The sequence below is a fragment of the Oncorhynchus mykiss genome, unplaced genomic scaffold, assembly GCF_013265735.2.
Source record: "Oncorhynchus mykiss isolate Arlee unplaced genomic scaffold, USDA_OmykA_1.1 un_scaffold_173, whole genome shotgun sequence".
In the NCBI taxonomy this organism is placed as follows: domain Eukaryota; kingdom Metazoa; phylum Chordata; class Actinopteri; order Salmoniformes; family Salmonidae; genus Oncorhynchus; species Oncorhynchus mykiss.
This window is the reverse complement of record NW_023493670.1, coordinates 64,595-125,542: the sequence shown is the minus strand read 5'-3', so window position 1 is coordinate 125,542 and position 60,948 is coordinate 64,595. Positions and strand designations below refer to the sequence as shown.

The window sequence follows — 60,948 nt, the reverse complement described above, 5'->3', positions numbered from 1 at the left end:
TGTCAACAGAATCGGCGGAATGAATACACCCCTGATCATGCATAAACACAGTTCACTTTCATTACAGACACGTTGTATTCCTTCTTGCATCTATGTGCTCTCCTCTTATCACCTTCTCCCTTCGTTTCTGTACTTCAATGCACAACACATCAGCTGTATGTCACCAGGAGAAAAAACCTTTCCAAGCCAAACCATTTCATAACTGCTACACACAGCTTACATTGTTGTCAACATATTAGCTAAAATAACATCATAGTCAACAGAGCTAATAGAACTAACTCGTGAGTAAACCTGCTACAATCATGCAGTAACGTTACAGTGTACAGTCAGTAAGCAGTTTAGCACTTACCTTGGCGGGTCCCAGTGGCAATAAATTAGTAAAACCAAAAGCTTGCCTTGACTTGGAAGAGTTCCAGTGTTGTGTTGGATAGTCATAGCCAGCTAGCTAACATAGCATCCCTCTGTTTGAGCCAAGTGTTTGAGTAGACTAAACTAGATAGCTGCATTTGCTAGCTAAGTAAGTGAAACTGAAAGTGGAAAATAAATGACGAAATATCTCTCTCTCGCTTCTCCTTCATTTTGGAATAAAATAATTTGTTCAAAACTGTTCAACTATTGTATTTTTCTCTCTTTTAGTCAACTACTCACCACATGTTATGCACTGCAGTGCTAGCTAGCTGTAGCTTATGCTTTCAGTACTAGATACATTCTCTGATCCTTTCATTGGTTGGACATCATGTCAGTTCATGCTGCAAGAGCTCTGATGTGTTGGAGGACGTCCTCCGGAAGTTGTCATAATAACAGTGTAAGTCTATGGAAGCCTTGACAACCATAATCCTCCAAGGTTTTGTATTGAAGTCAATGTACCTAGAGGAGGATGCAAAATAGTATGTTTTAATAAATTATTTGGTGACGTGATTATATTTAGTATAGTTTTATCTAAAAAGGACCACTTTTAAATATTTTAATATATGGTCCTCCCCTTCCTCCTCTGAGGAGACCCCACTGCACCCAAAGGACACCCAGCCAACTTGACACAATTGTGGGAAGCATTGGAGTCAACATGGGCCAGCATCCCTGTGGAATGCTTTCGACACTTTGTAGAGTCCATGCCCCGACGAATTGAGGCTGTTCTGAGGGGAAAAGGGGAGGGTCCAACTCCATATTAGGAAGGTGTTCCAGATGTTTGGTAGAATCAGTGGATACATCTGTCATTTAGCAGACACTTTTATCTAAAGGGATTTGCAGTCATGTGTGCAAACACTTTACATATGGGTGGTCCCAGGAATCAAACCCACTACCCTGGTTTAACAAGCACTATACTCCACCAACTGAGCTACAGGACCACAAGGAATGATCAAGGAATGACGCAGATAAACACACACAGCCTGAGTTTCAAAAATATAATTTAATCAAAGACCGTAACATTGAAACTGCATATTTAGAATACAACAGGTGTAGATCTTAACGTGAAATGCTTACTGACAAGCCCTTAACCAACAACGTAGATAAGAAAAATAAGTGTTAAGAAAATATGTGGAGGCTGTATACAGGGGGTACCAGTACAGAGTCAATGTGGAGGCTATATACAGGGGGTACCAGTACAGAGTCAATGTGGAGGCTATATACAGGAGGTACCAGTACAGAGTCAATGTGGAGACTATATACAGGGGGTACCAGTACAGAGTCAATGTGGAGGCTATATACAGGAGGTACCAGTACAGAGTCAATGTGGAGGCTATATACAGGGGGTACCAGTACAGAGTCAATGTGGAGGCTATATACAGGAGGTACCAGTACAGAGTCAATGTGGAGGCTATATACAGGAGGTACCAGTACAGAGTCAATGTGGAGGCTATATACAGGAGGTACCAGTACAGAGTCAATGTGGAGGCTATGTACAGGGGGTACCAGTACAGAGTCAATGTGGAGGCTATATACAGGGGGTACCAGTACAGAGTCAATGTGGAGGCTATATACAGGGGGTACCAGTACAGAGTCAATGTGGAGGCTATGTACAGGGGGTACCAGTACAGAGACAATGTGGAGGCTGTATACAGGAGGTACCAGTACAAAGTCAATGTGGAGGCTATATACAGGAGGTACCAGTACAGAGGTACATATCAGGAGCAGGTGTTGAAATAAAATACATACAGCTTCATACAGTTTGATTTAATGAGGCTTAATGACCAAAAGCACAATTCTATTTTGTAAACATGAGACAATTCTACGAGGAGATGCGTGTCTCATGAACTTTAAGTAGCCTTTATTTGTTGTGATATAATCCTTCTGAGACAGGATTGTGTCACGGATCTGGGGAAGTGGACCAACGCATTTCTGCAGCATTGAAGGTCCTAAAGAACACAGTGGCCGCCATCATTCTTAAATGGAAAGTTTGGAAGTTTGGAACCACCAAGACTTCCTAGTGCTGGCCGCCCAGCCAAACTGAACAATTAGGGGAGAAGGGCCTTGGTCAGGGACGTTACTGAGAACCCGATGGTCACTCTGACAGAGCTCAAGAGTTCCTCTGTGGAGATGGGAGAACCTTCCAGAAGGACAACCATCTCTGCAGCACTCCACCAATTTGGCCTTTTTGGTAGAGTGGCCAGACAGAAAGTCTGTTTGGAGTTTGCCAAAAGGCACCTAAAGGACTCTCAGACCATGAGAAACAAGATTCTCTGATCTGATGAAACCAAGATTGAACTCTTTGGCCTGAATGCCAAGCGTCAGGTCTGGAGGAAACCTGGCACCATCCCTACGGTGAATCGTGGTGGTGGCAATATCATGGTGTTATTGGGGATATTTTTCAGTGGCAGGGACTGGGAGACTAGTCAGGATCGAGGGAAAGATGTACGGAGCAAAGTACAGAGAGATAATTGATGAAAACCTGCTCAAGAGCACTCAGGACCTCAGACTGGGGCAAAGGTTCACCTTTCCACAGGACAACGACCCTGAGCACACAGCAAAGACAACATAGAAGTGGCTTTGGGACAAGTCTCTGAATGTCCTTGAGTGGCCCAGCCAGAGCCCGGATTTGAATCTGATCAAACAACTCTGAAGAAATCCTGAAAATAGCTGCGCATTGACGCTCTCCATCCAACCTGACAGATCTTGAGAGGATCTGCAGAGAAGAATGGGAGAAAACACCACAAATACAGGGGTGCCAAGATTGTAGTGTTATACCCAAGGCGGCTTGAGGCTATAATCACTGCCAATAGTGCTTCAACAAAGCACTCTCTGCTCAACAACACTGACTGTGAATCAATCTGGTTGATTCTCTGGTTGATTCTCTGCTCAACAACACTGACTGTGAATCAATCTGGTTGATTCTCTGGTTGATTCTCTGCTCAACAACACTGATGGCGTCAAACTTTGCTGTGTGTCCAGGCTGTCACTTCTGTCATCAGCTACTAACACCAGTGCTGCACCTTTGTCCTTGTCCCTGGATGACGGCTTCCTGCTCCCTCTTCCATAGTGAGAACACTGATGGCTCAACATGGTTTTCTGAGAGACTGGATGACGGCTGCCTGCTCCCTCTTCCATAGTGAGAACACTGATGGCTCAACATGGTTTTCTGAGAGACTGGATGACGGCTTCCTGCTCCCTCTTCCATAGTGACAACACTGATGGCTCAACATGGTTTTCTGAGAGACTGGATGACGGCTGCCTGCTCCCTCTTCCATAGTGGTAACACTGCTGGCTCAACATGGGCTTCCTGGTTATGAAAGAAAGTGTGATGGTCAATGGTAGCCTCTCCCATTGTTTGAAGCAGTTGTAGTCTTTGTTGGCATGTATCCAGACCCCAGAATGGTAGTAGAAAGGAGCCTGTTCCCCGCATGCTTCCTCACAATCATTGTCTGGATCGACCACTCCCCCACCTGACCACAGGACCAGTATTGCTGACTGATCTTCATTCCTACAGCCTTCATCACCGCCCCTGGAGTCTCTTCACTGTCTGATCTTCATTCCTACAGCCTTCATCACCATCCCTGGAGTCTCTTCACTGTCTGATCTTCATTCCTACAGCCTTCATCACCATCCCTGGAGTCTCTTCACTGTCTGATCTTCATTCCTACAGCCTTCATCACCATCCCTGGAGTCCCTTCACTGTCTGATCTTCATTCCTACAGCCTTCATCACCGCCCCTGGAGTCTCTTCACTGTCTGATCTTCATTCCTACAGCCTTCATCACCATCCCTGGAGTCTCTTCACTGAGTAAGTAAAGATAGTATAAGAAACCTCTCCCATTCTACTTGTCTATTATCTTTGTTTAGAAATAGTCATTTGTGTGACCTACTGATTTTCCCTACAATTCATTTTAAGGATTTAGAAATATAGAAATGGTAGAACGAGGAATGTCAGAGTCTGGAATATAAATATATACAATTTGTTTAAAATGTATATGATGGTGTGTCTAGACATTATGGACCGTATATGAATATAAAAGGTGTGTACAGCAGTAGTTATATAGGATGAGCCTTGACTAGAATACAGGGTGGAGTACTGGGTGGTAGACGGCTAGTAACAGTGACTAAGTTCAGGACAGGATACTGGGCGGAGGCCGGCTAGAAGTGACTATTTGAACATTCATATTGAACAGCCTTACCTATAGAGTAGCACCACCACCCATCAGACCATTCTCTTCTTGATGTCAAAGCTGCAGTGTATTGTTGCTATAGGAGTTTATGATTAATAATCCTATTTACTTCAAGACACACTAAGATGTCACCATACTATTCATTTAAAGCCCCTCTGTCAGATATAAACCATCAGAGTGGGAAACCAACTGACATGGAAACAATGGAGCAAATGTATCACTATCAGGGTGTATTATGACATCATATAGAACTACTCAGACATTCCAAATATCACTTGATTATCAGAGGGGTGAATTATGACATCATATAGAACTACTCAGACATTCCAAATCAGGCTTCATCCATATCATGAAGGTGGATATTGATCCAACCATTTCCAAAGTAATGACCGGGCTGATGGAAACAGGATATGCCTGTACACTTTTATAAATGCTGACAGACGATTTGTTACTTCGTTTGACAATTTTTCAACATTTTGATTATCGCTGATGTCATATTTTGGGTAAAGTAAAAAATAAGGTGAAATATTTGGGTAAATGTTCCTAAAACTGATAGTAACTACAATAAACAAAAAATATAAACGCAACATGTAAAGTGTTGGATGTTTCATGAGCTGAAAAAAAAGATTGCAGAATTTTTTACATCCCTGTTAGTCAACATTTATTCTTTGCCAATCCATCCACCTGACAGGTGTGGCATATCAAGAAGCTGATGGAATAGCTTGATTATTACACAGGTCCACCTTGTGCTGGGGATAATAAAAGGCTACTCGAAAATGTGCAGTTTGGTCACACAACAATGCCACAGATCTCTGAGGGAGCGGGCAATTGGCATGCTGACTGCAGGAATGTCCACTGGAGCTGTTGTCAGGGAATTTAATGTACAGTACCAGTCAAAAGTTTGGACTCACCTACTCATTCAAGGGTTTTTCTTTATTTTGACTATTTTCTACATAGTAGAATAATAGAGAAGACATCAAAGTTATTAAAAACACATGGAATCATGTAGTAACCACAAGTGTTGAATCAAAATATATATTTTATTATTCAAAAGTTGCCACCCTTGCTTTCTCTCAACCAGCTTCACCTGGAATCCTTTTCCAACAGTCTTGTAGGAGTTCCCACATATGCTGAGAACTTGTAGGCTGCTTTTCCTTTACTCTGCGATCCAACTCATCCCAAACTATCTCGATTTGGTTGAGGTCATGGGATTGTGTAGGCCAGGTCATCTGATGCAGCACTCCATCACTCTCCTTCTTGGTCAAATAGCTCTTATACGGCCTGGAAGTGTGTTGGGTCATTGTCCTGTTGAAAAACAAATGACAGTGGGACTAAGCCCAAACCAGATGGGATGGCATATAGCTGCAGAATGCTGTGGTAGTCATGCTGGTTAAGTGTGACTTGAATAAATAAATCAGTGACATTGTCAATAGCAAAGCACCCGCACACCATCACCCAAGGACAGATATCCACCGGTCTAATGTCCATTGCTCATGTTTCTTGGCCCAAGCAAGTCTCTTCTTCTTATTGGTGTCCTTTAGTAGTGGTTTCCTTGCAGAAATTCGACCATGAAGGCCTGATTCACGCAGTCTCCTCTGAACCGATGATGTTGAGATGTGTCTCTTGCTTGAACTTTGTGAAGCATTTATTTAGGCTGCAATTTCTAAGTCTGGTAACTCTAATGAACTTATGCATCAGAAGTAACTCTGGGTCTTCCATTCTTGTGGTGGTCCTTAAAGTAATGATGGTCTGTTGCTTCTCTTTGCTTATTTGAGCTGTTCTTGACATAATATGGACTTCACCTTTTACCCAATAGGGCTATCTTCTGTATACCCCCATACCTTGTCACAACACAAGTGATTGGCTCAAACACATTAAAACCTGTTATGGCACATTAACTCTTGAAACTAGGGGGCACTATTTTAATTTATGGAAAAATAACGTTCCCAAAGTAAACAGGCTATTTCTCAGGACCAGGTGCTAGAATATGCATATAATTGACAGCTTAGGATAGAAAACACTCAATATTGTCTGTGAATATAACAGAACTGATATTGCAGGCGAAAGCCTGAGAAAAATCCAATCAGGAAGTGACTCTTATTTTGAAACCTTTGCGTTCCTATGCATCCCTATTTACCATTGAGAGGGATATCAACCAGATTCCTTTTTCTTTGGCTTCCCTAATGTGTCTACAGTCACTAGACATAGTTTCAGGCTTTTATTTAGAAAAATTACCTTGAACGACAACATTGCGTCAGTGGTCAGGTGGTGGCTCTCAGAGTGATTTGTCCGTAATAGACAAAGGCGGCCATTGTGCCTCTCGCTCCTAGTGAAAAGCCAATTGTCCCGATTGATATATTATCGAATAGATATTTGAAAAACACCTCGAGGATTGATTATAAGAAAGGTTTGCCATGTTTCTGTCGATATTATGGATCAAATTTTGAGTTTTTTTCGGCGTTGTCGTGACCGCAACTTCCGGTGGATTTCTCAACAAAACGGAGGTATTTTGGCTATAAAAAATCATCTTTATGGAACAAAATTAACATTCGCTGTCTAACTGGGAGTCTCGTGGGTCAAAACATCCGAAGCTCATCAAAGGTAAACGATTTAATTTGATTGCTTTTCTGATTTTCGTGACCAAGCTCCCTGCTGCTAGCTGGACATAATGCTATGCTAGGCTATCGATAAACTTACACAAATGCTTGTCTTGCTTTGGCTGTAAAGCATAATTTCAAAATCTGAGATGACAGGGTGATTAACAAAAGACTAAGCTGTGTTTCACTATATTTCACTTGTGATTTCATGAATATGAATATTTTATATTAAGATTTTTTGTCCGTTGACACCTGTTATGGCTAGGGATTCCGCTAGCGGAACGTTGACAACATCCGGTGAAATTGCCGAGTGCAAAGTATTTTTTTATTTATTAGAAATATTTAACTTTCATACATTCACAAGTGCAAAGCTTAACTTCTTGTTAATCTAGCCACCGTGTCAGATTTCAAAAAGGCTTTACGGCAAAAGCGAACCATGCGATTATCTGAGGACAGCACCCCATCAAACAAACACACGACAATCATATTTCAACCCACGACAATCATATTTCAACCCGCCAGGCGCGACACAAACCTCAGAAATAATGATATAATTCGTGCCTTACCTTTGAAGAGCTTCTTCTGTTGGCACTCCAATATGTCCCATAAACATCACAAATGGTCCTTTTGTTCGATTAATTCCGTCATTATATCTCCAAAATGTCCATTTATTTGGCGCGTTTGATTTAAAAAAAAACACTGGTTCCAACTCGCCCAGCATGACTACAAAACATCTAATACGATACCTGAAAATGCTGTCCAAACATTTGAAACAACTTTCCTAATCCAACTTTAGGTATTTTAAAACGTAAATAATAGAGAAAATTTAAGATGGGATAAACTGTGTTCAATACCGGATAAAAACAACATGAAGCGCGTGACCTGGAGCGCGCATCAAAACATTAGAGAGCACTAGGCTGGACCCTCGTTCTGAATAATCGAACTTCTTAATTTCTCTAACGAAAAACATCAACCAATTTCTAAAGACTGTTGACATCTAGTGGAAGCAATAGGAACTGCAACCAAGTGCCACAGAAAACCATTTGAAAACAGAGTCACCTCAACAACAACAAATTCCTCCTGGATGGTTTGTCCTCTGGGTTTCACCTGCCAAATAAGTTATGTTATACGCACAGACATTATTTGAACAGTTTTAGAAACTTTAGAGTGTTTTCTATCCAAACCTACCAATTCTATGCATATCCTAGCTTCTGGGCAGGTAGCTGGTAGTTTACTTTGGGAACGCTTTTCATCCGGACGTGAAAATACTGCCCCCTATCCCAAACAGGTTATAAGGAATGAAATTCCACAACTTAACTTCTAAAAAGGCACACATGTTAACCTCTTGGATCTCTAGGGGCGCTATTTCATTTTTGGATAAAAAACGTTCCCGTTTTAAGCGCGATATTTTGTCACGAAAAGATGCTCGACTATGCATATTCTTGACAGTTTTGGAAAGAAAACACTCTGAAGTTTCAGAATCTGCAAAGATATTGTCTGTAAGTGCCCCAGAACTCATTCTACAGGCGAAACCAAGATGATGCGTCAACCAGGAAATTAGCAGAATTTCTGAAGCTCTGTTTTCCATTGTCTCCTTATATGGCTGTGATTGCGCAAGGAATGAGCCTACACTTTCTGTCGTTCCCCCAAGATCTTAGCAGCATTGTGACGTATTTGTAGGCATATCATTGGAAGATTGACCATAAGAGACTACATTTTCCAAGTGTCCGCCTGGTGTCCTGCGTGGAATTCGGTGCGCAATTGCCAGCTGCTTGTACTTTTCCATTTGATTCAGGGGAGAAACCATGCGTCCAAGAACGATATATCAATGAAGAGATATGTGAAAAACACCTTGAGGATTGATTCTAAACAACGTTTGCCATGTTTTCAGTCGATATTATGGAGTTAATTTAGAAAAAAGTTCGCGTTTTGAGGACTGAATTTTCGTTTTTTTTTGGTAGCCAAATGTGATGTATAAAACGGAGCTATTTCTAATACACAAAGAATCTTTTTGGAAAAACTGAGCATCTGCTATCTAACTGAGAGTATCCTCATTGAAAACATCAGAAGTTCTTCAAAGGTAAATGATTTTATTTGAAGGCTTTTATGTTTTTGTTGAAATGTTGCGTGCTGGATTTAGCTAACGCTAAATGCTACGCTAGCTAGCTACTTTTACACAAATGATTGTTTTCCTATGGTTGAGAAGCATATTTTGAAAATCTGAGATTACAGTGTTGTTTACAAAAGGCTAAGCTTGAGAGCTAGCATATTTATTTCATTTCATTTGCGATTTTCATGAATAGTTAACGTTGCGTTATGGTAATGAGCTTGAGTCTGTATTCACGATCCCGGATCCGGGATGGGGAGATCAGAAAGGTTAAAGTAATGATGGACAGTTGCTTCTCTTTGCATATTTGAGCTGTTCTTGACATAATATGGACTTCGTCTTTAACCCAATAGGGCTATCTTCTGTATACCCCCCTACCTTGTCACAACACAACTGATTGGCTCAAACACATTAAAACCGGTTATGGCACATTAACTCTTGAAACTAGGGGGCACCTTTAAGACTCCATAATGTTTCATCATTAGATGCTACAGTCCTCCTTTAAGACCCCATAATGTTTCATCATTAGATGCTACAGTCCTCCTTTAAGACCCCATAATGTTTCATCATTAGATGCTACAGTCCTCCTTTAAGACTCCATAATGTTTCATCATTAGATGCTACAGTCCTCCTTTAAGACTCTATAATGTTTCATCATTAGATGCTACAGTCCTCCTTTAAGACTCCATAATGTTTCATCATTAGATGCTACAGTCCTCCTTTAAGACTCCATAATGTTTCATCATTAGATGCTACAGTCCTCCTTTAAGACTCCATAATGTTTCATCATTAGATGCTACAGTCCTCCTTTAAGACTCCATAATGTTTCATCATTAGCTGTTACAGTCCTCCTTTACGTCTCCATCATGTTTAGAATGTGTCTGGAAGCGCTACTCTATCTATTCTACTCTCATCCTTTCAATTAAGACTCCATAATGTTTCATCATTAGATGCTACAGTCCTCCTTTAAGACTCCATAATGTTTCATCATTAGCTGTTACAGTCCTCCTTTACGTCTCCATCATGTTTAGAATGTGTCTGGAAGCGCTACTCTATCTATTCTACTCTCATCCTTTCAGTTTTAATAATATTTAATAATAATAATAATAATAATGTTATAATAGGTAATAACTAACTTTAATAACTAGGGTTAATACCTGCCTGGCGCCCCAACAAAATCTTCATATTTACCCCCCTCTAACAATACCGCTACAGAATTAGCGTAGTAGGCCATGTAACTTAAGGTAATCAGAAATATGTATTCCTTGCCACCCATTCTGAAACTAACTGCAGCTCTATGTTAAGTGTTGCAGTCATTTCAGTCGCTGTAGTAGCTGACGTGTATAGTGTTGAGTCATCCGCATACATAGACACACGGGCTTTACTCAAATGTCACTGGCATGTTGTTGGTAAAGATTGAAAAAAGTGAGTGCCAAACAGCTGCCCTGGGGAATTCCTGATTCTACCTTGATTTTGTTGTACAGGCTTCCATTAAAGAACACTCTTTGTGTTCCGTTAGACAGGTAGCTCTGGGGCGGCAGGTAGCCTAGTGGTTAGAGCGGTAGGCCAGTAACCGAAAGATTGCTGGATCGAATCCCCAAGGTAAAACTCTGTCGTTCTGCCCCTGAACAAGGCAGTCCTAGGCCATCATTGAAAAAAATAATTTGTTCTTAACTGACTTGCCTAGTTAAATAAAGGTTACATTTTCAAAGAAAAACTCTTTATCCACAATATAGCAGGGGGTGTAAAGCCATTTTTATCATCAATTTCGCTCAGCCAAACAGTCATTTGTAAGTGCTGTGCTTGTTGAATGAACTTCCCTATAAGCTAAAAGTCTATATTTGTTTAATGTAAAATAGCATTGTATCTGGTCAAACACCATTTTTTAGGGTTGGTAACAGGCTGATTGGTCGGCTATTTACGCCAGTAAAGGGAGCTTTACTATTCTTGGGTAGTGGAATGACTTTAGCTTCCCTCCAGGCCTGAGGGTACACACTTTCTAGTAGACTTAAATTAAAGACAAGGCAAATAGGAATGGCAATATCGGCCGCTATTATCCTCAATTTTCCATCCACATTGTCAGACACCAGTGACTTGTCATTGTTGATTTTATTTGCGCAAAATTTCATTGAAGATGCTCCAAAGATTTTTACTATCATTCTTCATGTATTTTATCTTTGTTTCATTGTGTACTTTCTTCTTTTTATTCAGTTTAGTCAAATGATGTCTCAATTTGCAATAGGTTTGCCAATCAGTTATTCAGCCAGACCTATATGCCATCTCTTTTGCCTCCCTCTTCATCATACCATTTTTTAAATTCCTCATCAATTCATGTGGATTCAACCGTTTTTACAGTCATTTTCTTAATGGGTGCATGCTTATTAGTAACTGGGATAAGCAGTTTCAAACGTGTCAAGGGCAGTGTCTGGTTGCTCATCATTACACACCACGGACCAACAAATATTATTTACATCAACAACATAGCAAAAATGTATGACCTCTTATACACAATATTAGTCCCAGCCTTTGGAACGGTGGTTTTCCTAGACATGGCTCCTATATTGTGATCACTACATCTGATGGATCTGGACACTGCGGATTTCATTCCTCTACTGTTTGTCACTACCCTGGTAGGTTGATTGATAACCTGAACAAGGTTGCCGGCACTGGTTACAGTTTGAAGCTTTCGTTTGAGTGGGCAGCCTGATCACAGCTTTTCTTCAGTACTAGTTAATTAATGACCAAAGTCTTGAGTTTAGTTTGCCTGTTCTACAGTCTTGTAAAGATAGCCGCGTTGACTGGGACAGGCAATGTAACATCCATAATGTTTTAAGGAAAAGTTTTTGTAAAACAAGCACCTTACATTGGATCATCTTGAAACGTTCTCTCTAAAGCTAACTTTCATCAATATGGTCTATTGGTTCCTCTCTAAAGCTAACTTTCATCAAGGTTTTATATGGTCAATTGGTTTCTCTCTTTTCATTGGCAGAATCCTTTTTCAGTGTTATGATATTCATTACATCCATATCCACCAGTCTATCTTCCTGTCAACTAACAGAACTCTGCTGGTTGTCCTGGTAACAGATACCAGTGGACAGATCTATTTATTTGTTCAAACTGAACTACAGCACTTACTTTGAGTCAAATCTGATCCGTTCCTCTCTTCTCCTCCTCCCACAGTTCCACTCAGCCCTGTTGTTTTCCTGCAGTCCACCAGCAGCACAGACAACCTCTTCATACCCAGCAGTAAGATGCTACCGGGAGAGGCACGATACAGGGACTCCGGGAGGGAGGAAGGGCAAGTGTTGTCCTGCTAACCATAAAGAGGGGACACAGACGCACATCATTATGGATGCTGATGTCACTGTTGTCATAAAGTGCTTTACAGAAACCCAGCCCACAAGCGAGAGAAAGCTGTTTGCTCATCCAGACCAAGCTGTACCATCTGGTGTTCTGATCTGGAGCGACTCTTCTCTGCCTCATCAGCATCAGGATGTTGTTGAGGCTCCCCAGAGGATCCACCATAGTCATGTCTCTCTCCTGTGTTAATGAGAACATCAAACAGATAGTGAACTTATAACCGTCTAATAAAATCATAGGGTCTTACAAGAGGCATGAATATGTCCCTTTGATATTTTAAGTAGAGATTATGCTTCAATGTTGAATTTTAAAAGCCTGTTATGCTAGACGAGGTGCACTTTAATACAGACCACATGGAGAATTCAATACATCTAATTGAAAAGTCCCTAAAATATATGAACCAATGGCAGATTGACCCTTTAACAATTCCTACAGCACTGAACAACATATTCAAGTGTAGAACTTCAGTAGAATGCCACTTTAAAACCACACATTAGTTCAACAACGGCATAGTTTGTGTCCCTGTTGAAGACAGTACTCACTGGTGTTAATCTGATATTCTGTCTCTTCCTCTTTCACTCCAAAAACGTCTTCCTCCTTCACCTTTATTGAGACAGCATCCTGTTCCTCTCTAAACGGTTCTTTCTCTTCTATCACTATAACAGCCTCCTCTTCCTCCTTTTTCATTCTGAAATGTTCTTTCACTATAACAGCATCTTCTTCCTTCACTATAACAGTCTCCTCTTCCTCCTTTTTCATTCTGAAATGTTCTTTCACTATAACAGCATCTTCTTCCTTCACTATAACAGTCTCCTCTTCCTCCTTTTTCATTCTGAAATGTTCTTCCACTATAACAGCCTCATCTTCCTCCTTTTTCATTCTAAAAGCTTCTTTCTCTTCTTTCACTGTAACCTCATCCTCTTCTTCAATGTTCAGCGCCAGAACTTCTTTCTCCAAACAGCAGACCTCCTCTTCTTTAGCAGGGGATGAGTACTTTAATGAGCTCATGGTCAGGGATGTTAGCTAGCTAGTTAGCATTAGCGACTAGCCTAGTGCTAGGCTCAGCATCAATCTTTAACAAGTTTGCAAATTAGGTTACAGTTAACCAGTTAATACGTCAACAGAACTGTGTTTAAAACACTGAGATTAGATAATGTACATTAACATGGTCTAAAGCGTCAATCTTTCACTTTTATGTTGGCTAGCAAGCTACCGACGTGGTTGGAAGAGTTGGCGCCTTGTTGTTCCTGAAGAAGGGTCCCGGCCAGTCAATTATACGTCACGGAAGAATCATCACCTGAAAGACGCTCATCGCCATCTGCTGACTGGAGTGGGTAACGCAGTTTGGAAACAATAGTTACAACACTTTTTGTATTGGAAAGAACGTCATAATTATTTAACAATAAGCTGATACATTTTCTCTTCCAAATAATACGTTCCTGTACACTGACGTAGAAGCTCAATATTAATATGTAGATGATGAATAAATACTTCTATGAATAGGTAGTGTGTTGATATACATTTTCTCTGTTCATTTTTCACATTCTTTTTTATCTACATGTGACCATAGTATTCCCTTAAAGCCACGCTCTATAAGATACAAATCATCCTGTAAACAACAGAACAAATGCATCACATGCAAATAGCACTTGATTATCTGTAGTGCTATACACTGGGTAGACAAAACATTAAGAACAGCTGCTCCTTCCATGACTTAGAAAGACTAGGTGAATCCAGGCTAAAGCTATGATCCCTTACTGATGTCACTAGTTAAATCCACTTCAATCCGTGTAGATGAAGGGGGGAGACAGGTTAACAGACAGTGACACATTCAATACTGCCTTGCACACTCTCGCCTGCATCTAGCTGAAATAGAGATATCACTGGACAAATTCAGGTATGTTTATTCAGGTATGTTTATCCCCGTTTTGTTCCATTTAAACGTTTGTCAACAGAATCGGCGGAATGAATACACCCCTGATCATGCAAAAACACAGTTCACTTTCATTACAGACACGTTGTATTCCTTCTTGCATCTATGTGCTCTCCTCTTATCACCTTCTCCCTTTGTTTCTGTACTTCAATGCACAACACATCAGCTGTATGTGACCAGGCAAAAAAACCTTTCCAAGCCAAACCATTTCATAACTGAAACACACAGCTTACATTGTTGTCACCATATTAGCTAAAGTAACATCATAGTCAACAGAGCTAATAGAACTAACTCGTTAGTAAACCTGCTACAATCATGCAGTAACATTACAGTGTACAGTCAGTAAGCAGTTTAGCACTTACCTTGGCGGGTCCCAGTGGCAATAAATTAGTAAAACCAAAAGCTTGCCTTGACTTGGAAAAGTTCCAGTGTTGTGTTGGATAGTCATAGCCAGCTAGCTAACATAGCATCGCTCTGTTTGAGCCAAGTGTTTGAGTAGACTAAACTAGATAGCTGCATTTGCTAAGTAAGTGAAACTGAAAGTGGAAAATAAATGACAAAATATCTCTCTCTCGCTTCTCCTTCATTTTGGAATAAAATAATTTGTTCAAAACTGTTCAACTATTGTATTTTTCTCTCTTTTAGTCAACTACTCACCACATGTTATGCACTGCAGTGCTAGCTAGCTGTAGCTTATGCTTTCAGTACTAGATACATTCTTTGATCCTTTCATTGGTTGGACATCATGTCAGTTCATGCTGCAAGAGCTCTGATAGGTTGGAGGACGTCCTCCGGAAGTTGTCATAATTACTGTGTAAGTCTATGGAAGGGCTTGAGAACCATGAGCCTCCTAGGTTTTGTATTGAAGTCAATGTACCCAGAGGAGGATGCAAAACAGTATGTTTTAATAAATTATTTGGTGACGTGATTATATTTAGTATAGTTTTATCTAAAAAGGACCACTTTTAAATATTTTACCATTTGAATTTTTCTGAAAATAACTGAGGACGATGGTTCTCCCCTTCCTCCTCTGAGGAGACCCCACTGCACCCAAAGGACACCCAGCCAACTTGACACAATTGTGGGAAGCATTGGAGTCAACATGGGCCAGCATCCCTGTGGAATGCTTTCGACACCTTGTAGAGTCCATGCCCCGACGAATTGAGGCGGTTTAGAGGGGAAAAGGGGAGGGTCCAACTCCATATTAGGAAGGTGTTCCAGATGTTTGGTATAATCAGTGGATACATCTGCAATGTAGCAGACACTTTTATCTAAAGGGATTTGCAGTCATGTGTGCAAACACTTTACATATGGGTGGTCCCAGGAATCAAATCCACTACCCTGGTTTGAATAGCACTATACTCCACCAACTGAGCTACAGGACCACAAGGAATGATCAAGGAATGACGCAGATAAACACACACAGCCTGAGTTTCAAAAATATAATTGTATCAAAGACCGTAACATTGAAACTGCATATTTAGTTACAATCAAATATTATTTGTCACATGCGCTGAATACAACAGGTGTAGATCGTAACGTGAAATGCTTACTGACAAGCCCTTAACCAACAACGTAGATAAGAAAAATAAGGGTTGAGAAAATATTCCCCAAATAAAAAGTTTTAAAAAGTAGCTCAGTACCGAGGGGTAGCTCAGGCCTGAGGTGTAGACATTACCTGAGCTACCCCTCGGTCCTGAGCTTCCTCAGTAATGAGGCAGCCCTCAGTCCAGGTGGGCCCTTTGTTAGGGTTACTAGGCCAAGGTCGGCGGCGAGGGTCGCCACTCAAATGACGCTAGGAAAGCGGACTAAGACTATGGCAGAGTGGCGTCCACGTCCCGCCACAGTGGACAGACGCCCACCCAGACCCTCTCCTATGGGTTTAGGTGTGCAGCCGGGAGTCCGCACCTTTGGGGGGGGGGGGGGGGTACTGTCACGCCCTGGCCTTAGTTATCTTTGTTTTCTTTATTATTTTGGTTAGGCCAGGGTGTGACATGGGTGATTTATGTGTTTCGTCTTGTTTAGGGGTTTATTAGATTTATGGGGTTGTGTTCATGTTAGGTGTCTAGGTAAGTCTATGGTTGCCTAGATTGGTTCTCAATCAGAGGATATATATAGAGGAGGTACCAGTACAGTGTCAATGTGGAGGCTATATACAGGAGGTACCAGTACAGAGTCAATATACAGGGGGTACCAGTACAGAGTCAATGTGGAGACTAGTACAGGGGGTACCAGTACCGAGTCAATGTGGAGACTATATACAGGGGGTACCAGTACAGAGTCAATGTGGCGGCTATATACAGGAGGTACCAGTACCGAGTCAATGTGGAGACTATATACAGGGGGTACCACTACAGAGTCAATGTGGAGGCTATATACAGGAGGTACCAGTACCGAGTCAATGTGGAGACTATATACAGGGGGTACCAGTACAGAGTCAATGTGGAGACTATATACAGGGGGTACCAGTACAGAGTCAATGTGGAGGCTATATACAGGAGGTACCAGTACCGGATGTTTACATACGCTTAGGTTGGAGTCATTAAAACTCGGTTTTAAACCACTCCACAAACGTCTTGTTGACAAACTATAGTATATGCAAGTATAAACACCATGGGACCACACAGCCGTCATACCGCTCAGGAAGGAGACTTGTTCTGTCTCCTAGAGATCAACATACGTTGGTGCGAAAAGTGCAAACCAGTCCCAGAACAACAGCAAAAGACCTTGTGAAGATGCTGGAGGAAACAGGTACAAAAATATCTATATCCATAGTAAAATGAGTCCTATATCAACATAACCTGAAAGGCCGCTCAGCAAGGAAGAAGCCACTGAAGAAGGGCCTTGGCTAGGGGTGTATCCTTGTTTTGAATCCCAGCCACCGTAGGAGGCCTTTTGCCTTTTGGTAGGCCGCCGTTGTAAATAAGAATTTGTTCTTAACTGACTTGCCAAGTTAAATAAAGGTTCAATAATAAATAAATTAAATAAAAATAAAGTACAGAGAGATAATTGATGAAAACCTGCTCCAGAGCACTCAGGACCTCAGACTGGGGCAAAGGTTCACCTTCCAACAGGACAACAACCCTAAGAACACAGACAAAGGACAACGCAGAAGTGGCTTCGGGACAAGTCTCTGAATGTCCTTGTGTGGCCCAGCCAGAGCCTGGACTTGAACCCGATCAAACATCTCTGGAGAGACCTGAAAATAGCTGTGCAGCGACGCTCCCCATCCAACCTGACAGAGGTTGAGAGGATCTGCAGAGAAGAATGGGAGAAAAAATACAGGTGTGCCAAAGCTTGTTCCTGTTAAGACACCTGGCCAGCTGAGTGCAGGTGGGCTCTCCTGTCAACATGAGGCTCCTGTTGCAGCCCTCAAGGGCACATTGACAGATTTTCCACCTAGTCCTCTCTGGGATTCAAACAAGGGATCTATCAGTTACTGGCCCAACACTGTTAACCGCTAGGCTACCTGCAGCAGGAGCCCCATGTTGACAGGAGAGCCCACCTGCATTCAGCTGGTCAGGGGCAGTGGTGCCCTGTAAGTAACAAATGTATCACTATCAGAGGGGTGTATTATGACATCAGATAGAACTACTCAGACATTCCAAATGTCACTTGATTATCAGAGCGGTGAATTATGACATCATATAGAACTACTCAGACGTTCCAAATATCACTTGATTATCAGAGGGGTGTATTATGACATCATATAGAACTACTCCGACATTCCAAATCAGGCTTCATCCACATCATGAAGGTGGATATTGATCCAACCATTTCAAAAGTAATGACTGGGCTGATGGAAACAGGTTATGCCTGAATAGTTTTATAAATGGTGACAGACGATATGTTAGTTCGTTTGACATGGTGGGTTGTGTCAGTAAAAACGTTTTAGTGAGAAATGGAGGTGGAAACTCCTTTATGTACAAATATTTATATAATAACCATCATGTCTTAGTTAACTTGGAGTCACGTGATGATATGTTGTGTGGTCCTCCCTCTAAAACTTGGAAAACCATGTAGTTTATTAGGCTACAGATGAAATAAGTTATGAACTTCACAGGGTAGTGAAAATACATGTGATGAGCTTGATGCTAAATTCCAATACATTTTGAGGGTCTTAATCTGGTGACATGATGACCGATGCTTGGTTGCAATTTGACAATTCAAATAATTGCTCTCACCCATAATAATCTCATCATTCAGGTAACAACGTTTATTGAACCAGTGGGAGGTTTGTAAATGCCCCAAGGAAAGTCGAAAGAGGAACTCTTCATTGAGACAATGATAAACAGCAATCTGTGGGAGAGTTGTGGTGGATATTATAAAATAAGGATCTGCTGGAGTCCAAGTCAAACCAAGATTCTTTATTTCTGAGCTCAGAGAGAATAACAGAGTTACACAGCGCAGTGTAGACAGTCTGAATTCCTGAAGCATTGGGTGATGAGCACATATCTTTATAGTTTCCTGTTCCTGGGAGGGACTTTATTCATACAAGGACACAGGTGCAGCTGGTTTGCAACACAGAATGATCCTCCCAAGAACAGGAGATTATAATTGGACAGTTTCACAAGGTTAGTCACATACTCAGTTATGTGGACACACAAACAATTAACATTTTCCATTACAGAGTCTGAACATTTTCATTTCATTAAATCATCAGTGGGCTACAATGCAAATGTCAACAATGGAACAAATGCATCACATCCAAATATCACTTGATTATCTGTAGTGCTGGAGGAATGACACACCCAGATAAACACACAGTCAGAGTTTAAAAAAGGACCTTTTAAACACATGGAATCTGATCTACTCTATATTCAAATATTTATATATATTGTTATATATAAATATTGTCATGACGTGGCCCTTTGTAGGTACAGGTTCTGTTATCTCAGGTCGTGAATACCTAAACATATTGTCATGATGTGGCCTTTTCTGGGTATAGATTGTGGCCCAGGTTCTGTTATCTCAGGTCGTAAATTCCTGGCAGAGACTCTATCCCCCTTTTCATACAGAGAGAGACCACAGAGTGAACAAAGGAATTCACATGGCCGCACTCCTAAATCCCCAAAATGGCCAAATTAAACTATATGTCCACCTTTGAGAGTGTGGGAAGGGTCTGTGGACACTTAAGGGACAGTTATGTTGAGTGTGTTTCATTTGGTGACCTCAGAGAGGACAGGAAACACACATAACTATGTCTCTGAATGTGTACATTTCTCAATTATGGGGTTTGCATCTAATTATTGTATGAAATGAATGAGTAAAGATGCAACTATATATGAAATGTGATGTTAAACCTTTAATGTGAGAGATTTGTATTCCTTTAAAAGTTTAACTAAGTCATTGGTCCGTCCCCGAGGGCACAGACATGATCTGGTGTCATGGAACCGCCTATCCTATTGTTACGAATAAAAGCCCCTCCTAAAAAAAATCCTCTTCAGACTGAGCAAACCAATCACAGCGTGAGCTGTGATTGCGAATGGTTTAGACAACGCATACCTTGGTGTAAGCTGAGGTGGCACATTTGAGTTCCAAGACTAGAAAACCATCCCACGTGGAGCATTGGCTACACGGCTGGAAATGGTTCAACTCTGAGACTATCAATTCCAACAGAGTAAGAGCATTGGTAGGTCTGTGGGGGCAGCTAGAAATGATGTAAACCTGGGATGCGAATGACGACAACCGCCGAAACATCTATTCTATGAGAACATTTCTGAATGGTAATCTGAGGTATCCATTCTAACCAAGAAAGACTTTGAACTTCAGGGAAACAGAAGGAGAGAGACTCAGATGAACTCTCCAGCAGACGGACTGGATTCCAACAGATCACAACGGCGTAAATATATATTGACTGCAATTATTCCTGAATGAGTGAGCATTCGTGTGCAAAGGATTAGCATTTAAAATAACATACAGTTGAAGTTGGAAGTTTACATACACTTAGTGGGGCAAAAAAAGTATTTAGTCAGCCACCAATTGTGCAAATTCACTTAAAAAGATGAGAGAGGCCTGTAATTTTCATCATAGGTACACTACAACTATGACAGACAAAATGAGAAGTCAAAAATCCAGAAATATTTATATATAAACAAGTAAACATTCTCTCCTGTGTGGATTCTCACATTTTTTTTACGCTACTGATGAGTAAAATGCCTTCCCCCCAGTCTGAACATTTGTAAGGCTTCTCCCCCATGTGCGGTCTCATGTCTTCTTTCAGGTGTCCTAATTGGGTAAAAACGCATTGCACGCTGGGATCAGTGGTAAGATTTCTTCCCTGTGTGAATTCGCTCATGCACTTTCAGGTTTCCTGACTGGCTAAAACTCTTTCCACACTGAGCGCAAAGGAAAGGCTTCTCCCCTGTGTGTATTCGCAAATGATCTTTGAGGATACCAAACCGCATAAAACTCTTTCCACACTGGGAGCAATGGTGAGGCTTCACTCCTGTGTGTATCCTCTCATGTCTTTTCATGTTAAGTAAATGGTTAAAACTCTTTCCACAATGGGAGCAGTAGTAAGGCTTCTCCCCTGTGTGTATTCGCAAATGATCTTTGAGGATACCTAACTGCGTAAAACTCTTTCCACACTGGGAGCAATGGTGAGGCTTCACTCCTGTGTGTATCCTCTCATGTCTTTTCATGTTAAGTAAATGGTTAAAACTCTTTCCGCAATGGGAGCAGTGGTATGGCTTCTCCCCTGTGTGTATCCTCCCATGTCTTTTCATGTTTCCTAACTGGCTAAAACTATTTCCACACTGGCCACAATGGTATAGCTTCTCTCCTGAGTGTATTCGCTCATGAGCTTTCAGGCTTCCTAACAGGCTAAAACTCTTTCCACACTGGCCGCAATGGTATGGCTTCTCTCCTGTGTGTGTCCTCTCAGGTCTTTTCAGGCTTCCTAACTTGATCTGGGAGCAGAGGTGTTGTCTTGATGTTGTGGAGGTCTTTGGTTCCTCCAAGTTTGGTTTTCCTCCTGCCAAAGACAGTGTTTATATAAAAAGAGACCAGAATGAAACCTCCACTCTCCAATTTTGTGTAAATTTGTTTACATTGCTTTGCCAAGACAATCCATCCACGTGACAGGTGTAGCATATCAAAAAGCTGATTAAACAGCATTACACAGGTGTACCTTGTACTGGGCACAATAAAAAGCCACTCTAAAATGTACAGTTGTCACACAACACAATGCCACAGATGTCTCAAGTTTTGAGGGAGTGTGCAAATGGATTGGGGACTGCAGGAATATCCAGTGGAGCTGCTACCAGAGAATTTAATGTTGCATTCTCTACCATCAGCCGCCTCCAATGTCTTTTTAGAGAATTTGGAAGTCCGTCCAACAGGCCACACAACCGCAGATCAAGGCCCTCCACATTGTCTGAGATCAGCCACCCGGACAACTGATGAAACGGAGGAGTGTTTATCTCTGTAACAAAGCCCTTTTGTGGAGAAAACTAATTCTGATTCGCTGGGCATGGCTCCCAAGTGGGTGGGCTTACGCCCCAACAGACCCACCAATGGCTGCGCCCCTGCCCAGTCATGTGAAGTCCATAGATTAGGACCTAATAAATGTATTTACGTTGACTACTTTCCTAATTTGAACTGTAAATCATTGAAATTGTTGTTTTCATATCTGTTCAGTATATACATACAGTGGGGAGAACAAGTATTTGATACACTGCCGATTTTGCAGGTTTTCCTACTTACAAAGCACGTAGAGGTCAGTCATTTTTATCATAGGTACACTTCAACTGTGAGAGACGGAATCTAAAAATAAAAAAAATCCAGAAAATCACATTGTATGATTTTTAAGTAATTAATTTGCATTTTATTGCATGACATAAGTACTTGATCACCTACCAACCAGTAAGAATTCCAGCTCTCACAGACCTGTTAGTTTTTCTTTAAGAATCCCTCCTGTTCTCCACTCATTACCTGTATTAACTGCAGCTGTTTGAACTCGTTACCTGTATAAAAGACACCTGTCCACACACTCAATCACACAGACTCCAACCTCTCCACAATGGCCAAGACCAGAGAGGGTGTAAGGACATCATGGATAAAATTGTAGACCTGCAAAAGGCTGGGATGGGCTACAGGACAATAGGCAAGCAGCTTGGTGAGAAGGCAACAACTGTTGGAGCAATTATTAGAAAATAATTAGTAACACACTATGCCGTCATGGATTAAAATCCTGCAGCGCACGCAAGGTACTCCCTGCTCAAGCCAGCGCATGTCCAGGCCCGTCTCAAGTTTGCCAATGACCATCTGGATGATCCAGAGGAGGAATGGGAGAAGGTCCTGTGGTATGATGAGACAAAAATAGAGCTTTTTGGTCTAAACTCCACTCGCCGTGTTTGGAGGAAAAGAAGGATGAGTACAACCCCAAGAACACCATCACAACTGTGAAGCATGGAGGTGGAAACATCATTCTTTGGGGATGGATGGATGGGGCCATGTATCGCGAGATCTTGGCCAACAACCTCCTTCCCTCAGTAAGAGTATTGAAGATGGGTCGTGGCTGGGTCTTCCAGCATTACAACGACCCGAAACACACAGCCAGGGCAACTAAGGAGTGGCTCCGTAAGAAGCAACTCAAGGTCCAGGAGTGGCCTAGCCAGTCTCCAGACCTGAACCCAATAGAAAATCGTTGGAGCGAGCTGAAAGTCTGTATTGCCCAGCGAGAGCCCCGAAACCTGAAGGATCTGGAGAAGGTCTGTATGGAGTGGGCCAAAATCCCTGCTGCAGTGTGTGCAAACCTGGTCAAGAACTACAGGAAACATATGATCTCTGTAATTGCAAACAAAGGTTTCTGTACCAAATATTAAATTCTGCTTTTCTGATGTATCAAATACTTATGCCATGCAATAAAATGCAAATTAATTACTTACAAATAATCCAATGTGATTTCCTTGATTTTTGTTTTAGATTCCGTCTCTCACAGTTGAAGTGTACCTATGATAAAAAATTACAGACCTCTACATGCTTTGTAAGTAGGAAAACCTGCAAAATCGGCAGTGTGTCAAATACTTGTTCTCCCCACTGTATATAGAGAACCAGTCAAAGGTGGACACACCTACTCATTCAAGGGGTTTTCTTTATTTTTCAAAACTATTTTCTACATTATAGAATAATAGTGAAGACATCACAACTATGAAATAACACATATGGAATCATGTGTTAAACAAATCAAAATAAATTTTATATTTGAGATTCTTCAAAGTAGCCACCCTTTGTCTTGATGACAGCTTTGCACACTCTTGGCATTCTCTCAACCAGCTTCATGAGGTAGTCATCTGGAAAGCATTTCAATTAACAGGTGTGCCTTGTTTAAATATTCATTTGTGTTTTTCCTTCTTAGTGAGTTTGAGCCAATCAGTTGTCTTGTGACAAGTTAAAGGGGTATACAGAAGACAGCCCTATTTGGTAAAAGACCAAGTCCAAATGGCTCAAATAAGCAAAGAGAAACAACAGCCCATCATTACTTGAAGACATGGTCAGTCAATACCAAATATTTCAAGAACATTGAAAGTTTCTTTAAGCACAGTCGCAAAAAACATCAAAAGCTACGATGAAACTGGCTCTCATGAGGACCTCCACAGGAAAGGAAGACCCAGAGTTACCTCTGCTATGATGAAACTGGCTCTCATGAGGACCTCCACAGGAAAGGAAGACCCAGAGTTACCTCTGCTATGATGGAACTGGCTCTCATGAGGACCTCCACAGGAAAGGAAGACCCAGAGTTACCTCTGCTATGATGAAACTGGCTCTCATGAGGACCTCCACAGGAAAGGAAGACCCAGAGTTACCTCTGCTATGATGAAACTGGCTCTCATGAGGACCTCCACAGGAAAGGAAGACCCAGAGTTACCTCTGCTACGATGAAACTGGCTCTCATGAGGACCTCCACAGGAAAGGAAGACCCAGAGTTACCTCTGCTATGATGAAACTGGCTCTCATGAGGACCTTCACAGGAAAGGAAGACCCAGAGTTACCTCTGCTATGATGAAACTGGCTCTCATGAGGACCTCCACAGGAAAGGAAGACCCAGAGTTACCTCTGCTACGATGAAACTGGCTCTCATGAGGACCTCCACAGGAAAGGAAGACCCAGAGTTACCTCTGCTATGATGAAACTGGCTCTCATGAGGACCTCCACAGGAAAGGAAGACCCAGAGTTACCTCTGCTATGATGGAACTGGCTCTCATGAGGACCTCCACAGGAAAGGAAGACCCAGAGTTACCTCTGCTATGATGAAACTGGCTCTCATGAGGACCTCCACAGGAAAGGAAGACCCAGAGTTACCTCTGCTATGATGAAACTGGCTCTCATGAGGACCTCCACAGGAAAGGAAGACCCAGAGTTACCTCTGCTATGAGGAAACTGGCTCTCATGAGGACCTCCACAGGAAAGGAAGACCCAGAGTTACCTCTGCTATGATGAAACTGGCTCTCATGAGGACCTCCACAGGAAAGGAAGACCCAGAGTTACCTCTGCTATGATGAAACTGGCTCTCATGAGGACCTCCACAGGAAAGGAAGACCCAGAGTTACCTCTGCTATGATGAAACTGGCTCTCATGAGGACCTCCACAGGAAAGGAAGACCCAGAGTTACCTCTGCTATGATGAAACTGGCTCTCATGAGGACCTCCACAGGAAAGGAAGACCCAGAGTTACCTCTGCTATGATGGAACTGGCTCTCATGAGGGCCTCCACAGGAAAGGAAGACCCAGAGTTACCTCTGCTATGATGAAACTGGCTCTCATGAGGACCTCCACAGGGAAGGAAGACCCAGAGTTACCTCTGCTATGATGAAACTGGCTCTCATGAGGACCTTCACAGGAAAGGAAGACCCAGAGTTACCTCTGCTATGATGAAACTGGCCCTCATGAGGACCTCCACAGGAAAGGAAGACCCAGAGTTACCTCTGCTATGATGAAACTGGCTCTCATGAGGACCTCCACAGGAAAGGAAGACCCAGAGTTACCTCTGCTACGATGAAACTGATTTACAGAGTTCAATTAAGAGACACAACTCAACATCAACTGTTCAGAGGAGACTGTGTGAATCAAGAAGCATGAGCAATGGACCGGTGGAAATCTGTCCTTTGGTCTGATGAGTCCAAATTTGAGATTTCCGGTTCCAACCGACATGTCTGTGAGACGCAGAGTAGGTGAACGGATGATCTCCACATGTGTGTTTCCCACCGTGAAGCATTGATGAGCATTCATGAGTGATGGTGCTTTGCTGGTGACACTGTTTGTGATTTATTTAGAATTCAAGTCACACTTAACCAGCATCGCTACCACAGCATTCTGCAGCGATACACAATCCCATCTGGTTTGTGCTTAGTGGGACTATCATTTGTTTTTCAACAGGACAATGACCCAACCACAACCAGGCTGTGTAAGTGCTATTTGACCAAGAAGGAGAGTGATGGAGTGCTGCATCAGATGACCTGGCCTCCACAATCACCCGACCTCAACTCAAATTGAGATGGTTTGGGATGAGTTGGACCGCAGAGTGACGGAAAAGTAGCCAACACGTGCCCAGCATGTGGGAACTCCTTCATAACATCCATATACACCAGTCTATCTTCCTGTCAACTAACACAACTCTGCTGGTTGTCCTGGTAACAGATACCAGTGGACAGATCTATTTATTTGTTCAAACTGAACTACAGCACTTACTTTGATGAGTCAAATCTGATCCTTTCTTCTCTTCTCCTCCTCTCACAGTTCCACTCAGCCCTGTTGTTTTCCTGCAGTCCACCAGCAGCACAGACAACCTCTTCATACCCAGTAGTAAGGTGCTACCGGGAGAGGCACGATAGAGGGACTCCGGGAGGGCGGAAGGGCTAGCATTGTCCTGGGTAACCATAAAGAGGGGACACAGACACATATCATTATGGATGCTGATGTCACTGTTGTCATAAAGTGCCTTACAGAAACCCAGACCCAGATAGAGCAAGCTGTATGCTAGACCAGACCAAGCTGTACCATCTGGTGTTCTGATCTGGAGAGACTCTTCTCTGTCTCGTCAGCATCAGGATGTTGTTGAGGCTCCCCAGAGGATCCACGATAGTCATGTCTCTCCTCCTGTTTGAACGAGAACATCAAACAGATGGTGAACTTATTACCATCATCAATTATTACTGTCTATTACAGTCATAGGGTCTTATCAGAGGCATTAATATCTCTAAATTAATTGGGTGCCTTTTGTGTCCCTTTGATATTTTAAGTATACATTATGCTCCATTATTACATTTAAAAGCCTGTTATATATAATTAAATCTCATTTAAAAGTCCCAAAAATATCTGTAGCAATGGCAGATTGACCCTTTAACAATTTATATAGTACTGAACATCACATTGAAGTGAAGAACTTAAGTAGAATGCCCCTTAAAACCACACATTAGTTCAACAACTGCATAGTTTGTGCCCCTGTTTTTAAGACAATACTCACTGGTGTTAATGAGATATTCTGTCTCCTCCTCTTTCACTCCCAAAACGTCTTCCTCCTTCACCTTTACTGAGATAGAACCTTTTAGAGAGGAAGAGGATGCTTTCTCTTCTTTCCCTATAACAGCCTCCTCTTCCTCCTTTTTCATTCTGAAGGTTCTTTCTCTCCTTTCACTGTAATATCCTCCTCTTCGTCTTTCACGACAATGTTCAGCGGCAGAGCATCTTTCTCTCCTTTCACTGTACTATCCTCCTCTTCGTCTTTCGCGACAATGTTCAGCGCCAGAGCTTCTTTCTCCGGACAGCAGACATCCTCTTCTTCAGCAGGGGATGAGTAGTTAAATGAGCTCATGGTCAGGGATGTTAGCTAGCTAGTTAGCATTAGCGAATAGCCTAGTGCTAGGCTCAGTATCAATCTTTAACAAATTTGCAAATTGAACAAACACATTAGGTTCAAGTTAACGTCAACTGAAATGTGTTTTAAACACTGCGATTAGCTAATGCACATTAACATGGCCTAAAACGTCAATCTTTCAGTTTTATGTTGTCTAGCAAGCTATCGAGGTGGTTGAAAGAGTCCATTATACGTCACGCAAGAAGCATCACCTGAAGACGCTCATCGCCATCTGCTGGCTGAGTGGGTAACGCAGTTTGGAAACAATAGTTACTACACTTTTGTATTGGAAAGAGCTACAACAGGTGTAGTAGACATTACCGTGAATTCTTACTGACAAGCCCTTAACCAACAATGTAGTTAAAAAAATTAGAGGTAAGAAAATAAGTTACACAATAAAAAAATATACCGTGGCTACAGAGTCAATGAGGAGGCAATATACAGGGGGTACCAGCACAGAGTCAATGTGGAGACTATATACAGGGGGTACCGGTACAGAGTCAATGTGGAGGCTATATACAGGGGGTACCAGTACAGAGTCAATGTGGAGACTATATACAGGGGGTACCGGTACAGAGTCAATGTGGAGGCTATATACAGGGGGTACCAGTACAGAGTCAATGTGGAGGTTGTATACAGGGGGTACCAGTACAGAGACAATGTGGAGGGTTGTATACAGGGGGTACCAGTAAAGAGTCAATGTGGAGGTTGTATACAGGGGGTACCAGTACAGAGACAATGTGGAGGCTGTATACAGGGGGGTACCGGTACAGTGTCAATGTGGAGGCTATATACAGGGGTACCGGTACAGAGTCAATGTGGAGGCTATATACAGGAGGTACCAGTACAGAGTCAATGTGGAGGCCACATACAGAAGGTACCAGTACAGAGTCAATGTGGAGGCTATATGCAGGGGGTACCAGTACAGAGTCAATGTGGAGGCTATATACAGGGGGTACCAGTACAGAGTCAATGTGGAGGCCACATACAGGAGGTACCAGTACAGAGTCAATGTGGAGGCTATATACAGGGGGTACCAGTACAGAGTCAATGTGGAGGCTATATACAGGGGGTACCAGTACAGAGTCAATGTGGAGGCTATATACAGGGGGTACCAGTACAGAGTCAATGTGGAGGCTATATACAGGGGGTACCGGTACAGAGTCAATGTGGAGGCTATATACAGGGGTACCAGTACAGAGTCAATGTGGAGGCTATATACAGGGGGTACCAGTACAGAGTCAATGTGGAGGCTATATACAGGGGGGTACCGGTACAGAGTCAATGTGGAGGCTATGTACAGGGGGGTACCAGTATAGAGTCAATGTGGAGGCCACATACAGGAGGTACCAGTACAGAGTCAATGTGGAGGCCACATACAGGATGGTACCAGTACAGAAGTCAATGTGGAGGCTATATACAGGGGGTACCGGTACAGATTCATGTGGAGGCTATATACAGGAGGTACCAGTACAGAGTCAATGTGGAGGCTATATACAGGGGTACCGGTACGAGGTCAATGTGGAGGCTATATACAGGGGGTACCAGTACAGAGTCATGTGGAGGCTATATACAGGAGGTACCAGTACAGAGATAATGTGAAGGCTATATACAGGGGGTACGGTACAGAGTCAATGTGGAGGCTATATTCAGGGAGGTACCAGTACAGAGTCAATGTGGAGGCCACATACAGGACAGGTACCAGTACAGAGTCAATGTGGAGGCTATATACAGGGGGTACCAGTACAGAGTCAATGTGGAGGCTATATACAGGGTGTACCAGTACAGAGTCAATGTGGAGGCTGTATACAGGGGGTACCGGTCAGAGTCAATGTGGAGGTTATATACAAGGGGGTACAGTACAGATGTCAATGTGGAGGCTATATACAGGGGGTACCAGTACAGAGTCAATGTGGAGGGCTATACCACAGAGGGGTACTAGTACAGAGTCAATGTGGGGGCTATATACAGGATGTACCAGTACAGAGTTAATGTGAAGGCTATATACAGGGGGTACCAGTACAGAGTCAATGTGGAGGCTATATACAGGAGGTACCAGTACAGGGTCAATGTGAAGGCTATATACAGGAGGTACCAGTACAGAGTCAATGTGGAGGCTATATATAGGAGGTACCAGTACAGGGTCAATGTGAAGGCTATATACAGGAGGTACCAGTACAGAGTCAATGTGGAGGCTATATATAGGAGGTACCAGTACAGGGTCAATGTGAAGGCTATATATAGGGGGTACCAGTACAGGGTCAATGTGAAGGTTTGCTCGTGTTTCTTGGCCCAAGCTAGTCTCTTCTTCTTTTTGCTGTCCTTGAGTAGTGGTTTCTTTGCAGCAATTCGACCATGAAGGCCTGATTCACACAGTCTCCTCTGAACAGTTGATATTGAGATGTGTCTGTTCATTCAACTCTGTGAAGCATTTATTTGGGCAGCAATTTCTGAGGCTGGTAACTCTAATGAACTTATCCTCTGCAGCAGAAGTAACTCTGGGTCTCAATAAAATGCTAATTAATTACTTAAAAATCATTCAATGTGATTTTCTGGATTTTTGTTTTAGATTCCGTCTCTCATGGTTGAAGCCTGCTATAGACCACCCTCTGCCCCCAGCTGTGCTCTGGACACCATATGTGAACTGATTGCCCCCCATCTATCTTCAGAGCTCGTGCTGCTAGGCGACCTAAACTGGAACATGCTTAACACCCCAGCCACCCTACAATCGAAACTTGATGCCCTCAATCTCACACAAATTATCAATGAACCTACCAGGTACCTCCCCAAAGCCGGAAACACGGGCACCCTCATAGATATCATCCTAACCAACTTGCCCTCTAAATACACCTCTGCTGTTATCAACCAAGATCTCAGCGATCACTGCCTCATTGCCTGCATCCGTAATGGGTCAGCGGTCAAACGACCTCCACTCATCACTGTCCAACGCTCCCTGAAACACTTCAGCGAGCAGGCCTTTCTAATCGACCTGGCCGGGGTATCCTGGAAGGATATTGATCTCATCCCGTCAGTAGAGGATGCCTGGGTATTTTTTTTAAATGCCTTCCTAACCATCTTAAATAAGCATGCCCCATTCAAGAAATTTAGAACCAGGAACAGATATAGCCCTTGGTTCTCCCCAGACCTGACTGCCCTTAACCAACACAAAAACATCCTATGGCGTTCTGCATTAGCATCGAACAGCCCCCGTGATATGCAGCTGTTCAGGGAAGCTAGAAACCATTATACACAGGCAGTTAGAAAAGCCAAGGTTAGCTTTTTCAAGCAGAAATTTGCTTCCTGCAACACTAACTCAAAAAAGTTCTGGAACACTGTAAAGTCCATGGAGAATAAGAACACCTCCTCCCTGCTGCCCACTGCACTGAAGATAGGAAACACTGTCACCACTGATAAATCCACCATAATTGAGAATTTCAATAAGCATTTTTCTATGGCTGGCCATGCTTTCCACCTGGCTACTCCTACCCCGGTCAACAGCACTGCACCCCCCACAGCAACTCGCCCAAGCCTTCCCCATTTCTCTTTCTCCCAAATCCAGTCAGCTGATGTTCTGACAGAGCGGCAAAATCTGGACCCCTACAAATCAACCCGGGCTAGACAATCTGGACCCTTTCTTTCTAAAATTATCTGCCGAAATTGTTGCCACCCCTATTACTAGCCTGTTCAACCTCTCTTTCGTGTCGTCTGACATTCCCAAAGATTGGAAAGTAGCTGCGGTCATCCCCCTCTTCAAAGGGGGGGACACTCTTGACCCAAACTGCTACAGACCTATATCTATCCTACCTTGCCTTTCTAAGGTCTTTGAAAGCAAAGTCAACCAACAGATTACCGACCATTTCGAATCTCACCATACCTTCTCTGCTATGCAATCTGGTTTCAGAGCTGGTCATGGGTGCACCTCAGCCACGCTCAAGATCCTAAACGATATCTTAACCGCCATCGATAAGAAACATTACTGTGCAGCCGTATTCATTGATCTGGCCAAGGCTTTCAACTCTGTCAATCACCACATCCTCATCGGCAGACTCAACAGCCTTGGTTTCTCAAATGATTGCCTCGCCTGGTTCACCAACTAATTCTCTGATAGAGTTCAATGTGTAAAATCTGAGGGTCTGCTGTCCGGACCTCTGGCAGTCTCTATGGGGGTGCCACAGGGTTCAATTGTTGGACCGACTCTCTTCTCTGTATACATCAATGATGTCGCTCTTGCTGCTGGTGAGTCTCTGATCCACCTCTACGCAGACAACATCATTCTGTATACTTCTGGCCCTTCTTAGGACACTGTGTTAACAACCCTCCAGGCAAGCTTCAATGCCATACAACTCTCCTTCCGTGGCCTCCAATTGCTCTTAAATACAAGTAAAACTAAATGCATGCTCTTCAACCGATCGCTGCCTGCACCTGCCCGCCTGTCCAACATCACTACTCTGGACGGCTCTGACTTAGAATACGTGGACAATTACAAATACCTAGGTGTCTGGTTAGACTGTAAACTCTCCTTCCAGACCCACATCAAACATCTCCAATCCAGAGTTAAATCTAGAATTGGCTTCCTATTTCGCAACAAAGCATCCTTCACTCATGCTGCCAAACATACCCTTGTAAAACTGACCATCCTACCAATCCTCGACTTCGGTGATGTCATTTACAAAATAGCCTCCAATACCCTACTCAACTAATTGGATGCAGTCTATCACAGTGCAATCCGTTTTGTCACCAAAGCCCCATATACTACCCACCATTGCGACCTGTACGCTCTCGTTGGCTGGCCCTCGCTTCATACTCGTCGCCAAACCCACTGGCTCCATGTCATCTACAAGACCCTGCTAGGTAAAGTCCCCCCTTATCTCAGCTCGCTGGTCACCATAGCATCACCCAACTGTAGCATGCCCTCCAGCAGGTATATCTCTCTGGTCACCCCCAAAACCAATTCTTTCTTTGGCTGCCTCTCCTTCCAGTTCTCTGCTACCAATGACTGGAACGAACTACAAAAATCTCTGAAACTGGAAACACTTATCTCCCTCACTAGCTTTAAGCACCAACTGTCAGAGCAGCTCACAGATTACTGCACCTGTACATAGCCCACCTATAATTTAAGCCCAAACAACAACCTCTTTCCCTACTGTATTTATTTTATTTATTTTGCTCCTTTGCACCCCATTATTTTTATTTCTACTTTGCACATTCTTCCACTGCAAATCTACCATTCCAGTGTTTTACTTGCTATATTGTATTTACTTCGCCACCATGGCCTTTTTTTTGCCTTCACCTCCCTTATCTCACCTCATTTGCTCACATCGTATATAGACTTGTTTATACTGTATTATTGACTGTATGTTTGTTTTACTCCATGTGTAACTCTGTGTCGTTGTATGTGTCGAACTGCTTTGCTTTATCTTGGCCAGGTCACAATTGTAAATGAGAACTTGTTCTCAACTTACCTACCTGGTTAAATAAAGGTGTTCTCAACTTGCCTACCTGGTTAAATAAAGGTGAAATAAATAAATTTAAAAAAAGTGTATCTATGATAAAAAATGACAGATTTCTACATGCTTTGTAAGTAGGAAACACTGGCGATTTGGCAGGCTATCAAATACTTGTTCTCCCCACTGTATAGCCATATTATAAAGTATGAAAAGGCTTGTTCGTTCACATGTCATGAATTCACTATGACATGATATTTGTATACGTTTTTTTTAAAACTTTTATTATGTAATAGATCATATGGGTTGAAAAGTGTTTTATTAGAAAAGTATGAAAATCAAATTAAATATTATTATTCATGTGCCGAATACAACCGGTGTAGACCTTGGTGAAATGCTTACTTACAAGCCCTTCACCAACAATGCAGTTAAGAAAAATACTTGTAAAGTACAAAAAAAGTCCCTCTGACACCGCCTGGTATAGAAGTCCTGAGTGGCAGGAAGCTTGGCCCTAGTGATGTACTGGGCCGTACGCACTGCCCTCTGTAGTGCCTTGCGGTCAGAGGCCGAGCAGTTGCCAAACCAGGCAGTGATGCAATCAGTCAGGATGCTCTCGATGGTGCAGCTGTAGAACGTTTTGAGGATCTGAGGACCCATGACAAATCTTTTCAGTATCCTGAGGGGGAATAGGTTTTGTCATGCCCTCTTCACGACTGTCTTGGTGTGCTTGGACCATGATAGTTTGTTGGTGATGCGGACACCAAGGAACTTGAAACTCTCAACCTGCTCCACTACAGCTCTGTCAATGAGAATGGGGCGTGCTTGGTCCTCCTTTTCCTGTAGTCCACAATCATCTCCTTTATCTTGATCACATTGAGGGAATGGTTGCTGTCCTGGCACCACACGACCAGGTCTCTGACCTCCTCCCTGTAGGCTTTGTTGTTGTTGTCAGTGATCAGGCCTGATGACACTGTTCAATGATGGCGTTGGAGTCGTGTCTGGCCATGCAGTCATGAGTGAACAGGGAGTACAGGAAGGGGCTGAGCATGCACCCCTGAGGGGCTCCCCGTGATGAGGATCAGCGTGGCAGATGTGTTGTTACTTACTCTTACCACCTGGGGATCAAGAAGTCCAGGATCCAGTTGCAGAGGGAGATGTTTAGTCCCAGGTTCCTAAGCTTAAAGATGAGCTTTGAAGGCACTATGGTGTTGAAAGCGGAGCTGTAGTCAATGAATAGCATTCTCACTTTTTTTCATCTAGGCAAGTCAGTTAAAGAACAAATTCTTATTTACAATGACAGCCTATGAAAGTTTTTCAGATCTTACAGTTGTCTGCGCCAGACCCTAGCGTGAGAGAAAAGAGCGCTTCCCCTTAGTTAAATGGGGGCTATACATTTTCAAAATTAACACCTACATTTTAACACACGTTATAATTCAACATTTTTTTTACTATTTCTTCCAGATATAGGTGTCCTGTTAGCCCTGAACATTATCCGTTTCCAATTCCCCATCGCAAAGTCTTTTCCGCGCTCCGTCAAAGCTCTGTCCACTTTCCATCCAGGGAAAGATCCGCCTTCGACTTTGTTGTTCCTGGGTATGTCTCAACGATAACCGCGGCCATCGCCGTAATTGTTCCCGATTTTCGAAAAGACTGTCCAGCTTATTCATCAGTGTTCTGAAAATATGGTAATCGCGCCATTTAAAACTGAACATTATTTGAAAAAAATGTACATCCTTGCATGCTTTGGAAGATACATATGAACTGACCGTTTTCGAAGCATTTGCACTATCAAATTGTTCACATGCTAAAATCGTCACTCTGGAGTCCGGGGTATACGCCATTGAAGGGCCATTAGATCACTTCGGCCACAGACCTGTTCTTCCAACGCATATCCGGGCAACCTTGAAGCACTCAGGGAGCGTTCCATTTGACACAGCGCTAGTCTTATTTTAAGCCATTCTCTCATCCTTAGCGCTGGAGAAAAACTCTCGGGTTCTGCCCGATAAAAGGGTTGGGACACGCTGTCTGTGAATATCTTAACCGTAGATTCCTCCGGGCTGAATATGTAAGACATATGACCCTCGCTTGTACACAAAAATCCTTTAAAACATTCGGGAGCCTCACGCAAAACATCATCCAGGCTTTTGTCGTTGGATTCATGACATGAGCTGCAAAGCACTCCGATAATTGCCCTTGTAGACATATTTTAGATGTTTAATATTCAGGTCTTTATTTTAAAAAATGCTTGTTCTGGACATTTATAAGGCATATGCCACAGCCCAGGACATTCCTGCTTCATCAGATAACAAACATAAGGGCGATAAAACTGGGGGGTGGGGGGGTCATACCCTGTCCACAACTTCAAACACAACCCCCCCAGTTCAACCAGGCCCCTAGACATCAATCACCAGGACTACTTCAAAGGATGACATATAGCTATGAAATAACACACACCCCCTAACACGTGACCACTGGAACAGGGGGGACGGGGCGGGGGCACATATTCGGACATGCACAGGTCATCAATCAATCACTTTGCCGCGTGCCTCTACTTTAATCTCTCTCTCTGCTCAACAACACTGACTGTGAATCAATCTGGTTGATTCTTTGCTCAACAACACTGACTGTGAATCAATCTGGTTGATTCTCTGGTTGATTCTCTGCTCAACAACATGGACTGTGAATCAATCTGGTTGATTCTCTGCTCAACAACACTGACTGTGAATCAATCTGGTTGATTCTCTGGTTGATTCTCTGCTCAACAACACTGACTGTGAATCAATCTGGTTGATTCTCTGCTCAACAACACTGATCGCGTCAAACTTTGCTGTGTGTCCAGGCTGTCACTTCTGTCATCAGCTACTAACACCAGTGCTGCACCTTTGTCCTTGTCCCTGGATGACGTCTTCCTGCTCCCTCTTCCATAGTGAGAACACTGATGGCTCAACATGGTTTTCTGAGAGACTGGATGAAGGCATCCTGCTCCCTCTTCCATAGTGGGAACACTGCTGGCTCAACATGGGCTTCCTGGTTATGAAAGAAAGTGTGATGGTCAATGGTAGCCACTCTCATTGTTTGAAGCAGTTGCAGTCTTTGTTGGCATGTATCCAGACCCCAGAATGGTAGTAGAAAGGAGCCTGTTCCCCACATTGCTTCCTCACAATCATTGGCTGCCTCGACCACTCCCCCACCTGACCACAGGACCAGTATTGCTGACTGATCTTCATTCCTACCGCCCTCATCACCACCCCTGAAGTCTCTTCACTGTCTGATCTTCATTCCCACAGCCTTCATCACCACCCCTGGAGTCTCTGCACAGAGTAAGTGAAGATAGTATAAGAAACCTCTCCCATTCTACTTGTCTATTATCTTTGTTTAGAAATAGTCATTTGTGTGACCTACTGATTTTCCCTACAATTTATTTTAAGGATTTAGAAATATAGAAATGGTAGAACCGGAAACTAATATAAAAGGTGTGTACAGCAGTAGTTATATAGGATGATACTGGGCGGAGGCCGGCTAGAGGTGACTATTTAACAGTCTGATGACCTGGAGATAGACCACACATTAAGTATTGTGGTGGCAGCATCATGTTATGGGTATGCTTGTCACTGGCAGGGACTGGAGAGTTTATCAGGATCAAAATAAATATGAAAGGAGCAAAGTGTAGACTTTGTATAGGCACTGTACAGCCTTAACTGTGGAGTGACCCCATAAAATGGGATATCAGCCAACTCAGTGACAACCACAGAACACAACTATGTATAGTTTACACAAATATGAGTCTCTTAGCTCTTTTTGCAGGACTTTGACTGTGATACATCACCCTCCATAACCAACCTATTGTGTGTATTGAACATTCATATTGAACAGCCTTACCTATAGAGTAGCACCACCACCCATCAGCCCATTCTCTTCTTGATGTCAAAGCTGCATTGTATTGCTGCTATAGGAGTTTATGATTAATAATCCTATTTACTTCAAGCCCCACTAAGATGTCACCATACTATTCATTTAAAGCCCCTCTGTCAGATATACATCATCAGAGTGGGAAACCAACTGACATGGAAACAATGGAGCAAATGTATCACTATCAGAGGGGTGAATTATGACATCAGATAGAACTACTCAGACATTCCAAATATCACTTGATTATCGAGGGGTGAATTATGACATCAGATAGAACTACTCAGACATTCCAAATATCACTTGATTATCGAGGGGTGTATTATGACATCATATAGAACTACTCAGACATTCCAAATCAGGCTTCATCCACATCATGAAGGTGGATATTGATCCAACCATTTCAAAAGTAATGACCGGGCTGACGAAAACAGGATATGCCTGAATATTTTTATAAATGCTGACAGACGATATGTTAGTTTGTCTGACATGGTTGGGTCTTTTTGTGCCAGTATAAACGTTTTAGTGAGAAATGGCGATGGAAACTCCTTTATGTACAAATATTTATATATCAATGATGACTAATTATGTATACATTTCAATCAGGACTGACTAATCAGAATACTAGCGTGTTACTGTATATGTACTAACCCGAATACTATTATGTTACTGTATATGTACTAATCAGAATACTATTCTGTATATGTATGAGTTTTCTTTCTTGATCCCAGTACTGAAAATAATGTGTGTGTGAATGTGGTCAAGAGTTTAGAACAATGACGGTCTGTTCCTTGGTACAAATGAATGAACTATATCTCCAAACTGACTAGAATGCTTATCTACACTAGCTGACCTTGGCTCAAGGCCTTGGCTCAAGGCGAGGAGGGAAAGCTTGAGAACTATAGAGCCTTTCTACCAGTGTCAAGAAGAGACGGAACATTTAGAAAACGCTGACGTCATTTTCCGTTTATAACCTGTGGTAAAATGTGTACTCAGTACTCTCTTGAATAAACTCTGCTGTCTGATTTTAAGACTGGGCTCTGTCTATCATTATAGAATAAGGGAATTACAATTCCTTATGAATTGACAGAGTGTTTAATTTTAATTGGGTATTAAAACAGAGAGCAATTTAATTCCTTCAACAAATAACCCTCATATCTGAGTTAACTTGGAGTCACGTGATGATATGTTGTGTGGTCCTCCCTCTATGACTTGGAAAACCATGTCGTTTATTAGGCTACAGATGAAATAAGTTATGAACTTCACAGGGTGGTGAAACTACATGTGATGAGCTTGATGCTCCTTTCCAATACATTTTGAGGGTCTTAATCTGGTGACATGATGACCGATGCTTGGTTGCCATTTGACAAATAAAATAATTGCTCTCACCCATGATAATCTCATCAATCGGGTAACAACGTTTATTCAACCAGTGGGAGCGTTGTAAATGCCCCCAGGAAAGTCGAAAGAGGAACTCTTCATTGAGACAATGATAAACAGCAATCTGTGGGAGAGTTGTGGTGGATATTATAAAATAAGGATGTGCTGGAGTCCAAGTCAAACCAAGATTCTTTATTTCTGAGGTCAAATCAAATGACATTTTATTTGTCACATACACATGGTTAGCAGATGTTAGTGCGAGTGTAGCGAAATGCTTGTGCTTCTAGTTCCGACAATGCAGTAATAACCAACAAGTAATCTAGCTAACAATTCCAAAACTACTACCTTATAGACACAAGTGTAAGGGGATATGTACATAAAGATATATGAATGAGTGATGGTACAGAGCGGCATAGGCAAGATACAGTAGATGGTATTGAGTGCAGTATATACATATGAGATGAGTATGTAAACAAAGTGGCATAGTTAGTGGCTAGTGATACATGTATTACATAAAGATGCAGTAGATGATATAGAGTACAGTATATACGTATATATATGAGATGAATAATGTAGGGTATGTAAACCTTATATTAGGATAGCCTTGTTTAAAGTGGCTAGTGATATATTTTACATAATTTCCCATCAATTCCCATTATTAAAGTGGCTGGAGTTGAGTCAGTGTGTTGGCAGCAGCCACTCAATGTTAGTGGTGGCTGTTTAACAGTCTGATGGCCTTGAGATAGAAGCTGTTTTTCAGTCTCTCGGTCCCAGCTTTGATGCACCTGTACTGACCTCGCCTTCTGGATGATAGCGGGGTGAACAGGCAGTGGCTCGGGTGGTTGTTGTCCTTGATGATCTTTATGGCCTTCCTGTGACATCGGGTGGTGTAGGTGTCTTGGAGGGCAGGTAGTTTGCCCCCGGTGATGCGTTGTGCAGACCTCACTACCCTCTGGAGAGCCTTACGGTTGTGGGCGGAGCAGTTGCCGTACCAGGCGGTGATACAGCCCAACAGGATGCTCTCGATTGTGCATCTGTAGAAGTTTGTGAGTGCTTTTGGTGACAGGCCGAATTTCTTCAGCCTCCTGAGGTTGAAGAGGCGCTGTTGCGCCTTCTTCATGATGCTGTCTGTGTGGGTGGACCAATTCAGTTTGTCTGTGATGTGTATGCCGAGGAACATAAAACTTACTACCCTCTCCACTACTGTTCCATCGATGTGGATAGGGGGGTGTTCCCCCTGCTGTTTCCTGAAGTCCACAATCATCTCCTTAGTTTTGTAGGTCAAATATATGTTTGAGTATACCCTGTACCATTTAATTTCATATGGTAAAGACAGGTAAACACATTGTCGGTCAACAATATAAGACAATGGGAGCACTGTGTATGTTCTCTGATGAATTTTAAGCCAATGTGATGTGAAATATCAATATACACGCTAAGAGAAGTAATTTCTCTCTCCGGTGTGGATTCTCTAATGACGTTTAAATGACTGTTATGAGTACTATGTTTTCCCACAGTCTGAGCTTTTCTAAGCCTTCTCCTCTGTGTGCAGTCTAATGTGTTCTTTCAGGCTTCCTAAATGGGCAAAAGCTTTGCACCCTGGGAGGAGTGGTAAGGCTTCTGCCCTGTGTGTATTCTCTCATGTCGTTTCAGCGTCCCTGAATTGTTGAAACACTTTCCACACTGGGAGCAGTGGTAAGGCTTCTCTCCTGTGTGTATTCTCTCATGCCGTTTCAGCTTTCCTGAATGGTTGAAACGCTTTCCACACTGGGAGCAGTGGTAAGGCTTCTCCCCTGTGTGTATTCTCTCGTGTTGGTTCAGGAATGCTTTCCGGCTGAAACTCTTTCCACACTGGGAGCAGTGGTAAGGCTTCTCTCCTGTGTGTATTCTCTCGTGTTGTTTCAGCTCCACCGAACGGACGAAACGCTTTACACATTGGGAGCAGTGGTAAGGCTTCTCTCCTGTGTGTATTCTCTCATGCAGTTTCAGGTTTCCTCTCTGGTTGAAACCCTTTCCACACTGGTAGCAGTGGTAAGGCTTCTCCCCTGTGTGTATTCTCTCATGCTGTTTCAGCACCTCCAAATGGACGAAACACTTTCCACAATGGGAGCAGTGGTAAGGCTTCTCTCCTGTGTGTATTCTCTCATGTAGTTTCAGCTCCCCCGACTGGTTGAAACACTTTCCACATTGGGAGCAGTGGTAAGGCTTCTCTCCTGTGTGTATTCTCTCATGAGCTTTCAGGTTTGCTTTCCGATTGAAACTCTTTCCACACTGGGAGCAGTGGTAAGGCTTCTCTCCTGTGTGTATTCTCTCATGTTGTTTCAGGTTTACTCTCTGGTTGAAACACTTTCCACATTGGGAGCAGTGGTAAGGCTTCTCTCCTGTGTGTATTCTCTCATGTTGTTTCAGCTCCCCCGACTGGTTGAAACACTTTCCACATTGGGAGCAGTGGTAAGGCTTCTCTCCTGTGTGTATTCTCTCATGGGCTTTCAGGTGTGCTTTCTGGTGAAAACTCTTTCCACACTGGGAGCAGTGGTAAGGCTTCTCCCCTGTGTGCATTTTCTCATGTTGTTTCAGGTCCCATAACCGGTTACAACTCTTTCCACAGTGGGAGCAGTGGTGTCGTCTTGCTAGTTTGGACGTCCCTGGCTCTGGTTCCTCCGAGTCTGGCCTTTCTCCTGCCAAAGACAGTGTTATTTTTAAATAGAGACCCGAATGAAACCACATGATAAAACAACCTTGCTACGAGGGTAAATCCTAAATCAGATCTCTCAATAACCCGAGGCCAGTTTTAAAAAATCTTAGTGTGATTTTAAAACAAATGTAGAGCTTCCTGGTAATTACTGATATGTTTAAATTACTTATTTTATTCATCCTGTTTTAAAAGTCAGAACACAAAAACCTGGACAGTTCTAGGACACCGAAGACACAGACGTCACTGGATTCCAATTGAACAGGTGGTTCTAAATATATAACATTCATAGCTGTATGATACAGAATGTGACCTACACACTTCCTTAAACATAAAATAACTAAAGAAGTAATTTTGTGTGGAGGTCCAAAACTTGTTTTTACGTCGAAGATACAAAGCACATCAGTAACATCTCCCCGTTGTTGAAAGGGTTCGACACATGCTGTTTAAATGGACCAATTTCTTAGTTAGACATTCACAGATTTTCAACATTTTGATTATCGCTGATGTCATATTTTGGGTAAAGTAAAAAATAAGGTGAAGTATTTGGGTAAATGTTCCTAAAACTGATAGTAACTACAATAAACAAAAATATAAACGCAACATGTAAAGTGTTGGATGTTTCATGAGCATCACTGTTAGTCAACATTTATTCTTTGCCAAGATAATCCATCCACCTGACAGGTGTGGCATATCAAGAAGCTGATTGAACAGCTTGCTTATTACACAGGTGCACCTTGTGCTGGGGATAATAAAAGGCTACTCGAAAATGTGCAGTTTGTTCACACAACAATGCCACAGGTCTCTGAGGGAGCGGGCAATTGGCATGCTGATTGCAGGAATGTCCACTGGAGCTGTTAGGAAATGTAATGTACAGTACCAGTCGAAGGTTGGACTTACCTACTCATTCAAGGGTTTTTCTTTATTTTTACTATTTTCTACATTGTAGAATAATAAAGACATCAAAATGATTCAAAAACACATGGAATCATGTAGTAACCACAAGTGTTAAATCAAAATATATATTTTATTCTTCAAAAGTTGCCACCCTTGCTTTCTCTCAACCAGCTTCACCTGGAATCCTTTTCCAACAGTCTTGTAGGCATTCCCACATATGTTGAGAACTTGTAGGCCGCTTTCCCTTCACCTCTGCGATCCAACTCATCCCAAACCATCTTGATTTGGTTGAGGTCGGGGGATTGTGTAGGCCAGGTCATCTGATGCAGCACTCCATCACTCTCCTACTTAATCAAATAGCTCTTACACAACCTGGAGGTGTGTTGGGTCATTGTCCTGTTGAAAAACAAATGACAGTGGGACTAATCCCAAACCAGATGGGATGGCATATCGCTGCAGAATGCTGTGGTAGTCATGCTGGTTAAGTGTGACTTGAATAAATAAATCACTGACATTGTCAATAGCAAAGCACCCGCACACCATCACATCTCCTCCTCCATGCTTCACGGTGGGAACCACACATGCGGAGATAATCTGTTCATCTACACCTCGTCTCACAAAGACATGACGCTCGGAACCAAATACTCAAATTAAGACTCATCAGACCCAAGGACAGATATCCACCGGTCTAATGTCCATTGCTCATGTTTCTTGGCCCAAGCAAGTCTCTTCTTCTTATTGGTGTCCTTTAGTAGTGGTTTCCTTGCAGAAATTCGACCATGAAGGCCTGATTCACGCAGTCTCCTCTGAACCGATGATGTTGAGATGCGTCTGTTACTTGAACTTTGTGAAGCATTTATTTGGGCTGCAATTTCTACGGCTGGTAACTCTAATGAACTTATGCATCAGAAGTAACTCTGGGTCTTCCATTCGTGTGGTGGTCCTTAAAGTAATGATGGACTGTTGCTTCTCTTTGCTTATTTGAGCTGTTCTTGACATAATATGGACTTCACCTTTTACCCAATAGGGCTATCTTCTGTATACCCCCATACCTTGTCACAACTGATTGGCTCAAACACATTAAAACCTGTTATGGCACATTAACTCTTGAAACTAGGGGGCACTATTTTAATTTATGGAAAAATAACGTTCCCAAAGTAAACAGGCTATTTCTCAGGACCAGGTACAAGAATATGCATATAATTGACAGCTTAGGATAGAAAACACTCAATATTGTCTGTGAATATAACAGAACTGATATTGCAGGCGAAAGCCTGAGAAAAATCCAATCAGGAAGTGACTCTTATTTTGAAGCCTCTGCATTCCTATGCATCCCTATTTACCATTGAAAGGGATATCAACCAGATTCCTTTTTATATGGCTTCCCTAATGTGTCTTCAGTCACTAGACATAGTTTCAGGCTTTTATTTTGAAAAATGAGCGTGAACGACAACATTGCGTCAGTGGTCAGGTGGTGGCTCTCAGAGTGATTTGTGCGTAATAGACAAAGGCGGCCATTGATATATTATCGAATAGATATTTGAAAAACACCTTGAGGATTGATTATAAAAAACATTTGCCATGTTTCTGTCGATATTATGGATCTAATTTGGAGTTTTTTTTCGGCGTTGTCGTGATCACAACTTCCGGTGGATTTCTCAACAAAACGTGAAGAATAAACAGAGGTATTTTGGCTATAAAAAATAATCTTTATGGAACAAAATTAACATTTGCTGTCTAACTGGGAGTCTCGCGAGTGAAAACATCCGAAGCTCAAAGGTAAACGATTTAATTGGATTGCTTTTCTGATTTTCGTGACCAAGCTCCCTGCTGCTAGCTGGACATAATGCTATGCTAGGCTATCGATAAACTTACACAAATGCTTGTCTTGCTTTGGCTGTAAAGCATAATTTCAAAATCTGAGATGACAGGGTGATTAACAAAAGGCTAAGCTGTGTTTCACTATATTTCACTTGTGATTTCATGAATATGAATATTTTCTAGTAAGAATGTTTGTCTGTTGCGTTATGCTAATTAGTGTAGTTGATGACAATTCTCCCGGAAACGGGAGGACTAGTTAGAGCGGTAGGCCAGTAACCGAGAGATTGCTGGATTGAATCCCCGAGTTGACAAGGTAAAACTCTGTCGTTCTGCCCCTGAACAAGGCAGTCCTAGGCCGTCATTGAAAAAAATTAATTTGTTCTTAACTGACTTGTCTAGTTAAATAAAGGTTACATTTTAAAAGAAAAACTCTTTATCCAAAATATAGCAGGGGTTGTAAAGCCATTTTTATCATCAATTTCGCTCAGCCAATCAGTCATTTGCAAGTGCTGTGCTTGTTGAATGAACTTCCCTATAAGCTAAAAGTCTATATTTGTTTACTGTAAAATAGCAGTGTATCTGGTCAAATATTTTTTTCCCCAAAATTGTAAGGGTTGGTAACAGTCTGATTGGTCAGCTATTTAAGCCAGTAAAGGCAGCTTTACTATTCTTGGGTAGTGGAATGACTTTAGCTTCCCTCCAAGCCTGAGGGCACACACTTTCTAGTAGGCTTAAATTAAAGACAAGGCAAATAAGAATGGCAATATCGGCCGCTATTATCCTCAATTTTCCATCCACGTTGTCAGACACCAGTGACTTGTCATTGTTGATTTTATTTGCACAAAATTTCATTGAAGATTCTCCAAAGATTTTTTACAATCATTCTTCATGTATTTTATCTTTGTTTCATTGTGTACTATCTTCTTTTTACTCAGTTTAGTCAAATGATGTCTCAATTTGCAATAGGTTTGCCAATCAGTTATTCAGCCAGACCTATATGCCATCTCTTTTGCCTCCCTCTTCATCATACCATTTTTTAAATTCCTCATCAATTCACGTGGATTTAACAGTTTTTACAGTCATTTTCTTAATGGGTGCATGCTTATTAGTAACTGGGATAAGCAGTTTCAAATGTGTCAAGGGCAGTGTCTGGTTGCTCATCATTACACACCACGGACCAACAAATATTATTTACATCAACAACATAGGAATCACTACAAAAAAATGTATGACCTCTTATACACAATATTAGTCCCAGCCTTTGGAACGGTGGTTTTCCTAGACATGGCTCCTATATTGTGATCACTACATCTGGTGGATCTGGATACTGCTTTAAAACCCATTTCTGCAGCATTGGTAAAGATATGATCAAAACATGTTGATGATTTCATTCCTCTACTGTTTGTAACTACCCTGGTAGGTTGATTGATAACCTGAACCAGGTTGCCGGCACTGGTTACAGTTTGAAGCTTTTGCTTGAGTAGGCAGCCTGATCACAGTTTTTCTTCAGTACTAGTTAATTAATGACCAAAGTCTTGAGTTTAGTTTGCCTTTTCAACAGTCTAGTAAAGATAGGGGCGTTGACTGGGACAGGCAATGTAACATCCATAATGTTTTAAGGAAAAGCTTTTGTAAAACAAGCACCTTACATTGGATCATCTTGAAACTTTCTCTCTAAAGCTGACTTTAATCAAGGTTTTATATGGTCTATTGGTTTCTCTCTTTTCATTGGCAGAATCCTTTTTCAGTGTTATGATATTCATAACATCCATATACACCAGTCTATCTTCCTGTCAACTAACAGAACTCTGCTGGTTGTCCTGGTAACAGATACCAGTGGGCAGATCGATTGTATTTGTTCAAACTAAACTACTTACTTTGATGTGTCAAATCTGATCCTTTCATCTCTTCTCCTCCTCTCACAGTTCCACTCAGCCCTGTTGTTTTCCTGCAGTCCACCAGCAGCACAGACAACCTCTTCATACCCAGCAGTAAGGTGCTACCGGGAGAGGCACGATACAGGGACTCCGGGAGGGAGGAAGGGCAAGTGTTGTCCTGCTAACCATAAAGAGGGGACACAGACGCACATCATTATGGATGCTGATGTCACTGTTGTCATAAAGTGCTTTACAGAAACCCAGCCCACAAGCGAGAGAAAGCTGTTTGCTCGTCCAGACCAAGCTGTACCATCTGGTGTTCTGATCTGGAGAGACTCTTCTCTGCCTCGTCAGCATCAGGATGTTGTTGAGGCTCCCCAGAGGATCCACCATAGTCATGTCTCTCTCCTGTGTGAACAAGAACATCAAAATGAGTAGTAAACTCCCTTTGATATTTTAAGTAGAACATATGCTTCAATATTGAATTTTAAAAGCCTGTTATACTAGATGAGGGGAACTTTAATATAGACAACATGGAGAATTCAATACATCTAATTGAAAAGTCCCTAAAATATATGAACCAATGGCAGATTGACCCTTTAACAATTCCTACAGTACCTAAGAACATATTCAAGTGTAGAACTTCAGTAGAATGCCCCTTTAAAACCACACATTAGCTCAACAACGGCATAGTTTGTGTCCCTGTTGAAGACAGTACTCACTGGTGTTAATCTGATATTCTGTCTCTTCCTCTTTCACTCCAAAAACGTCTTCCTCCTTCACCTTTATTGAGATATCATCCTGTTCCTCTCTAAACGGTTCTTTCTCTTCTATCACTATAACAGCCTCCTCTTCCTCCTTTTTCATTCTGAAATCTTCTTCCTTCACTATAACAGCATCTTCTTCCTTCACTATAACAGTCTCCTCTTCCTCCTTTTTCATTCTGAAATGTTCTTCCACTATAACAGCATCTTCTTCCTTCACTATAACAGTCTCCTCTTCCTCCTTTTTCATTCTGAAATGTTCTTCCACTATAACAGCATCTTCTTCCTTCACTATAACAGCCTCATCTTCCTCCTTTTTCATTCTAAAAGCTTCTTTCTCTTCTTTCACTGTAACCTCATCCTCTTCTTCAATGTTCAGCGCCAGAACTTCTTTCTCCAAACAGCAGACCTCCTCTTCTTTAGCAGGGGATGAGTACTTTAATGAGCTCATGGTCAGGGATGTTAGCTAGCTAGTTAGCATTAGCGACTAGCCTAGTGCTAGGCTCAGCATCAATCTTTAACAAGTTTGCAAATTAGGTTACAGTTAACCAGTTAATACGTCAACAGAACTGTGTTTAAAACACTGAGATTAGATAATGTACATTAACATGGTCTAAAGCGTCAATCTTTCACTTTTATGTTGGCTAGCAAGCTACCGACGTGGTTGGAAGAGTTGGCGCCTTGTTGTTCCTGAAGAAGGGTCCCGGCCAGTCCATTATACGTCACGGAAGAATCATCACCTGAAAGACGCTCATCGCCATCTGCTGTCTGGAGTGGGTAACGCAGTTTGGAAACAATAGTTACAACACTTTTTGTATTGGAAAGAACGTCATAATTATTTAACAATAAGCTGATACATTTTCTCTTCCAAATAATACGTTCCTGTACACTGACGTAGAAGCTCAATATTAATATGTAGATGATTAATAAATACTTCTATGAATAGGTAGTGTGTTGATATACATTTTCTCTGTTCATTTTTCACATTCGTTTTTATCTACATGTGACCATACTATTCCCTTAAAGCCACGCTCTATAAGATACAAATCCTCCTGTAAACAACAGAACAAATGCATCACATGCAAATAGCACTTGATTATCTGTAGTGCTTTACACTGGGTAGACAAAACATTAAGAACAGCTGCTCCTTCCATGACTTAGACAGACCAGGTGAATCCAGGCTAAAGCTATGATCCCTTACTGATGTCACTAGTTAAATCCACTTCAATCCGTGTAGATGAAGGGGGGAGACAGGTTAACAGACAGTGACACATTCAATACTGCCTTGCACACTCTCGCCTGCATCTAGCTGAAATAGAGATATCACTGGACAAATTCAGGTATGTTTATTCAGGTATGTTTATCCCCGTTTTGTTCCATTTAAACGTTTGTCAACAGAATCGGCGGAATGAATACACCCCTGATCATGCAAAAACACAGTTCACTTTCATTACAGACACGTTGTATTCCTTCTTGCATCTATGTGCTCTCCTCTTATCACCTTCTCCCTTTGTTTCTGTACTTCAATGCACAACACATCAGCTGTATGTGACCAGGCAAAAAAACCTTTCCAAGCCAAACCATTTCATAACTGAAACACACAGCTTACATTGTTGTCACCATATTAGCTAAAGTAACATCATAGTCAACAGAGCTAATAGAACTAACTCGTTAGTAAACCTGCTACAATCATGCAGTAACATTACAGTGTACAGTCAGTAAGCAGTTTAGCACTTACCTTGGCGGGTCCCAGTGGCAATAAATTAGTAAAACCAAAAGCTTGCCTTGACTTGGAAAAGTTCCAGTGTTGTGTTGGATAGTCATAGCCAGCTAGCTAACATAGCATCCCTCTGTTTGAGCCAAGTGTTTGAGTAGACTAAACTAGATAGCTGCATTTGCTAGCTAAGTAAGTGAAACTGAAAGTGGAAAATAAATGACGAAATATCTCTCTCTCGCTTCTCCTTCATTTTGGAATAAAATAATTTGTTCAAAACTGTTCAACTATTGTATTTTTCTCTCTTTTAGTCAACTACTCACCACATGTTATGCACTGCAGTGCTAGCTAGCTGTAGCTTATGCTTTCAGTTCTAGATACATTATCTGATCCTTTCATTGGTTGGACATCATGTCAGTTCATGCTGCAAGAGCTCTGATAGGTTGGAGGACGTCCTCCGGAAGTTGTCATAATTACTGTGTAAGTCTATGGAAGAGCTTGAGAACCATGAGCCTCCAAGGTTTTGTATTGAAGTCAATGTACCCAGAGGAGGATGGAGGATGCAAAATAGTATGTTTTAATAAATTATTTGGTGACGTGATTATATTTAGTATAGTTTTATCTAAAAAGGACCACTTTTAAATATTTTACCATTTTTATTTTTCTGAAAATAACTGAGGACGATGGTCCTCCTCTTCCTCCTCTAATGAGACCCCACTGCACCCAAAGGACACCCAGCCAATTTGACACATTTGTGGGAAGCATTGGAGTCAACATGGGCCAGCATCCCTGTGGAATGCTTTCAACACCTTGTAGAGTCCATGCCCCGACGAATTGAGGCTGTTCTGAGTGGATATATGTATCTGCCATTTAGCAGACACTTTTATCCAAAGGGATTTGCAGTCATGTGTGCAAACACTTTACATATGGGTGGTCCCAGGAATCAAACCCACTACCCTGGTTTAACAAGCACTATACTCCACCAACTGAGCTACAGGACCACAAGGAATGATCAAGGAATGACGCAGATAAACACACACAGCCTGAGTTTCAGAAATATAATTGAATCATTAGACCGTAACATTGAAACTGACATACTTCATATTTAGTTACAATCAAATATTATTTGTCACATGCGCTGAATACAACAGGTGTAGATCGTAACGTGAAATGCTTACTGACAAGCCCTTAACCAACAACGTAGATAAGAAAAATAAGGGTTGAGAAAATATTCCCAAAATAAAAAGTTTTAAAAAGTAGCTCAGTACCGAGGGGTAGTTCAGGCCTGAGGTGTAGACATTACCTGAGCTACCCCTCGGTCCTGAGCTTCCTCAGTAATGAGGCAGCCCTCAGTCCAGGTGGGCCCTTTGTTAGGGTTACTAGGCCAAGGTCGGCGGCGAGGGTCGCCACTCAAATGACGCTAAGAAAGCGGACTAAGACTATGGTAGAGTGGCGTCCACGTCCCGCACCAGAGCCGCCACAGTGGACAGACGCCCACCCAGACCCTCTCCTATGGGTTTGGTGTGCGGCCGGGAGTCCGCACCTTTGGGGGGGGGGGGGGGGGGGGGGGGGGGGGAGGTACTGTCACGCCCTGTCCTTAGTTATCTTTGTTTTCTTTATTATTTTGGTTAGGCCAGGGTGTGACATGGGTGATTTATGTGTTTCGTCTTGTCTAGGGGTTTATTAGATTTATGGGGTTGTGTTCATGTTAGGTGTCTAGGTAAGTCTATGGTTGCCTAGATTGGTTCTCAATCAGAGGATATATATAGAGGAGGTACCAGTACCGAGTCAATGTGGAGACTATATACAGGGGGTACCAGTACAGAGTCAATGTGGAGGCTATATACAGGAGGTACCAGTACCGAGTCAATGTGGAGACTATATACAGGGGGTACCAGTACAGAGTCAATGTGGAGGCTATATACAGGAGGTACCAGTACAGAGTCAATGTGGAGGCTATATACAGGGGGTACCAGTACAGAGTCAATGTGGAGGCTATATACAGGGGGTACCAGTACAGAGTGGAGGCTATACAAGGGATGTTTACATACACTTAGGTTGGAGTCATTAAAACTCGGTTTTCAACCACTCCACAAATGTCTTGTTGACAAACTATAGTATATGCAAGTATAAACACCATGGGACCACACAGCCGTCATACCGCTCAGGAAGGAGACTTGTTCTGTCTCCTAGAGATCAACATATGTTGGTGCGAAAAGTGCAAACCAGTCCCAGAACAACAGCAACCTTGTGAAGATGCTGGAGGAAACAGGTACAAAAATATCTATATCCATAGTAAAATGAGTCCTATATCAACATAACCTGAAAGGCCGCTCAGCAAGGAAGAAGCCACTGAAGAAGGACCTTGGCTAGGGATGTATCCTTGTTTTGAATCCCAGCCACCATAGGAGGCCTTTTGCCTTTTGGTTGGCCGCCGTTGTAAATAAGAATTTGTTCTTAACTGACTTGCCAAGTTAAATAAAGGTTCAATAATAAATAAATTAAATAAAAATAAAGTACAGAGAGATAATATATGAACACCTGCTCCAGAGCACGCAGGACCTCAGACTGGGGCAAAGGTTCACCTTCCAACAGGACAACAACCCTAAGCACACAGACAAAGGACAACGCAGAAGTGGCTTCGGGACAAGTCTCTGAATGTCCTTGTGTGGCCCAGCCAGAGCCTGGACTTGAACCCGATCGAACATCTCTGGAGAGACCTGAAAATAGCTGTGCAGCGACGCTCCCCATCCAACCTGACAGAGGTTGAGAGGATCTGCAGAGAAGAATGGGAAAAAATACAGGTGTGCCAAGCTTGTTCCTGTTAAGACACCTGGCCAGCTGAGTGCAGGTGGGCTCTCCTGTCAACATGAGGCTCCTGTTGCAGCCCTCAAGGGCACATTGACAGATTTTCCACCTAGTCCTCTCTGGGATTCAAACAAGGGATCTTTCAGTTACTGGCCCAACACTGTTAACCGCTAGGCTACCTGCAGCAGGAGCCCCATGTTGACAGGAGAGCCCACCTGCATTCAGCTGGTCAGGGGCAGTGGTGCCCTGTAAGTAACAAATGTATCACTATCAGAGGGGTGTATTATGACATCAGATAGAACTACTCAGACATTCCAAATCAGGCTTCATCCACATCATGAAGGTGGATATTGATCCAACCATTTCCAAAGTAATGACTGGGCTGATGGAAACAGGTTATGCCTGAATATTTTTATAAATGGTGACAGACGATATGTTAGTTCGTTTGACATGGTGGGTTGTGTCAGTAAAAACGTTTTAGTGAGAAATGGAGGTGGAAACTCCTTTATGTACAAATATTTATATAATAACCATCATGTCTTAGTTAACTTGGAGTCACGTGATGATATGTTGTGTGGTCCTCCCTCTAAAACTTGGAAAACCATGTAGTTTATTAGGCTACAGATGAAATAAGTTATAAACCTCACAGGGTGGTGAAAATACATGTGATGAGCTTGATGCTCAATTCCAATACATTTTGAGGGTCTTAATCTGGTGACATGATGACCGATGCTTGGTTGCCATTTGACAAATACAATAATTGCTCTCATCCATAATAATCTCATCAATCGGGTAACAATGTTTATTCAACCAGTGGGAGCGTTGTAAATGCCCCCAGGAAAGTCGAAAGAGGAACTCTTCATTGAGACAATGATAAACAGCAATCTGTGGGAGAGTTGTGGTGGATATTATAAAATAAGGATCTGCTGGAGTCCAAGTCAAACCAAGATTCTTTATTTCTGAGCTCAGAGAGAATAACAGAGTTACACAGCGCAGTGTAGACCGTCTGAATGCCTGAAGCATTGGGTGATGAGCACATATCTTCATAGTTTCCTGTTCCTGGGAGGGACTTTATTCATACAAGGATGCAGGTGCAGCTGGTTTGCAACACAGAATGATACTCCCAAGAACAGGAGCTTATAATAGGACAGTTTCACAAGGTTAGTCACATACTCAGTTATGTGGACAGACAAACAATTAACATTTTCCATTACAGAGTCTGAACATTTTCATTTCATTAAATCATCAGTGGGCCAACAATGCAAATGTCAACAATGGAACAAATGCATCACATCCAAATATTACTGTATTATCTGTAGTGCTGGAGGAATGACACACCCAGATAAACACACACAAAGAGTTTAAAAAAAGGAGTTTAAAAGAAGGAACCTGATCTTCTTTATATTCAAACTGACAGACTCCATATTCAATTCATGTTTTCTGATAAAAAACATGCAAATATATGTTTGAGTATACCCTGTACCATTTAATTTCATCTGGTAAAGACAGGTAAACACATTGTCAGTCAACAATATAAGACAACGGGTTCTCTGTTCTATGTTCTCTGATGAATTTTAAGTCAATGAGATGTGAAATATCAATATACAAGTAATTATTCTCTTCTGTGTGGATTATCTCATGACATTTAAGTGACTGTGATGAGTAATATGTTTTCCCACAGTCTGGGCTTTTGTAAGCATTCTCCGCCCTGTGTGAGGTCTCATCTGTTCCTTCAGGCTTCGTAAATGGGCAAACGCTTTGCACCCTGTGAGCAGTGATAAGGCTTCTCCCCTGTGTGTATTCTCTCATGCCGTTTCAGATGACAAGGACGTTTGAAACTCTTTAAACATTGGGAGCAGTGGTAAGGCTTCTCCCCTGTGTGTATACTCTCATGCCGTTTCAGATGACAAGGTCGTTTGAAACTCTTTCCACACTTGGAGCAGTAGTACGGCTTCTCTCCTGTGTGTATTCTCTCATGTCGATTCAGCTGCCCTGACTGGTTGAAACACTTTCCACACTGGGAGCAGTGGTATGGCTTCTCCCCTGTGTGTATTCTCTCATGTTGTTTCAAGTTCCCTAAATCGTTAAAATTCTTTCCACATTGGGAGCAGTGGTAAGGCTTCTCCCCTGTGTGTATTTTCTCATGTTGTTTCAGGTCCCATAACCGGTTACAACCCTTTCTACAGTGGGAGTACTGGTGTCTTCTTGCTGGTTTGGACGTCCCTGGCTATGGATCCTCTGTGTCTGGTCTTTCTCCTGCCAAAGACAGTGTTATTTTAAATAGAGACCAGAATGAAACCACATGATAAAACAACCTTGCTGCGAGGGTAAATCCTAAATCAGATCTCTCAATAACCTGAGGCCGGTTTTAACAATCTTAGTGTGATGTTAAAACCAATGTAGAGCTTCCTGGTAATTACTGCAATGTTTACATTACTTAACAGCAATCCTTGGGAGAGTTCTGTTAGATATTATAAAATAATGATCTGCTGGAGTCTAAGTCAAACCAAGATTCTTTATTTCTGAGCTCAGAGAGAATAACAGTTACACAGCGCAGTGTAGACAGCCTGAATTCCTGAAGCATTGAGTGATTAGCACATATCTTTATAGTTTCCTGTTCCTGGGCGGGACTTTATTCATACAAGGACACAGGTGCAAATTGGTTTGCAACACAGGATGATACTCCCAAGAACAGGAGATTATAATAGGACAGTTTCACAAGGTTAGTCACATACTCAGTTATGTGGACACACAAACAATTAACATTTTCCATTACAGAGTCTGAACATTTTCATTTCATTAAATCATCAGTGGGCTACAATGCAAATGTCAACAATGGAACAAATGCATCACATCCAAATATCACTTGTTAATTAATCTGTGGTGCTGGAGGAATGACACCCAGATAAACACACACAAAGTTTAAAAAATGACAATTTAAACACATGGAACCTGATCTATCCTACATTGAAACTGACAACTCCATATTCAATTAATGTTTTCTAATAAAAACATACAAATATATGTTTGAGTATACTTGGTACAATTATTAATTTAATTTCATATGGTATAAACAAGTAAACCCATTCTCAGTCAACAATATAAGACAATGGGAGCACTGTGTATGTTCTCTGATGAATTTTAAGTCAATGTGATGTGAAATATCAATTTACACACTAGGATAAGTAATTATTTTCTCCTGTGTGGATTCTCACATGACGTTTAAGTGACTGTGATGAGCAATATGTTTTCCCACAGTCTGAGCACTTGTAAGATTTCTCCCCTGTGTGCAGTCTCACATGTTCTTTCAGATTTCCTAAATGGGTAAAACGCTTTGCACACTGGGAGCAATGGAAAGGCTTCTCACCTGTGTGTGTTCGCTCATGAGCTTTCAGGATTCCTGACTGGCTAAAACTCTCACCACACTGGGCACAATGGTATGGCTTCTCCCCCGTGTGTATTCGCTCATGAGTTTTGAGGGTGTCTAACCGCATAAAACTCTTTCCACACTTGGAGCAATGGAAAGGCTTCTCCCCTGTTCGTATTCGCTCATGAGCTTTCAGCTTTCCTGGCTGGCTAAACCTCTTTCCACACTGGGAGCAATGGTGTGGCTTTGCTCCCGTGTGTATCCGCTGATGTCTTTTCATGTTAACTAACTGGCTAAAACTCTTTCCACAATGGGTGCAATGGAAAGGCTTCTCCCCTGTGTGTATTCGCTCATGAGCTTTCAGGCTTCCTAAGTGGCTAAATCCCTTTCCACACTGGATGCAGTGGTATGGCTTCTCCCCTGTGTGTATTCGCTCATGAGATTGCAGGTTCCCTAACAAGCTAAAACGCTTTCCACACTGGGCGCAATGGAAAGGCTTTTCCCCTGTATGTATTCTCTCGTGTCTTTTCAGATTTCCTAAAAGGTTAAAACTCGTTCCACACAGGGTGCAATGGAAAGGCTTCGCTTCGGTGTGTATCCTCTCATGTCTTTTCAGGCTTCCTAACTTGGTAAACCTAGTTCCACACTGGTAGCAGTGGTAAGGCTTCTCCCCTGAGTGTATTCGCTCATGAGCTTTCAGGCTTCCTAACTTGGTAAAACTCTTTCCAATCTGGGAGCAGAGGTGTCGTCTTGCTGGTTTGGATGTCTCTTGTTCCCCCGAGTTTGGTTTTTCTCCTGCCAAAGACAGTGTTTATTTAAAGAGAGCCCTGAATGAAACCTCCACATGATAAAACCGCCTTGCAATGAGGTTTAATCTCCCCTGTGTGTATTCGCTCATGAGCTTTCAGGCTTCCTAAGTGGCTAAATCCCTTTCCACACTGGATGCAGTGGTATGGCTTCTCCCCTGTGTGTATTCGCTCATGAGATTGCAGGTTCCCTAACAAGCTAAAACGCTTTCCACACTGGGCGCAATGGAAAGGCTTTTCCCCTGTATGTATTCTCTCGTGTCTTTTCAGATTTCCTAAAAGGTTAAAACTCGTTCCACACAGGGTGCAATGGAAAGGCTTCGCTTCGGTGTGTATCCTCTCATGTCTTTTCAGGCTTCCTAACTTGGTAAACCTAGTTCCACACTGGTAGCAGTGGTAAGGCTTCTCCCCTGAGTGTATTCGCTCATGAGCTTTCAGGCTTCCTAACTTGGTAAAACTCTTTCCAATCTGGGAGCAGAGGTGTCGTCTTGCTGGTTTGGATGTCTCTTGTTCCCCCGAGTTTGGTTTTTCTCCTGCCAAAGACAGTGTTTATTTAAAGAGAGCCCTGAATGAAACCTCCACATGATAAAACCGCCTTGCAATGAGGTTTAATCCAAATCAGATCCCTCAATAACCCGAGGCCATTTTTCAAACATTTCATAATTTAAAACAATCTTGGTGTGATTTTAAAGCAGATTATGTTGTAGAGCATCCTAGTAATTTGTTTAGTTTACATTACTTATTCATTCTGTTTTAGAAGTCAGAAAACAAAAAACTAGACAGTTCTTGGACACAAGACACAGAAGTCGCTGGATTCCTATTGAGCAGGTGGTTCTAAATATATAACCCTCATAGCTGTATGATACAGAATGCGACCTACACACTTCCTTAAACCTAAAATAAGTAGAGAAGTAATTTGGTGTGGAAGTCCAAAATATGTTTTACATTGGAGACAGACACAAAGCACATCAGTAACATCTCCCCGTTGTCTCAAGGGTTCGAAACATTGCTGTTCACAAATCTTTAACATTTTGACTAATCACTAATGTCATGATATTTCGGGTAAAGTAAAAATAATGAAATATTTGGGGCAGATTAAAATATATATTATTATAAACAACTTTTTTGTAAATTTCTAGTTTACAGTCTTGTCTCCTCGCTGCAACTCCTGTAATATCTCGGGAGAGGCGAACGTCAAGAGCCAACCCGGAAGCCAGCCACACCAACGTGTTGGAGGAAACACTGTACACCTGGCGACCGTGACAGCGTGCATGTGCCCAGCCGCCACAGGAGTCGCTAGAGCGTGATGGGACAAGGACACCCCAACTGGGCAAACACTCCCCCAACCAGGACGACGCTGGTTGTTGGCCAATTGTGCGTCACCTCATGGCTCTCCCGGTCATGGCCGGCTGCGAAACAGGTCGTACATTTTGGAGAAATGTCCTCTGGTCTGATGAAACAAAAGTAGAACCGTTTGGCCATAATGACCATCGTTGCGTTTGGAGGAAAAAAGGGGGGGGCTTGCAAGCCGAACAACACCATCCCAACTGTGAAGCGCGGGGGGTGGCAGCATCATGTTGTGGGGGTGCTTCGCTGCAGGAGGGACTGGTGAACTTCACAAAATAGATGGCATCATGAGGCAGGACAATTATGTGGATATATTGAAGTAGCATCTCAAGACATCAATCAGGATGTTAAAGCTTGGTGGCAAACGGATCTTCCAAAATGGACGACGACCCCAAACATACTTCCAAAGGTGTGGCAAAATGGCTTAAGGACAACAAATTCAAGGTATTGGAGTGGCCATCACAAAGCCCTGACCTCAATCCTATAGAACATTTGTGGGCAGAACTGAAAAAGTGTGTGCGAGCAAGGAGGCCTACAAACCTGTCTCTGTTACACCCGCTCTGGCAGGAGGAATGGGCCAAAATTCACTCAACTTATTGTGGGAAGCTTGTGGAAGGCTACCTGAAACATGTGACCCAAGAAAAACTATTTAAAGGCAATGCTACCAAATACTAATTGAGTGCATGTAAACTTCTGACCCACTGGGAATGTGACTATTATTCTGACATTTCACATTCTTAAAATAAAGTGGTGATTGTTACGTTCCCCAGTTTCTGGGTTGTGGTTTGTTATGTCTGTTTCAGGACGGCTTCCTGAAATCCCCTAAGCAGCTGATTGGTCGACTCCATGGCTAATTGGAACTGACCCCGCCCCCTTGTCAAGATGCAGCTGTCTCCAATTACCCATTCCTTCAGAAGCTATATGAAAGCCATTGTTCTGTTTGGAAGAGAGATCATTGAAGAAAGATGATTGCTGAGAGCTCATTGAAGAAAGATGATTGCTGAGAGCTCATTGAAGAAAGATGATTGCTGAGAGCTCATTGAAGAAAGATGATTGCTGAGAGCTCATTGAAGAAAGATGATTGCTGAGAGCTCATTGAAGAAAGATGATTGCTGAGAGATCATTGAAGAAAGATGATTGCTGAGAGAAGAGGCTGATGGTTATAGCATATGTTGGTTGTTTCTCAGGCAGTTGGTATGTATTATGTTAGTTGTAGATGGGAGCAAATAGGTAGGTTCTGTTTGAGTTTGTTGCTCAGTCATAGCCTATTTGATGTCCTGTGTTTCTGTGTGTTTGTGAAGTGTTTAATTTGTTCCCAGGGGGGAAGGGGAAGGCACCTAGGGAGTGCTTAGGCAAGAGGCCCGCGGGCATCCATATACCCGTAGTACATTTACTGTCTAGGCACACTAGGTAAGACCTGGGTGGACCCCCCCCTGTATTTTGGTTAGGGCACTAGGTGGTGCTAAATTAGGTAAGTAGTGGTTAGGCAGGTAAGATTGGCTAAATTGTATGTAAACTTCTGACCTGCACTGTATATAGAACCAGTCAAAAGGTTGGACACACCTCCTCATTCAAGGGTTTTTCTTTTTTGCTATTTTCCACATTGTAGAATAATGGTGAAGACATCAAAACTACGAAGTAACACATACAGAATCATGTAGAAACCAAAAAAGTGTTAAACAAATCAAAGTATATTTTATATTTGAGATTATTCAAAGTAGCCCCCCTTTGCCTTGATGACAGCTTTGCACGCTCTTGGCATTCTCTCAACCAGCTTCACCTGAAATGCTTTTTTCCAAACGTCTTGAAGGAGTTCCCACATATGTTAAGCACTTATTGGTTGCTTTCCTTCACTTCATCTCAAATGGGTTGAGGTTGGGTGATTGTGGAGGCCAAGACATCTGATGCAGCATTCAATCACTCTCGTTGGTCAAATTGCCCTTACACAGCCTGGAGGTGTGTTTTGGGTCATTGTCCCATTGAAAAACAAATGATAGTCCCACTAAGCCAAAACCAGACGGGGTGGTGTATCGCTGTGGTAGCCAACCTGGTTAAGTGTGCAATGAATTCTAAAAAATCATTGACAGTGTCATCAGCAAAGCACCCCCACACCATCACACCCCCTCCTCCATGCTTCACGGTGGGAACCACGCATGCAGAGATCATTCTACTCTGCGTCTCACAAAGACGTGGCGGTTTGAACCCAATCTCAAATTTGGATTCATCAGACCAAAGGACAGATTTACACAGGTCTAAGGTTTATTGCTCGTGTTTCTTGGCCCAAGCAAGTCTCTTCTTAGTATTGGTGTCCTTTAGTAGTAGTTTCTTTGCAGCAATTCGACCACGAAGGCCTGATTCACGCAGTCTCCTCTGAACAGATGTTGTTGAGAATGTGTCTGTTACTTGAACTCTGAAGCTTTTATTTGGGCTGCAATTTCTGAGGCTGGTAACTCTAACAAAATGATCCTTTGCAGCAGAGGTAACTCTGGGTCTTCCTTTCCTGTGGAGGTCCTCATGAGAGCCAGTTTCATCATAGCAGAGGTAACTCTGGGTCTTCCTTTCCTGTGGAGGTCCTCATGAGAGCCAGTTTCATCATAGCAGAGGTAACTCTGGGTCTTCCTTTCCTGTGGAGGTCCTCATGAGAGCCAGTTTCCTCATAGCAGAGGTAACTCTGGGTCTTCCTTTCCTGTGGAGGTCCTCATGAGAGCCAGTTTCATCATAGCGCCTGATTGTTTTTGCGACTGTACTTGAAGAAACTTTCGAAGTTCGTAATTTTCTTGATTGACCTTCATGTCTTAAAAGTAATGATGGACTGTCGTTTCTCTTTGCTTATTTGAACTGTTCTTGCCATAATATGGACTTGGTCTTCTAAACACCACCCTACCTTGTCACAACACAACTGATTGGCTCAAACGCATTAAGAAGGAAAGAAATTCCACAAATTACCAAGGCACATCTGTTAATGAATTGAAATGCATTCCAGGTGACTTCCTCATGAAGCTGGTTGAGAGAAGGCCAAGAGTGTGCAAGGCAAAGGGTGGCTACTTTGAATAATTAGTTTAACACTTTTGGTTACTGTATGATTCCATAAGTGTTATTTCATAGTTTTGATGTCTTCACTACTATTCTACAATTTATAAAATAGTAAAAACGAAGAAAAACCCTTGAATGAGTAGTTGTGTCCTAACTGTTGACTGGTACTGTATATATGTGGGGCAGCGTTCATATATGGTTGATTCCGTGGGAAAGTCAACCTGAACATGTGTAACGGAGGTGAGAACGTGCCATAAACTCACTCCACAGCTTGAAACGTCACAGATGGAGCTGTCCAACTGGTACCTTTTAAACTCACTCCACAGCTTGAAACGTCACAGATGGAGCTGTCCAACTGGTACCTTTTCTATAGCTCCATCGGTTCATTGTCAAGGAGAGCGGTCACATGTGATGAGAAGCAGAGGATCACTAGTTTGAGTCCATTATGGGGATAGAGGAGGAAGCTAAACTGTAAGCAGCACACTGATGTCAGAAACATGAACAATAAAGTGAGTCATTTCCAAATGAAACAATGTTCTTTAAGGTCTATATAGTATATATATATTAAACCATGTTCTTTAAGGTCTATATAGTATATATATATATTAAACCATGTTCTGTTAAGGTCTATATAGTATATATATTAAACCATGTTCTGTTAAGGTCTATATAGTATATATATATTAAACCATGTTCTGTTAAGGTCTATATAGTATATATATATTAAACCATGTTCTTTAAGGTCTATATAGTATATATATATTAAACCATGTTCTTTAAGGTCTATATAGTATATATATATTAAACCATGTTCTTTAAGGTCTATATAGTATATATATATTAAACCATGCTCTTTCAGGTCTATATAGTATATATATATTAAACCATGTTCTTTAAGGTCTATATAGTATATATATATATTAAACCATGTTCTTTCAGGTCTATATAGTATATATATATATTAAACCATGTTCTTTAAGGTCTATATAGTATATATATTAAACCATGTTCTGTTAAGGTCTATATAGTATATATATATTAAACCATGTTCTTTAAGGTCTATATAGTATATATATTAAACCATGTTCTTTAAGGTCTATATAGTATATATATTAAACCATGTTCTTTAAGGTCTATATAGTATATATATATATATATATATGAAACCATGTTCTTTAAGGTCTATATAGTATATATATATATTAAACCATGTTCTTTAAGGTCTATATAGTATATATATATTAAACCATGTTCTTTAAGGTCTATATAGTATATATATATTAAACCATGTTCTGTTAAGGTCTATATAGTATATATATATTAAACCATGTTCTGTTAAGGTCTATATAGTATATATATATTAAACCATGTTCTTTAAGGTCTATATAGTATATGTATGTTGGAGTTCATTTGACCTGTTAGAGTAGGAAATGTAATACATTTTGTCCATTAGAGACGGAGGCCAAGTCTCACAAGAAAAGCTTTTCATTCAGTCCTATTTCATAACCCTAACCCTAACCCTAACCCTAATCCTAACCCCTAACCCTAACCCTAACCCTAACCATAACCCCTAACCATAACCATAACCATAACCCATAACCATAACCCTAACCATAACCCTAACCATAACCCCTAACCATAAC

General features: G+C 42.0%; 3 protein-coding genes across 3 annotated transcripts; all 3 read right to left on the bottom strand.

The window, feature by feature from the left end:
• Positions 1-12,668: 12,668 nt before the first annotated feature.
• On the bottom strand, positions 12,669-13,942 carry LOC118947625 (vicilin-like seed storage protein At2g18540). Its single transcript, XM_036972568.1, has 2 exons — positions 13,204-13,942; positions 12,669-12,841 (listed from the first exon to the last, which is right to left on the bottom strand). The coding sequence occupies exons 1-2, from the start codon at positions 13,667-13,669 to the stop codon at positions 12,684-12,686; spliced, it is 624 nt and encodes a 207-aa protein (XP_036828463.1). The 5' UTR covers positions 13,670-13,942; the 3' UTR covers positions 12,669-12,683.
• A 5,004-nt stretch (positions 13,943-18,946) lies between these two features.
• On the bottom strand, positions 18,947-40,795 carry LOC110514153 (zinc finger protein 850-like; the record flags this gene model as incomplete). The annotated part of the gene is made up of 4 exons (XM_036972529.1): positions 18,947-21,570; positions 26,285-26,462; positions 26,594-26,647; positions 39,785-40,795. Coding segments are annotated over 4 exons (1,959 nt in total), but the record flags the coding sequence as incomplete, so codon positions are not given.
• Positions 40,796-53,256: 12,461 nt separating this feature from the next.
• LOC118947601 (zinc finger protein 239-like) lies at positions 53,257-54,930 on the bottom strand (the record flags this gene model as incomplete). The annotated part of the gene is made up of 1 exon (XM_036972528.1): positions 53,257-54,930. A coding segment is annotated over one exon (1,002 nt), but the record flags the coding sequence as incomplete, so codon positions are not given.
• Positions 54,931-60,948: the final 6,018 nt, after the last annotated feature.

Coding starts and splice junctions, on each gene's coding strand:
- LOC118947625 (XM_036972568.1), bottom strand. CDS start 13,669: ATGAGCTCATTAAAGTACTCATCCCCTGCTAAAGAAGAGGAGGTCTGC. Junction 12,842..13,203: donor AGAATATCAGATTAACACCA/GTGAGTACTGTC, acceptor TCATTAACACAG/GAGAGAGACATGACTATGGT.